The sequence below is a fragment of the Anolis sagrei genome, chromosome 5, assembly GCF_037176765.1.
Source record: "Anolis sagrei isolate rAnoSag1 chromosome 5, rAnoSag1.mat, whole genome shotgun sequence".
Lineage (NCBI taxonomy): Eukaryota > Metazoa > Chordata > Lepidosauria > Squamata > Dactyloidae > Anolis > Anolis sagrei.
The window spans coordinates 42,607,386-42,679,474 of NC_090025.1; positions in this window are offsets into that span (position 1 = coordinate 42,607,386).

The following is a 72,089-nucleotide window of genomic DNA, read 5'->3' on the forward strand; positions in this document are numbered from 1 at the left end:
GTCAAAGGCTTCCATGGCTGGAATCACTAGGTTGTTGTAGGTTTTCGGGCTATATGGCAGGCATCCTCGGAGATTGTGAACATGGCCATATAGTCCAAAAACCTACAACAACCCACTTCTTCTTTCCATTTGAGGTAGAGGTTCTCCCTAAGTCATCTTGTGTTCCATTTGGTAAAAAGAGAAACTTAAATACCTAATGTTTATTTTGTTTACAGGGACAACTTATTCCTTAAAATTATCCTGCCCCTCTCCCAGATGGGATTCAGGGCAACTTACAGCAAGAAGCAGTTAAAACAATACAAACAAAATTTACATAGGTCAAGTCAATATAAATTTGAATAGAACCATTGCAAATATTTCTCCACTTTCTCCCAATCTTTCTGCACCTTGCTTAGAGAGCTCCCCTTCATTATTATAGTTAATTGATCAATTTTCATGGTTTCTCTTAATTTCAGTTGCCAATTATAGATGGAAGGTACTTCAGTTATTTTACACTTTTTGCCAATACTATCCTTTGCTGTTGTAATCATATACATAATTAATCTCCTTGTAGGTTTATTGATTTATGCATCTATCATGTCAAGACTTTTCAGTTCTCACAGTGCAATAGGACATGACTGGCAGTTTCCACTTCCTCCAAACAGCATGGACAAACTCCTCATGGTAGGGGATACCTGCAAACCTACCCTGCAGTAGTGCTATAATATTTAATCTGGCCAGGATGAAGGATTTCCTGAATTTGGGAATGTCTAGCTTGTATAAGTAAAGTTACTTGCTGGAATAGACCAGGTCATGCTATTTTTAATTTCTGGGTACTTGCCCATTTCTCCCAAATGTTCTTATAGTTCCACATCCTAGATATGTTGCTTAATTGTGGATTTGGCTTTGTCATATCCAAGGGTTATTTAGTTACATATGAGGTAAAGACTAGGAGTGTTTGATTTAAAAAATGGTTTAAAACTTGTTTTGGATGTAGGGGGTGCTGGTGGTTCAGATCTAAAGTCAATTCCAATTTTCACAGAAAAAAAAGTTGAAAACTTTTCACAACTTCCAAGACCTCCGAATCCTTTGTTAATGGTTTCAAAGTGTTATTTCCTGTTTCATTGGGTGGTCTTTACTTTTAAAGTAGTTGTTTTGTTCTTGGGGGGGGGGGGAGCAAAGGGAAGAAATCCATCCACACTGGGTTAAACTGATGCGGGAGAGAAAGGAAACTAAGGAATTCCATCCACACTGGATTAAACTGCGGGTCTCGCCCAGGACTGACACGAGATAGAAAGGAAACCTAAGGAAATCCATCCCCACTGGTTTGAAAAGCTGGATCATTTCCGGCTCACTTACTGATTCGTAAGAGAAATGACGGAAAAAGCTTCGGAAGGCCAAAAGGATTTAAAAACTTCGAAATTGCTTCAAAAAGGAAATCTTTCTGAATTTATTCCTAATTACAAAGATTCTGACTGAACCTAACCATGCCTAGTGAAAACCCCAAGCTTCTCAGCTTCTTCTGCAACATAAATGTCCATTTTATCTCAAACTTGTCTATTAAAGTGAGAGAGGCCAGGCCAATTATACAAAAAATTAATCAATTTTTACTAATAGTGGATCTTAAGGATCCATATCCAGGCCTCAATTGAAATTTTACCCACCTCCATTTGGACTGTGACATTTGAAACACAAGGAGGGTCCCCCAGCAGTGTGCATAGGGGTTTAGTATGAAGGGTTTCAAAAGTTTTAATGTTTTTATAACTGCCCTATCTGTACAGAGTTACAGTTGTTAACATGTAACATTCAAAGCCTGTAAACTGAATCCAGCTACTTGTTTCTGGATTTGCATTGGTACAATAAAACTTCTACTTAAGAGCATCCCAACTTAAGAGCATTTGAGTTAAGAGTGTATCTTGGCCCGTGTTTTGTTTTGACATATGAAATGCATGTTGAGTTAAGAGCTAGTGCCAGAGAAAGCACTAGCACGAGGGTATGGGGCTTTAGGGCTTCAAGGGAGCCACCTCTGTTCCTCATGCCTCATGCTCTTGTCTGCTTTGGGAGATTGATATCTGTTTACTGTTGTCCACTTTGAGGAACTTTGGGTTTGTTGATTTTGTGTGTGTTTTTTATTCCTGGCAAGTTTGGCTTCATGAAGAGAAAGAGGTAGAAAGAGCAAGAGAGGGATGGAGGCTGGAATGTGTACAGTATGAAAAAAACAATGCTCCTGCCTCTTCATTCTGTGCTTTGTGCTTCCTTGTCACAACTTTGTCCTTCTACCATTTTTAAAGTTAATATTTCATTTTTATTGTTCCATGTGAATTTTGATAGGAAAATTCACTTTGAGATAACAGCATTTTGGGATAAGAGGTCGGTCATGGAACAAATTAAACTCTTAAGTCAAAGTATCACTGTATTTCAGTATTTGGCAATTGAGGGATGGGATTGTGGAATCTGTCATTATCTGGCCAACACAACTGAAGATAAGGTCTTTATTTCAAGTAACCAATGAGCTTATTATTTGATGGATTTGTTAATATTGATTTGGTATCACCCTAGGATTAGCAGATATTATGAATGACAATTGGCCAAAGAGACAACCAGTTTGTGAGAAGTAAAAAGGTTCTGAGAGGTTTCCAATATGAGAAGCAATCAGATACATTGCCACAAGATTGAGTGGGACTTTGGAAACTGTTGGAAAAGCAGGAGAGTCCCACTCTTCTTAGAGAAGCATAGCCAGAGGTAGGACAAGGAGACCCAGACCACCAGCTTGCAGTAAGCATCTGAAGATTCAGACGATCAACCCTATTGTGAATAGAATAGAAATGTTGGGATAGTAGTATCATGAATTTTGTTTCTTTCAAACTTCTATAGAATATGATTTCAGACAGTTTTGCAACTTTGTATCTGTTCGTAGGTAACAACTGAAGTACAGTGCCTTCATATGCAAGATACTCATTTACTGCTTGATATTAAATATTGTCTTTAATAAAGATTCCCTTTTCATTCTTTATGTGTATATCCTCAACACATACATGCATGCATGTACAGAATTCCCATTTTCTGACCACAGGGTGAGATATAGGGAAGGTTGCTTCCCACTAGATCAGTGTTTCTCAGACTGTGCTCCCCCGGGTATTTTGGACTTCAACTCCCAGAAATCTCAGTTTTTATCAGCTGTAAGGAATTGAGGGAGCTGAAGTACAAAACATCTGGAGAAGCACAGTCTGAGAAACTCTGCATTAGATCAATTGATCTTTTACCTTGGTATATAGTGGGAAAGTACAGAAGTGAAGACATTCTCATAAAAATGGACATATGGACATGTACAATATAATATATGACCATCCCTGCTTAACCTTTTAAATAAATAAATAAATAAATAAATATGTATTTAATGATAAGCAATATTTCTTCCAAATAATATACAAGGGTTTGGGATTTCTGAGATTTTTTTTTTGTCGTGTCAGGAGTGACTCCTGGTGTGAGAGAATTGGCTGTCTGCAAGGACGTTGCCCAGGGGACGCCTGGATGATTTGATATTTTTATCATCCTTGTGGGAGGCTTCTCTCATGTCCCCGCATGAGGAGCTGGAGCTGATAGAGGGAGCTCATCCGCCTCTCCCCGGATTCGAAGCTGTGACCTGTTGGTCTTCAGTCCTACCGGCACAGGGGTTTAACCCACTGTACCACCGGGGGCTCCTATTTCTGAGATCAAACTGGTAACAAAAGGGAATATATTGTTGGAAGCTAATGTACCCTTACCTAATAGTTGCCTTGAACACTTCTTGGATGAAAGGTACAATACAAATGCATAAAGCATACAAGTAACCCAATAAACAATTCCACAACAGAGTTCAAAATGTGTGCAAAATCAAGTATTTCCAAAACTCCAGTACAGTTTCAGCTTTTGGAAATAAAGAGTTTCCTTTGTAATTTGAGGGGATTTTTCTTGTATGAAATCCAGTTTCTACATCGATATGGGGAAATATGCTAGGTGAGGCATGCTGATAATCTGATGAGATTTTGATTTTCTGAAGCTGCAACCCTGAGGATTTTAATGCAGTTTCATGCCACTAACTATATAGCTAACTCAACACTGATAAATCTCCCTTGGAAAAGACTAAACTCTTATCAAATAATGTAAATAATGAGTGGTATGCCACAGGGATTTTCTCAGAGCATCATTTTCTGAATATTCCCTATCAATGACCTGGAAGAAGTTATAAACTGATTGCTGTAAAATATTACAGCTGACATAAACATTTGTAAATTGTTAAAGTGTTGATTATTTCAGACATTTATCCAGGTTGATTTTTTTGTTGGTATATCTTTCTAAGTATGTGTCTTTCCACACATGAAAGTAAAAGAGATAATAATTATTGAACATAAAATATAGCCTTGTAATAAATCAATCAGGCACATCCTGTGTGCTGAACCAAATTGAGCTTATTCATACTGGTATATACCAGTTCAGGATTGGATCAGATTAGACTGTTTCAATTATGGAGTTAAATGCCATAAAGCTTAAAATTTTGCATCAATCTGTTCAGACATTTTTAAAAAGCCCTCCTTGAAGCTATGAACTGAAAATCAGAAAACCTGTTAACAACAGCACCCTCATTAAATCATGCAATTCATAAAAGAAAAAAAAAAGAAGAAATCCCAAAGTGGCTGTCCTTTAGAGCATTATTTAAATGTTGAATATCAGCTTCCTGCTTGGATAGTATTTATTTATTTGTTTGTTTATTTATTTAGAGCTTTTATAACCCGGTCTTCTCGACCTCCGAAGAGGGACTCAGGCCGACTAACAGCAGAAAATTCAACACAAATATAGTAAACATAATAGCATCATAATACATTAATACAAAATACATTAAAATACAGATCATACAATATCATACAATTACATGTATGACAGGGATAAGGAGATAAATAAAAAAGGGAAACATTTTTCTTGAGTATTTTAAGTTTTAAATTCAAAAGCTAAGGACAAACTGACAAAATAAATAACACTACCACCTCAATGTAGAGCAATATTATTTGGTAAATTCCAGTTGGTCGAAGCAAGATATATGTTGGCATTTCCATCCATTCAGATTTGACACATTACTTGTGATGAGATCCTAAACATTCTAAAGGACTGTCAGGGTGAAAAAACTGTCAAGTCACCTCTTGGTTTGCCCGTATGGTATGGGACAAACCATTGTTTATGATAACGTAAACTTGTTTTTTCCAGTGAAATTAGACAGATGCAATTCAACATGCATCTGTGATTTGTTCCTGAAATTATGGAGACTGCAAGGCATCAGTCATGTGGTTTCCATGGATGAGTGAATCTGTCAAGCTCAGTCTCTTTCAGGTTCTCATTTTCTACACTTTTGGTTCATTCTACAAATTCCCTGCACTTCTCCAAGCCACAAAAAGTCACCCAGATTTTTGTGTGCAATTACTAAAATGTACATGTTTTCAGATGTACAAATTTTGTATTTAGTGTGCATTTAAATATTTCCATGCATTTATTCATGTGTATCAGGAGTCCCTGGTGGCACAATGTTCGAATTTGGGGAGAGCAGGTTGAGCTCCCTCTGTCAGTTCCAGCTCCCCATGCGGGGACATGAGAGAAGCCTCCCACAAGGATGGTAAAACATCAAATCCCCTGGGCAATGTCCTTGCAGACGACCAATTTTCTCACACCAGAAGTGACTTGTAATTTCTCAAGTTGTTCCTGACACAAAAAAAAAATCATGTGTATGCACATTTTTACACCTTCATTTGTTCTGTATTCAAATGTCAACTCTCTGCCTACTTTTCCACTGCTTTTTGATGGTTCTGTTCCATCAATGTGTTAATTCAATAAACTTGCATTGAAATATAGCAACATGAATTCTTCAGCCATCTACATTTCTCATCTCCATTCTAACCCGAATACTGTACTTGATATTGACCTTTTCTAAAAACAAGCAAGCAAGCCAAAATGCTCCCCGAACTCAACGACACTACACTACCAACCAGTCTCCAGCCAGTTTTCTTAGTAATGTTCTGGAATATGTGGTGGTCTCCCAACCCAGGAATCTCTATGGAAACTGGCTTCAGGACTGGATATAAGTCAGAGTGTGCTTTCTGTTCCTTGAATGATCTATCCAGGGAACGGGATACCAAAGTGTTTTTTGTTGATTCTGCTAGACTTTTCAGCAATGTTCAATCGACCATGGTATCTTTCTGAGCTGCTCCTCAGGGATTGGATTTGGGAGCAATGTTCTGCTGGGGAGCAAGGAGCGGGGGGGGGGGGGGGTCAGACCTTCTTAAAGAGGTGAACTCAGGCAGTGGCGCTTGGGAATTTCTGCTTAGGGTTCAGTTTTGTCTCCATTCTATTTATGAAAACAAAACTGCTGGAAAGGTTGATCTGGAGTTTTGGATGTCATCAGTATGTTGATGACACCCAACTCTGTCTCTTCTTTCCATTCAATTTCAAATAAGTTATCTCTGTCTCAAGCAAATTCCATACGGTAAGTAATGTAATTGAAAATGGCAAATAAACATAATCCCGACAATAAAGATATGCTCATGATCAGTGAAAAGGCAGATCAGTGTTTCAGTCTCTCTTGATGCCCTTCCCAGGATATTGAGGTAGCAAATCCCACATTATCTGAGTGTGCACTCAGATAACCCAGTTCAAAGCATATATTGTGTGATTTTCTGCCTTGATATTCTGGGACATAGGGCTGTGTGGAAGGATCTTTGGATGCTGTTACATTCACCAGAAATTTGAGGGTCACAAGTGGGTGTAATACTGAAATCAGATCTGAATCCAGATACCCAGGTTTACACACATATTTGCATATACAAAACTGAGGTACAAGCTGTTTTCATTCCTTGAAAAATCAGAGCCCCTTTCTACACTGCCTTATATCCCAGGATCTGATCCCAGATTATCTGATCTGATCCCAGATTATCTGCTTTAACCTGAATTCTATCAGTCTCCATTGCCAGATAACCTTGGTTAAGAAGATAATCTCGGATCAGACCCTGGGATATGGGGGCAGTGTGAAAGGTGCCAGAGACACATGCCTTGATTACATCCCATTTAGATCACTGTCATCATTTCATAGGTTAGGCTATCACTCATGTCTGAGTATGAATGTCTTCCAAAGGTAGAATCTTGATGGTGGGTCTGTGAGTGGCTGTAGGATCCTACATGGTTTAATACTATCCCCCCCCCCCCTCCCAAATGTTGTTTAACATCTACATGAAACCGCTGGGAGAGATCATCCAGAGTTTTGGAGTTAAATGTAATCTTTATACAGATGACATTCAATTCTATCACTCATTTCCTCCTGCTGTTAAAGAGTCTGTTCAGGTCCTGAACTGGTGCTTGGCAGCTGTGATGGTCTGGAAGAGGGCAAACAAGTTTAAATTGAATCCAGACAAGACAGAGGTACTCCTGGTCAGTCAGAAGGCGAAACAGGGTATAGGGTTACAGCCTTTGCTGGACAGGGTTAAAATCCCCAGGAAGACATGGGTTTGCAGCTTGGGAGTTCTCCTGGTCTCATCACTGAGCCTGGAACCCCAGGTCTCGGAGGTGGCCAGGGAAGCATTTGCATATTTAAAACTTGTGCGCCAGTTGTGCCCATATATGAGAAGTCAGATTTGGCCACAGTGGTCCACATTCTTGTTACATCCTGTATAGACTACTGCAGCACATGTGGGGTTGCCTTTGAAAACTGTTCAGAACCTTCAAATAGTCCAATGGGTGGCAGCCAGGCTGCTCACCGGAGCAGCGTATAGAGCAGCATACAGAAAGAGGACATCCCTTCTGTTATGACAGCTCCACTGGCTGCACATGTGTTATCAAGCACAATTCAAAGTGCTGGCTTTAGCCTATAAAGTGCTAAATGGTTTTGGCTCAGCTTATCTGTCTGAATGTATCTTCCTCTATGAACCATCTTGGAGATGGGGAAGTCCTGCTCTCGGTACCACCTCAATCGGTGTGGTTGGTGGGGACAAGGGACAGGGTCCTCTCAGTGGTGCCCCTTGGATGTGGAATTCCCTCCCTAGTGAAATCAGGTCAGTCCCCTCCCTCCTGACCTTTACAAAGCAAGTAAAACATGGCTCTGGGACCAAGTTTTTGGCCAATAGTGCTGTTCAATAAGTAAAGTAGACTTATGTGCAATAATGACAAGAACAGCCTTTGACTTGTCCTCAGGTTATGTGATTTTAAAATTGTGTTTAACATTTTATTGTTTTTAATTTGTCTTTTAATGTACATGTCTATTTTCTATTGTCTGTTGACAGCATTAAATTGCTGCTGATTGTAAGGCTGCTCTGAGACCCCTTCAGGGTTGAGAAGGGTAGGATATAAATATAGTAAATAAATAATGAATGAATTCCTCCAGATACTTATCCATTTTGGGGTAGAATTCATAGTATTGGCTATTACCCTTTTCAGCTTGGGTCCAGAATATATCCCTATATGAACCTGCCAGTGCACCAAAATTGTCAAGACCCTCCCTACTGTCTTTAAACTTATGGTGGCACTAAGGTAAATCTATCACAGGAGTTTCTTGGCCAAAATTGTCCATGAGTTTGCCTTTGCCATTCCCTGAGGCCAAGAAAGTGTGATTTGTAAACGGTAACTCAGCCCCCTTCTACACTGCTATATAAAAACCAGACTATATGCTTTGAATTGGATTATATGGCAGTGTAGAGTCATATAATCCAGTTCAAAGCAGATAATGTGGATTATTTGCTTTGATAATCTAGATTACATGGCACTGTAGAAGAGGCCCCAATGAGTTTCTATTGATGAGTGAAGATTTGACCCCTAGTCTCTGGTGTCATAGTCTAGTATTCAAACCACTACACTACACTGGCTCTCATTAATAGAATATAAACTTATGGAAAAAGAACAGCAACAACATTTTAAATGAAAAATCTCTGAAAAGGTATAGCAGCCTTCATTTTAGTTTATGATTTCCATTCGGTAAAGCTGAGAGGGAGGAACAACTTTTTATCTGCACATATTAGCTGTGTAGCTGTCATTGATCTGATTTCCCATTTTATGAAAGGTTCAAGCACTATGGAAGAATAATAACTCAACAAGCTCTTTTGCAACTTCAATAATGGACCAGTTAAATGGCTTATATGATTAGTGCACCTGCACTGAAATTGTGTTCCTTCTGTGGAAATTTCATATTACTGACAAAAGACACAAGCAGAGATTTCTCTAATTTAATGCCATTGTTGTGAAGAGCTATTGTTCTGCTATGGCACTGAACTTTTACTTTTCATCAGGAAATCACCTTCATTTCTATTAATTAGAAACAAACATTATAATATCAATGTTTTCTTAATTTTTTTAAACTAAAAGCGACATAGTGAAAGGCATGCATTCCCCCTGCTGATGATATTGAAATATGACTACAAGATATAATACTCCTTTGTAAAGCTTTGGAAATATTTCTGAACCCAGCAGGTGAAGCTACAGAATGCTTACTGATCTTAAATGATTGATTCTGCTTAAAGGGGGAATCCTGTCCACTGAAACAATTTACTTTTGAGCAAACTTGACCTTGCTAGTCAATTTTTGGCTGCTTGCTTACACATAGAAATCTGAACTGGTGCCTGATGTCTACTGACAAAGAAAAAAAACATTATGTTAAAGCAAAACCAAACATTTCACTAAAAAGCAACTCTCTTTTCAAAACTGTATTGATAGTGATTCTAAAGTCATATTTCAATTTAATGAGCTGCATCAGTAGGATGAGGCAGATAACACAACCCCCAACAACAGCAACACATTTTTGGTGCCTAGGTTTTTAGGCATGTTTCTGGGATTATTTGGGATGCTAATTCAGAAAATTCTATTGAATAGACTGCATCAGCTCTGGTTCCTCAGGTATTGTTACCATGATTTTCTGTGGGCTAGCTAGATGACAACTGGTAGGGTGGTGTCAACCACCAGAAGGTAGGGTTTTGTTTTGTTTTTCTCTTGGTTGTTGTTTTATTTTGCTAGTATTTTACATTTGAAAAAAAATGTGACTCTACAAAATTGGATTCATATACAATACAGTTTTCACACACAAAATAGCACCAAAAGATTTTTTTTGTTCAAAAAAAGGGTACTAAACAATATATACACATTACTAAATTGTGTATTGTAGGGAAATTTTTCTCTTTGTTACATTTTTGTTGCAAAATTAAATGTTTTTTTCTTTCTTGCCATGTATATGTGATATAAATGTTTTGATTAAACCTACTTGCTTGGTGGTTCTTAACTTAAAGATTCCCTGCAACTTTTGGATTTATTTTTTCATTATAATGGGCTATTTCTGGAAAGTAGCTTTGAGTTTAGAAGCAAATCTTCAAAGCAAGGCCCAAACTTTAGTCAGCAAATATCATTTTAAAGAGCAGCAACAGAATTTAAGGGACTGAATTACAAAATCATTAGACTTCAAAGGACTGGAAAGGTCATGATAGGGAGAAAGTCCTCATTCATCCATAGGAAAGAACGGTGTCACAGAATTAAGGAATGACGAGCATACGAGCATATATATATATGGGGGTTTTATTCAAAAAAGAAAAAAATATATGCCACCTACAGACTATCCTTTTTAATTGGATATTTCTTTGAAAGGAATTGCATTCAATGTTTTGAAAATAGCTATTTAATGGCAACAAGAACATTCTTAGTAGCCCATGGAAAAAGCAAGATTCAAGAAAACAACTAACCGGAGACTGGACAAAATTATAGAAATCAAGACAGGAGACAATAACTGATAGGGTTGGAAAAATGTCAGTGGCTTCATTTGGGCAAACACTAAGTTATATTTCAGCATTATGTGCATGATCTTCATGCCCATTCTCTCTTTTTCCTAGCACAAGTGCAAAGCGACAATTCAAGCATATGCTTTCATTTTCAAGTAAGTTTATTGCCATAATTATCTAAATTGTTATGACTGAACCAACTATGGCAATTGTATCTGATCAAATCAGGATCATGAATAATGTTTTGAAATTGGCTTGTGTGGAGTTGTGGTCTTCCAGATGTCATTAAGTTGCAAATCCCATCAGTCTCAGCCAACGTAGTGTTATGAAATGAAGGGAGCTGTAGTTCAACAGTATCAGGAAGATAACAGATTTGCTAGACATATTTTACTCCATGGATAATCAATTTCTGCAAGTGACCCAGAACAAATATTTTCTTTTAATTTCTTTATTATTATTTTTCTGTTGACAGTTGCCCAAACTAGAGTTATAATGAGATACCTGTTTGGAATAAAAGCAGAACCTGTTTGCTTCCAGATTATCTCCTTCTCTTATCTGGATTTAATTCAGATTTTGATCTAAGATTAAAAGCCTTTCTCCACTCCATGCCAAAGAATTAAACCCAGAAAGAAAACACATGTGGAAATGCAACAGACAAGATGAAAAAAGCCTCCGTGTGGTTTTGTACATGGTTGGATGACAGTAATTGATGTTCTGTCACAGCTGTCAGCTGTCTCTGAGGATAAGCATATGGGAAATGACTGAACAACGAGCAAGGTGATATACCATTGTCAGCACTTGGGCGTGTCTTTTCTCAGTGCTTGAGATTTGCAATGAAACCTCAGAACAGAATTAAAAATGGCTCACGGGTCGATTTTCCTCCTGATTAATGATGCTAATTGAAGTTGAAGTATGCACGCGTATCAAGGGGAGAACACAACCTTTTCTGCTTGTCTCCCCAACAATGCAGATGGCACATGCTGCAGAGAGATAAGGCAACCCCAGCACAAGTATGTTAAAATAATTCTGAAGCCTTATTCCCCTGCCATAGAAACTGTCAATGAATTCAACTAGAGTTATTCATTAACTCCAACATATGAAGATCCCAATTCTTTTTATATTTAATAGAGTGATTCCCTGTACAACTATTTCCTGCTATGGAGTAATTTTGCTTGCTGGAGAAAAGGTTAATGATAATGTATTGTTCATCCTTGACCAGCCAATTTCTGGACACCAGTACTGATCCTAGATGGGATGAACTATGGGAAGTGAGAAGACGTGAGTTTTCTTTATTGCCTGCCAACCCCCCAAAAGAAGACACCAGACACAAGTTATGGATTTAAAACTGGGCAACTTTATTGTTACCTAATTAACTCAGCAACAAATCTCTTAATCAGACTAGCATGAACGTGTGGTGACTAAAGCCGAGGTAGTGTCCCTTCCCGGCCTACCCCTCGGCTCAACAAGGGCGAAGCACCCGGTTCCCGTGTGACCTAAACCAGGGTAACCTTTTAGCCAATGTTGAAGGAATCTTCCTCAAGGATATTGAGGTAAGACCCTCCCCATTTGAAAGCCATTTATCCAGTAGTCACCTCGGTTAGGGTAACGACCGGTGATGTTTATGTTAATGGCTTTTCCCAAAAGGGGATGCTTCGGGTGAACACCAAATGTATTTCTTCCTAGCTGTTTTCCGCTAAACCTATTTATTAACCACCAAAACCCAATCTGCCTCCTGGCAACAGTATAGGGTAGGCGAAAAAACCCTTCTAGAACATAGAAGGGGAAAAAATTCCTACCCGGCTCTCTAAAGCAACCAATAATTATACTGTTGATGGGCGGGTGAGGTGGGTCGCCGTCAGGCAAAGACTGAGCTGGAGGGAGGCTACTGCCCTCCAGGCTCCGCCCCCAAAGTAGTTCCGGTAGGAACTACTTTGGGCAGTTTCCTTCTCTGGGGTGAGGAGGCAAAGGCCTTTATCTTCTCCAGCTGCTCTTGGATCAGATAAAGGGCATTGCCTGCCAACCCCCCAAAAGAAGACACCAGACACAAGTTATGGATTTAAAACTGGGCAACTTTATTGTTACCTAATTAACTCAGCAACAAATCTCTTAATCAGACTAGCATGAACGTGTGGTGACTAAAGCCGAGGTAGTGTCCCTTCCCGGCCTACCCCTCGGCTCAACAAGGGCGAAGCACCCGGTTCCCGTGTGACCTAAACCAGGGTAACCTTTTAGCCAATGTTGAAGGAATCTTCCTCAAGGATATTGAGGTAAGACCCTCCCCATTTGAAAGCCATTTATCCAGTAGTCACCTCGGTTAGGGTAACGACCGGTGATGTTTATGTTAATGGCTTTTCCCAAAAGGGGATGCTTCGGGTGAACACCAAATGTATTTCTTCCTAGCTGTTTTCCGCTAAACCTATTTATTAACCACCAAAACCCAATCTGCCTCCTGGCAACAGTATAGGGTAGGCGAAAAAACCCTTCTAGAACATAGAAGGGGAAAAAATTCCTACCCGGCTCTCTAAAGCAACCAATAATTATACTGTTGATGGGCGGGTGAGGTGGGTCGCCGTCAGGCAAAGACTGAGCTGGAGGGAGGCTACTGCCCTCCAGGCTCCGCCCCCAAAGTAGTTCCGGTAGGAACTACTTTGGGCAGTTTCCTTCTCTGGGGTGAGGAGGCAAAGGCCTTTATCTTCTCCAGCTGCTCTTGGATCAGATAAAGGGCATTGCCTGCCAACCCCCCAAAAGAAGACACCAGACACAAGTTATGGATTTAAAACTGGGCAACTTTATTGTTACCTAATTAACTCAGCAACAAATCTCTTAATCAGACTAGCATGAACGTGTGGTGACTAAAGCCGAGGTAGTGTCCCTTCCCGGCCTACCCCTCGGCTCAACAAGGGCGAAGCACCCGGTTCCCGTGTGACCTAAACCAGGGTAACCTTTTAGCCAATGTTGAAGGAATCTTCCTCAAGGATATTGAGGTAAGACCCTCCCCATTTGAAAGCCATTTATCCAGTAGTCACCTCGGTTAGGGTAACGACCGGTGATGTTTATGTTAATGGCTTTTCCCAAAAGGGGATGCTTCGGGTGAACACCAAATGTATTTCTTCCTAGCTGTTTTCCGCTAAACCTATTTATTAACCACCAAAACCCAATCTGCCTCCTGGCAACAGTATAGGGTAGGCGAAAAAACCCTTCTAGAACATAGAAGGGGAAAAAATTCCTACCCGGCTCTCTAAAGCAACCAATAATTATACTGTTGATGGGCGGGTGAGGTGGGTCGCCGTCAGGCAAAGACTGAGCTGGAGGGAGGCTACTGCCCTCCAGGCTCCGCCCCCAAAGTAGTTCCGGTAGGAACTACTTTGGGCAGTTTCCTTCTCTGGGGTGAGGAGGCAAAGGCCTTTATCTTCTCCAGCTGCTCTTGGATCAGATAAAGGGCATTGCCTGCCAACCCCCCAAAAGAAGACACCAGACACAAGTTATGGATTTAAAACTGGGCAACTTTATTGTTACCTAATTAACTCAGCAACAAATCTCTTAATCAGACTAGCATGAACGTGTGGTGACTAAAGCCGAGGTAGTGTCCCTTCCCGGCCTACCCCTCGGCTCAACAAGGGCGAAGCACCCGGTTCCCGTGTGACCTAAACCAGGGTAACCTTTTAGCCAATGTTGAAGGAATCTTCCTCAAGGATATTGAGGTAAGACCCTCCCCATTTGAAAGCCATTTATCCAGTAGTCACCTCGGTTAGGGTAACGACCGGTGATGTTTATGTTAATGGCTTTTCCCAAAAGGGGATGCTTCGGGTGAACACCAAATGTATTTCTTCCTAGCTGTTTTCCGCCACAGGATGAGGGCAAGTGTCTACTTAGCTCCATCCCCCCACCCCTTGAAACAGCTCTTGCAAATTGCTAGCCTAATTTGTAACAAAAGCTGCCCAGGTATTGAATAAATAAACTAAGATTGACGCATTGTTTCTATGTTGATAGTTATAGTGATGTGGTGACGTGCGCCATATCAGATGTGTTAAACCTGTAACCACCCAAATGGATTTAATACTGTGTCTGTAATAAGATATTGTCAATGTGTGTGATGATAGTGGTATGTTTGCGGCTGGGGGTACCTCCAGCTTTGTAATGCCACCGTGCATTTGTGTTCATAAGGAACAATTCGTAAGCCATAAAACAGTAAATCACAATTAGGAGAAACCTTTTCTCCACCCAGCTTTGCAATGCCACCATGCATTCGTGTTCATAAGGAACAATTCATAAGCCATAAAACAGTAAATCACAATTAGGAGAAACCTTTTCTCCACCCAAATGGGGGATTGTCATCCCAAAAGTTCATCAACACAGCGTTGCTGAAATCTGTGGTGGCTGGTCTCCAGTGCTGTTCACTGGACCAATTCTCCGAGACACGCCTGTGCCTCCCCGACCTTATGGTTCATCAGGTCAGTCCTCCACTTGTCAGCCAAACTGCAGCTGCAAAACTCAAAAGAAAATCAGAAACCAGGGGGAGGGGGTGTCGTACCACTCTCCCCCACAAACAAGTTATAGCCCTGTGTTGATCTCCTGACAATGCATCCTCAAGGTCTAGATCAACCAAGCTTCCCAGGATCAAAGTATCATTATCGAGGCTCAGCCGAACCTCACACAGGACATGGTTTGTCCAGCACCATGGTGAAGCGATATCTCAAGTTCAGTGTGCGTTGTCAGCGCTTCGCTAATTGAAATCAAGTCCCATCGCCATGTTTGTGCATTCTGTAATAACTCGCTTTCGCTACGGTTGATTTAACCAATACTTTTATTATTATTATTATTATTATTATTATTATTTGGGTATATCGTATAAATGACCCTATTCGGTCAACTCAGATATCGCTAACCTTGATCATGATCACGCGGCAACTAATAATCGTGTTGGTTGTTAGGCCAAGTATTAGCCATAGATATGAGAGACTAGTGGTACATACAATGTTGTAACCAACTTGTCCCCTGTAGTATCTTTGTAATTAGAATTGTGTGGCCCAGCCTATCGTGGTAAAGTTTAGTAGCAATTTTGTTGACCTAATGCCAAGTTTCACAAGTGTGTGCGAGTGTGTCGATGTATATATATATCTGTCCATGTCTGTCTATATATATAATCTGCCGTTGAACCTTATCCTGAACTCTTGCAGAATTTGTGACATTTAACAACTAAAAGAATTGTGTGTTTTAAGGTATTTGTCTATTTAATGACTTAGCTCTTACTTTTTATTTTCAATATTATTATTATTAGTAATTATTAGTAGAATTATTGTAACTATATAAATTGTGTCACGACGATGGTATGTCCGCTTCAGTGATTATCTGAAACGTTTTGTAGCCAAGGGAAATAGTAACAGTATTGGGAGTCGTTGTCTGTCTGAAATGTAACCCGTAATTTATACTGTGGTCATGACTCGTCCTAAATCAGCTTTAGTTGATTTATAAGTGTTTATTTATTTATTTATTTTAATTTTAATTTATTTATTTATTGGCTGACCATCGTGGTAATGGTTGCATTGGCATTAGTTGGAGTAGTACATCATTGATCCTTCTATCCACTGACATGAGGCTGTCATTATAAGGAAACTGTTGCCTAGCCTTGTTTAAACCAGAGAGGTCCAACTTAATAGGTAGGCCTAAAGTCTATCTTGCCGTAGGCTCGAGATTGAACCTCTGGCTAAAACTCCTATGCCTCAGTAACTATGTAGAATGATTATTCCGGTGAATGGACTCAATCAACTTGTAATGCTGGAATAACTCAGCAATTTTATATGAAAAGAGCACCTTTGTCAGTCCGGTTCTCAGCGAACGCCTTGACTATGCCTATCTAAATCTCAGCCGAATTGTAATCCAAAATTTCCGGAAGAGACATTTAGTGTGTTGACCTTGTTAATGGGTAATTATTAGCGTTTAGCATAACACCTTGATCCCGATGGTCGAGCCTGACCGAGCCAATGCTTAATGACTGTGAATATATTATTTCTGTATGAATCACCAAAATCATCTTGGGTAATAATTTATAATTTTTCTTTACCTGGTGGGTTGGCCTAGCCTTGCCCCCAGAAACTGTGGACCTCCTGTTGGGTCTTTCAACAATGGATGGTAACTTGTAACCAACCAACTTTTATATATTCTAAAGACCTAATTCTCCAACTATCCATTTATCTTGAGTTTATCTCAACATTCCAGTGACCACTGGCGAAAAACGACACCTATCTTGTGATGTGTGAAGGCTATAGTGGTCAAATAGGCTGTCCGGGCATCACAACTCCGGGACCTAATTGCATTAGTATAGAGCACGTTGGTTAAATAGGTGGTAGCCGCTATTATGAGCAAACTTCTTAGGGGAAAAGTTTAATTAGTTCTCAGCTGAACAAAGCTTAACACCGATAGTTAATTTGTGTATGGCGTAGCCATGGACTGGAGTCATAGGGTGACCTATTGACCCGAGCCGCCCCTCAATGGTATACAGCCTTGTTGAACGCCTCTGTCGTAGGAGAGTTGAAGCCCCCCACTGAATAAGTGTAGTAAGGAGTCCCTTGTCACAGGCCAAGTTGAATGAGCGCAGGAAGAGCGCCAGGCCCGGCCTGAGCGGGTGACTCATCTATATGTTACTGGAATTAACATCATCTTGTCCCCCAATGGGGAAGGGTACCACAAGTCTCCATAGCTTGTTATTTTAACATATCCTCAAAGTGAGGGATCACTGTCTCATTTTATTGAAACAGCCCGACGTATCAGAGCCAAGCGTCTCCAAGAACATGAAGTATGCCTTATGATTGATGTCCCGATATTTGAAAGGAGAATGTGTCAACGCCGGATAATGTTAACATCTGGGTGCTAAAACTGGGAGCCACTGGGGGACTATTTCCAGTGTGCAATATTTTGTAAGTTAAGCATCCAGTTTAATTTTGTGTGCAGCTATAACACCCACTGATTGTAAAGGCAAGCCAATACTACCTGATAACTCTATTGAAACATCCAGGGGCATCGACTGTGTCTGGCTCGCTTGGCAGCTAGTGGGTGAGTACTGGCAGGCAAGTGGGTGAGTACTGCAACGCTGAATGCTCCATGGTCAACTGCTGGGCCTCCGAAAGATGTGTTGGGACAAAGTACTGATTAGGCGTCCAGTCAGCATCAGAGACTGCATTGGCAGCTGTTATCGTTGAGAAAGCCAATGCAGGTAAAGCCGGTGGTGCTGAAGGCTCTGATTTTGGTCACTGGACCTCCGAGGGATGTGATGGTCAAAGTTTGATCGGGTTCCCCCTCAGCATCAGGCACTAATGTAAAATTGGAAGAAAAAGGTGGTTTAGGTAAAGGGAGCCCCATTAAGTTGTAGGAATAGTTCAGGCGGTAAATAGTCAATATCCTTTCCAACCCCCTCAATGAAAGCTAGAAAAATGTTGAATCCTGCATCGATGTTCCGTCATCTGACACCGAGCTCCGGGGGTGCTGACTGCATTTTGTCGGCCTTTTATCAACCGGGCCCTGGCCTTCAGTCCTCTCATATTTTGTGGGTAAAATCCTGTAACAACATATCAGTATACAGTTAATGTTATTGTATAAGTATCTGTGGAGCCATGGAACCGTTGTGTCTCGTGATTAAAATCATGTTTGGTTGTTATATAATATATTGCTTATTAAGTTAGATATTGTGATCTGGCCAGTATATATGTAGCTGTTAGGCGAACTATAGTTAGGGTCTTTCTATATAACCTTATCTCTTGCATAGCCGTCTCCTCATTGCCATCAACAGTATAGCCGACTATGTGTTAATTTGGGGAAAACAGTCAAAAACATTATTATTATAATTATTATTATTCCTTATTTTTATTGTAAAGGCCGTTTAACTGAGGAACTCTCCGTCTCGTGAGTACTGGATGGTCTTGTATGGAACTTTTAACCAAGGCTGCATAGCCGTCTTTTGGGTGGACTGGATGGCCCTGAGGGCTCATCAACTCTATAATGATATAATTTGAATTATAATAACTGATCGATAGATGTGGATTATTATATGACTATATAGCTAGATATGTGCATATCATTATATATATGTATATCCACATATCTTGTGTTGATTAACAATCTTATCGTGACTGGCCAGGTATATAATAACTTTGTTGTTGTTATTATTATTATTATTATTATTATTATTATTATTATTGTAAACGCCGCATGGAGGTAAAACAGGATGATTATGAAACAGTAATATCCTGTAATTTAGTAGTGGGTTATTGACAGCATTCGATGGCGAAACAACCTCAATTCAGAAGAAGAGAAGGCTGGAGGGGACATGATAGCCCTGTATAATATATGAGGGGAAGTCACAGGGAAGAGGGAGCAAGCCCTCCGCTGCCCTGGAGACCAGGATGCCATGGAACAATGGCTTCAAACTACTGAAAAGAGATTCAATCTGAACATGAGGAAGAACTCTCTGACTGTGAGAGCTGTTCAACAGTGGAACTCTCTGTCCCTTGGTATGGTGGAGGCTCCTTCTTTGAAAGCCTATAAACAGAGGCTGGATGACCATCTATCAGGGGTGTAGTGAATGTAATATTTTTGGTTTTGGCAGGGGGTTGGACTGGATGCCCCCTGAGATCTCTCAGAACTCACTGATTTTATAATTGTAAGTAGCAACTTGGCCCCAATTGTCTGTGTAAGGGTCCAAGATGGCCGCCACTCAGTTGGGCCATATGGGCACCAGCCACCCCCAAAATGGCTGCTGGCCATGAGGTAGTGTTAAAATGGCTGACGGCCATGAGGGAGGCCTAGTTTCTGTTTCGTATTGTAAGCATAGATATAGATATATTCATGCAAACGCACACACACCTATATAAATACATATATAGATAGACATATTATATATATATACACACACATAAGCACACCCACACACATATGTATATATACAGTCTCAATGTATATTGAAGGTCAAACTTAAGCCCAATGGAGCTCTGCTGGGGGGGGGGGAGACCCCACAGTCAAGCAAGCAGAAGGTGTGTGAAATGGCTCACCCCCCCGCCCTTCTACCTTTTATCTCAGGAGGGAGAGGAAAATAACAGTGTAAAGGCTAAATCTAATGCCTTTATCAAAACAAGGGGCATTGCTGTGAATGAGAAAATGTAATGTATATAATGCAGGTCAAATTGGGCCCAAACAAAAGCAGGCAGGGGAAATGGGGCCAACGCCACCCCATAACTGACCTGAAAGGCATCTGCCGTTATAAGCAGTCCCTGAGCATTGTAATAACACAGTATCCCTAACGGCGCTGAGGAGCGATGGCTTCTCCCACCCTGGGGGCTTGAAAATTGGGGCATGGAGTGCCTCACCAAAGTTATCCCAACAGGCTGCCAGCCAGGGGCTTACCAGCAATGCTAAGCAACCCCAGGCATTAGTGTGTGTGCGCGCGCGCGCTAAGAGCTCCGTGAATGGGCCTCAGGGGGGAAGGAGGCCAAAGGCCTCCCCACACCCACTAGGCCCCTTACCCTGTATCATGACACAGTCCCATCGTTGTAGAGGCTGAGCATAGAAGCCAAAAGGCTTGCCCAGCAGCATGGAAAAGAAGACTGTCCTGCAGGGATCCGGACCACTGGGGCAGGAGGCCCAGGCTTAACTGCCCCAGACCTGCACTGTGCATCTGTCCTCCTCGCCGTCAGGCAAAGACTGAGCTGGAGGGAGGCTACTGCCCTCCAGGCTCCGCCCCCAAAGTAGTTCCGGTAGGAACTACTTTGGGCAGTTTCCTTCTCTGGGGTGAGGAGGCAAAGGCCTTTATCTTCTCCAGCTGCTCTTGGATCAGATAAAGGGCATTCTTTTAAAAAGAAAAAGCCAAAAAATGGTACAATAGCAACACACCAGTAGTTATGGGAATAAAAGATTGTAATAAAAGATTTAACATATATGTATACAGACATTCAATATTATAAATTATAAGTGTCAAAAACTGATTCACAAACATATGAAAAGTTGATGTCAAAGATGTACTTTAGTGTGGTAAAATCCACTTAAGCTGACAACGATATAAACAATATACCCTCATATACATGTCTACTCATAATTAATATCCAATTCAGTTTAGTAGTTGACTTAGTCCAACGAATAAGTGTATGGTCTTCAAGTCTGAGCATCATTCTTGTGCACACAGACTATATTTGAAAGTAAACAGCACTGAATTCTGTCGGACTTCTCAATGTACATATGTAGGATGGTAGTGCAAATTATCCATATTTAATGTCAGACTTCTTTCGATACATATTTTTCATTGGTGTTAGTGGGAAAATAGATTTCATAGCTATTTAAAGTCCCATTACTTCAAATGCAATTAAATCCATGCCTATTCAGAATGTCCGGATTCATTATGGATTTTTTTGTTATTATGGAATACAGGACAGATGTCTTGGAATCAATGGAATTTTTATTCAAAATGAACAACTTAAATTCTCTTGATTTCAAGATGATTGCTTGTCTAGTCTGAGGACACAGCTACACTAATCACTTTGGATGGGATGACTCCAGCAAAGGTGGAAGTGATTTCACTGTGGTGCTGATGAAGCCCTAGAACCAGATAGAGGTTGAGAGACTGCTGCTCATATGAACTGCAGAGGTTGGCCAAGCTGGTTCCAGGATCCACAGTATCTGTGGTTCCAAAAGCCATGGAACACCCCTAGCCTCAAATGTGCACATGGAGATCTCACGAGTTCTCCTACCCCTAATTGGTTTCATGGCTACTATTTTGGAGTATCCCTCTATTTTGCTTACCCTAGTTTAAGACCTCTAATTCACATTTAAGGCCTTGAACTTGTGCATAAGTTCTTGTCGTGTGTTACTTAAACACCACATTCTCAAGCTGGGAAGTCAGACTTGGCCACAGCAGTCCACACTCTTGTTATATCCCAAATAGATTACTACAACATGCTCTATGTGGGGTTGCCTTTGAAGACTGTTTGGAAGCTTCAAGTAGTCCAAAGGGGAGCAGCCAGATTTCTCACTGCAGTGGGGTCCAGGGAGCATACGATCCCACTGTTACATCAACTTTACTGGCTGCCTGACTGCTACCAAGCACAATTCAAAGTGCTGGTTTTAGCCTGTAAAGTCCTAAATGGTTCCAGTCTAGCTTAGCTATCTGAATGTCTCTCTCTCTCTGTGAACCATCTTGGAGATTAAGATCTGGGAAGGCCCTGCTCTCGATCCCACCTCCCTTGCAGGTGTGGTTGGTGGGGATGAGAGACAGGACCTTCTCAGTGGTGGTCCCTTGCTTGTGGAACTCCTCCCTCCTGATCTTTAGGAAAAAAACTGAAAATATGAATATATGATCAAGCTTTTGGGTAATCTATCAGTGCAATATGTGAATGTGAAATGTTCAATGATAACTGGAATGGCCTAAACTATGATATTGCATTATGTGATTTTAATAATTTTAATTGTTGACATGTTTTAGCAGTTGTTTTTAATGTATGTGTTTTATTTGCTGAATATGTGTTTTATGGCATCAAATTGTGCCTTTATGTGCACCACCCTGAGTTCCATTGCAACCCATTGCTCATTCATACTAAACTAAGAAAGTGGGTTGTGCAAAGTCAAAGAGGGCCTATGTGAGTCCATTTTAATGTAGCACGTGAGCTGCTTTGGATCCTTTATAAGAAAAAGGTGAGGTATTAATTAACTAACTTTAATATATGTGCTATACTTGTATATTTGTTTTGAGTTAAAATTAATACAAGTTGTTAGTTATTTGTAACTAGCTCCTTTTAAGCATTGCATTGCTTCTCTGAACATCAGTGAAAAAGAAGAAAACATAATTGTCATTACCTTTAAGAATATATTTCTGTCCATATGTTGCACAAAAAGAATGTACACCCATCAAGAGTTACAAGAAAAATATTTTCCACAAGCATCTGTTTGCTCATTTTTCTCCTTTAATTTGGTCTCCTTAATTTATAATGGTACATACAATCCTGAATAAAATTTCATATCTCAGTATTTGCATAAATGAAAAATGATGCACATGATTGGGACATTATTATAGGGACATAAATTACAAAGGTCCTCTTGAATTTGAATGAATAATTTGCTATGAAATAATTGTTTTAAAAATCATAAGTTTTACATTAGCAAAGTTTAACACTAACCTTAACAAGAAACAAGGCCTGAGTTCAAGAGGTAATTATGAATCTTTAGGGAAACAACTCATGCCTATTGACTAAATAGCTCTTAGATTAAAAAAAAAAACCTCCCAAATCTTGTACACTCACCAAACAAATGGTAATGCAATTCAATCCTTCAACAAAGAATAAACTGTAAGAGCTTTGGCTTATATGCTTAGAAGCGCCACCATCACAGCTCCTAATATTTTAAATAATTCTTCAGATCTTGATGTATGAGAAGGAAAGAGATATACAGTAGGATACAATTCTTAATTAGATTTCTTCTCAATTGAAGGGAAAATAACTATCTAGGTTTCTTCCTGCTGAAAGAGTTTGCTTTTAAAGCTTATTCCCAATTCAAAATATATTCGGAGCAAAATTCACATGTGGTTGTTCAGCATAGGAAGTAACATTTTTCTGCTCAAGAAAAGGCATTTCCTTTTCAGAAAATTCTGTTTCCTATGTAAACAATAAACAACAAAGATGTTCTCTTATGGTACTCCCACAGGACCTGGGTTTCTTAATACTCAGGGTTTTTTTCTACAATAGATTTGAATATTTTCAGATATCCTTTCCATTTCTACTACACACTTAACAGAGATAGGCCATTTTAAAAGAACTTTTGTAAACTTCTAAAAAAAAAGTTAATGTATTGCTGCCAAGCCAGCTTAAAACTTTGCCAGCAGAAAACAAAAAACAAAAAAAAAACAGGTCTGGCTAATCACAAGTTCTAATTTATGGATATGGTGCCCAACAGCATGCCAGACACTTAAACAGTTCCAAAGGGGTGTTTATAGTGGCAGTTAGTGCCAAGGCAGGGTCAGTACATGGATGCAGCCAAAGAAGAGTACTTCAAAGGAGCACACAACACAAAAGTCAAAACACAAGCCAAAACCAAGGAACTAGTAAAAATCCTGCCAGAGCAACAACAAAAGCAAGGAGTAATGAAATGATAAGCTAGTGGAGTGTGCCAAATTAATATTGCTTGGAGTAAAATAAAAATCAAGTGAATCCTGAATATCGGGACCAGGACAGCCAAAATAGGTGTCCTTGTCGGTACAAGGATGAACAAGAGGTGGAACCAAAGACGTTCCTACAGAGATGCCACTGAAAAAGATCTTTGTTAACCTGCAAATGCTAATAACAGATTACTTTGTCAGAGTCACATATTTTGACTTTATTGTGTCTAATGTGCTGTATCTGAAGCTATCTTCTTTCTCTGGGGCAGAGCTATTTCACAGTCAGTTTTTAAAGTGATCTTCTCTGGAGAGAGTGGATATGCTCTGGGAAGCTTATGTTCTTCTGTAGCTCATGCTACTCCCACAGGAGAATTGTCAGTTGGGGCACTGAGTTTTTCCCCTGATGCATCCTTGTGCAGCTAGAACCTATCTTGTTTACTCCCTTCTGTCCAGGAGGCATCTCCTAAGTGATGCATGACAACTCAGTTTGAAATCCTATACATTTTAAACACCCAAGCAGAAAAAAAAAACAGAAATGGTCAGTTTTTAAATGAAACAAAAAAAAAGTTTAACAGAATTCTAGAATATTTCACCAAAGCTGCACTGAGGTAAAAGAGACTACCAGATCTTGCCAGCATAGCTTTAAACTGTTTTTTACTTCTTTATTAAAGAAATTTCATAGACAACCAAAAGTATTCCACTTTTGGTCTGGAGATCCCTCTCCCCCATGAGAAATCCAAACTACACAATCAGCAATATTAAAGGAATTCAACCTGCACCTTCCAGGTAATCCTCTGGAAAACGATAAAGTTATGTGCTTTGAAATGTAAATTGGAGCATGTAGCTCCTTGGACATGTTTTTTTTATTTGTTTGTTTGAAGGCTTTCATGGCCAGAAGGCTTTCATGGCCAGGTTGCTGTGAGTTTTCTGGGCTGTTCCAGAAGCATTCTCTCCTGACATTTCACCCACATCTATGGCAAGCATCCTCAGAGCTGTGGGACCCCTCAACCTCTGATGATGCTTGTCATAGATGTGGGCAAAATGTCAGGTGATAATGCTTCTGGAATATGGCCAATATATAGCCCAGAGAACTCCAAGCAACCCATGTTTATTTTTGCTTGGAGATATTCCCCAAAGGAAGAGAGGGATGGATTTGTTACAATAAAAAACATTTTGAAAACAACTGGGATCGGTGTGATTCCAAGCCTAATGATAACAGAACTTGCATCTGTAAATGAGGTTGATGGCAAAAGAAAGATGTTTATCATTAGCCATGTGCTCAGCTGGCATTTAATGTTCAGTTTAGCTGGGAAACATAGGATACTTTATGCTCATTTATGAGCATTGTTACCTGGGCTTGCATTTAGCTCCCTTGGTAGGGCTTATAATATCTATAACAACTGGTCTGACTTCTCTCCAGACCCATGTCTTTTTTCTATCATCTCTATGTGTATAAATGACTATAGGTTATGTGAGCATGTAGACTGTGCTAGTTTGTAGTTACCAAGATACACAAAGTACTGTATCATTTCCAGTCAAGTCACACACCTATTTCATGGAAGGACCATATTTTTGAAAATTCATGCTTTACAGACAACATATTCCATGTTAAGTTCTCTAGGTTCTCCCTTCCACACAGCTGAATAAAATACCACATTATCTGCTTTGAACTGGAATATATGGCAGTGTGGATTCAGATAATCCCACCCAAAGCAGATATTGTGGGATTTTCTGCCTTGATATTCTAAGTTATATGGCTGTGTGGAAGGGCCCTAGGTGAATCTATGAGAAAACACAGACACACATCTTATGTGAAATGCCAGATAATCATTACATTTATTGAGCTAATAACAGACTGATTTAGGTAAGATGCTATTCTACATATGTTTTGAATATCATTTCCCAGAAATCTTTGCGAATCAACTGGTCTAGTTGAGACTTCTGGGAACTGCATTTGAGAATAACTGGAGAGGATCAGGTCAAATGCTGTTTAGGAAGATGGGCTAATTCAGAATAAGATATATAAGAGAGAATCCAAGTAGTCTGTTACATGAAGCCACAAGAAGGTCTGTATGACATGTATTCTGTTATTATAACCAATTGTGTGAACTAGATGTGAGATTCACTCAAAAGTATGTCTGCTTCCCTGTGAGTGTTTTTTTGTAATCTGTTCCTTGCATGGCACCTCACAGAATATATTAAACTCAGAGAAGCTGTGCAGAGTTTGCTGTACTATTTCAGCCACATAGGAGACCATTAATTTCATTCTATCAAATATATCTTCTGGAAAACAGATTTACCCAGCTAATTTTCTGCACCTTTTAATTCCTTTATTCTGACGCTACCATCCCCACATGCAAAGCTTCATCTATAATGATTTACTGCTGTTGCAGAAATGATTTTTGCCTTTTGAGAGTGAAGATCTAAGTGAAGAGTCAGATCTAGAAGTCATTGAAGAATACTCTCTGGAGGCAGGCTATAATCATGAAAATATTATAGTGACAAGCAAGATTTAATAAAAACTCCAGTGTGTCCCTCAAATAAACTGGCAAGCAAATGATCTGTGCCTAACACAAATGACAAGGACAGTACAGATCAAGGCTTTCTGTGTAATGACTGTTGCACAGTAATTTTAAATGTAGATACAAAATAAATACTTCCAAGGCTTTATCAGAAAAAGCATAATCACTATCAGCATTACATACATTCACCTGTTCTTTTATTCTATTAGGCAGTCTTGTTGAATCAGTATCCGAACATGCATTAGTACAATTAGTGATATGTGACCCATTATAGTGATTCTATTACATACTGCCACATGAGAAAGATTTTAAGTTCTGTGCTTGTTTTCAAATAAACTCACACCTATTTTTGAAGGCAAATGATAAATGCCTGTATATGTGCCAAATATCATGTAACAATGGATTTTATTTATTTTTAATTATAGGTTGTACCCAGAAGTGCTCTTTGGTATAAATAGACATTCCTTGGCAATCTTTTTGCAATCACTTATTGATACCTATTTGACTACTGTGTTGTTTACTGCAATCCAAAGAAGAACTTCAGATAAAATTAAAATTTCAACTGTGATTGTAGACCAGCTCCTTATCTCCACTGCCATTTAATCTGGTCTCTGAACACATATTAACTGCATTGAACTGAATTCTATGCCAGTGTAAATTTATATAATTCAGTTAAAAGCACTTAACCAGCATTCTGAAACTGGATTATATGGCAAAGTAGATCTAACCTTACTTACAAGGCTAGGCCCCCATCTACACTGACCATATAATTCAGCTTTTGAATGCATATTTTTCTGCTTTCAACAGGATTAGATGAGTCTACACTGACATATAATCCAGTTTAAAGCAGACAATCTGCATTCAGAGACTAGATTATATGGCAGTGTGGATGGGGTCTAAATATCAATTCCAGACTTCCCTCCCCAATCTGGACTTACTGGGAAGTGGCCACTGCAAGTGATAGTGGTCTTTTTCCCCCCGTTAGTAAACAAACCTTTCCAATCATTTCCCCTTGTACTATAAATCAATGGCAGGAAACGGATGGAAATGTCAGACTGTAATGCATTATCCTGAACGATAGAACAGACCCCTTTGTTTCACAGTAGCTGATGTCCCAAAATCCAGATGGTGGATCTCCACAGAGTCCCTCCCTGTTCTATTGAACACATATGGATTGTGAACATGAACTAGTCACAAATGTGTAATTCTAGGTCATAGAAATGTGAATTCCAGCCATATTCTACATTTGGCCACATTGGAAGATATTACTTTCCTGCCTTTTGTATCCACATAAAACAGTGTTCTTACATTGCTGTTATAAAAGGCTACTAGTTTCTATGCAATCAAGTGTTTCTCAAACTGTGCTCCTCCATGTGTTTTGGATTTCAGCTCCCAGAAATCTCAGCCAGTTTACCAGCTGTTAGGAATTGTGAGAGCTGACATCCAAAATATCTGGAGGACCACAGTTTGAGGAACTTTGCAATAGACCATTTGTATTTAAGCTTCACTTCCTATTCAATCTCCATGCCACACAAAATGAGAATTGTGTTTCTCATTGGTCCTACAAGAAACAAGGATAGGGTATGAGGAAAATCAGGTGGATACCACTTTAGAACATTAGATGAGGGGCCAGGGATTAAAATTTTGGAAGGTACAGGATTAAGTCTAGTCTGCTACATGAGTCATTTCATCTCTGTCCATGCTTCTTCTATCTAGTGCACTGGTTCTCAGCGTGTGGGTCCCCAGGTGTTTTGGCCTACAACTCCCAGAAATCCCAGCCAGTTTACCAGCTGTTAGGATTTCTGGGAGTTGAAGGCCAAGCAATCTGGGGACCCACAGGTTGAGAACCACTGATCTATGTTAATATTGTTTGAGACATTAGCAGAACATTTCTTAGTCACCACTTGAGGGGGCAAAAGAGACATTTTTTTCTTATAGGTTAAATCATCCGAGATTTTTGCCTTCTCCATAGTAAAAGTGCCCTCTTTAAAATATTGTGTTGCCATTGCATGTGTTTCTTATTCACATCTTTATTTGTAGTAGGGATGAAATTATTCACTAATTTTCATCTCAAAGGAAGCAACAAGTAATTTTAGTAATCTTCTTGCCACTGCAAGAAAGACCTTAGGAATCATATAGTTTTCAGAGTCTTTTTGTAATTCGGGACTTATTCTATGCAAAATCCATATGTCATTTGTTTGCATATAAGGAAACTGCATTTTCTACATAGGAAAGATATTCGATGCAGAAATACTATGTTCAATCCAGAAAATGCTTTTCCTTGTAGGCAAAATTTTGTGCTGGTCAAGTCCTGAACTCCAAAGATTATTGTTAGTCCAGGGTTCAAACATCATATTTTCCAATCATTTTAATTCTTTAAAAAAAAACACAATTGAACATGAAACAGTCACAAATGTGTAACTCTAGGTCATGCAAATGTGAATTCCAGTCATATTCACATTTAATTTTAATTTAAAAAAATTCTCTGTCTCCAATCCAGTGGTCCCCAATCTTTGGTCTTCCAGGTGTTTTGAACATCAGCTCCCAGAAATCTCAGCCAATTTATCAGCTGTTAGGAATTGTGAGAACTGATGTCAAAACACCTGGATAACCAAAAGTTGGGTACCACTGCTCTAATCTAAGGGCATATTGGATGGGGTTACACTCCCCCTAAAACCACAGGTCCGCAGTTTGGGAGTCCTCTTGGATTCATCGCTTACACTTGAGGCCCAGGCGTCGGCGGTGTCTGGGAGGGCTTTTGCACAATTAAGAGTCGTGGGCCAGCTGCGACCGTACCTCGTGAAGGCTGATCTGGCCGGGGTGGTCCATGCCTTGGTCACCTCTAGATTGGATTACTGTAATGCGCTTTATGTGGGGCTGCCGTTGAAAACGGCTCAGAAATTTCAACTGGTCCAATGGCGGCCAGGATGTTAACTGGTGCTCCTTTCAGAGAGAGGTCAACCCTTCTGTTCAAGGAGCTCCACTGGCTGCCATTTATTTTCCGAGCCCAATTTAAGGTGCAGGTGCTTACCTACAAAGCCCTGAACGGTTTGGGACCAGCCTACCTGCGTGACCGCATTTCCATCTATGAACCCACGCGTTCACTTCGTTCATCTGGAGAGGCCCTGCTCGTGATCTCGCCTGCATCGCAAGCGTGTTTGGTGGAGACATGAGACAGGGCCTTTTCTGTGGTGGCCCCCCAACTCTGGAACACCCTCCCCAAAGATCCTAGACAGGCCCCTTCATTGGCAGTCTTCAGAATGAACTTGAAGACCTGGCTGTTCCGATGTGCCTTCCCAGAATAGGACATCTCCAATACCAAGTCCCAGAAGCACTTTATTAGAACTAAGATTGCCGCACACTGCACGCTGCACTTACCCTATAATCCTTACATATCACCTGTCACATCAGCACTTTTAATTCTGTACCCTTTACTCTGGTCCGACCCAGTTTTATTGTGTTTTGGTGTATTGTTTATTGCTTGTTTTTTTGTTGTTTAATATTGTTTTAATTGTTTTTAATTTGCTTTAGGTTTGTATTGTTATGTTGTGTATTGAGGCCTTGGTCTTTGTAAGCCGTATCGAGTCCTTCGGGAGATGCTAGCGGGGTACAAATAAAGATAATAATAATAATAATAATAATAATAATAATAATAATAATAATGGACAGTGGGCTACATCTGGGAAGTGGATAAAATAGAAAGGGGCCTAGAAGATGAAGTTGATAGGGAATGATTTGTCTTTGGAATTCAGTCATGTCAACAATAATCCAGGCAGGTAGAATGGATTAGCTGATTACTAGGTGATGGATTAACTCATAAACTGAGCCTGTGCCTTATGCCATGCCAAGGATCTACTGAAGTTATGAAGTATTAAGTGTATACAAATATAGTATAGTATAGTGAGAAAGGCAGTATACAAATATAGTAAATAAATAAATAAATAAATAAATAAATAAAATGTCCATATCTACTAGCCAAACACCATCTTTTTGTCAATGTATTATTGCATTTCTAACATTTGAGGAGAGTGATAATAGTTGCATCCTGAATTTAACTCTTTTTATGAATGCTTGAATGGGGCAACTCTAACCATCATATTACTGCTGCACCATATGGAGCTTATCACACAATCATTTGTGATTTCTTATTAATTTGGGTCCTATCATTGGTGGTACTCCACTCACCTTTTATTCATCAAGTGGAAACAAAATCTCTATGTGACATATCAATACCAACAGATTAAATTAGTTCATGAGCTGCTGAGTAAAGGCCCTATGTCTAGAACAAGGCTATCCCATTCCACTTTCTTCAGATACAAAAAATGCATAGTTAAGAGGAGAACAATATAAACCAATTTCTACTGAGAATAATGTATACATTTCTTTTGTTAGTTTATTATTAAGTATTGCAATATCTTGGAGAAAATCCACTGCTAGTATGGGACTGAAAATTAATTTGGAAACAATTCCTGTCACTGATACAGAAATAAATACACATCCAACATTCATGTGTCAAGTATTTTAAGAGGGGAAAATTATGATCCAGAATGGGACCTCCAGAGAAATGCACTGTCTTTCATTATGCATCTATGCATAGCTAATATTCACATATGTGGTACATGCAATGGGATCTGAAAAGTGCCCCAGTCTGCAAAAAAATGTTAAGCTGAGGGGTGTTGAGTTATCTTTTTGTGGCATTTTTAAAGTCATGTATAATGAGCCATTGTCCAGACAGTGAGGCATTGCGAAATGTGTTCCATCTGTTTTTTTATTTCTGAGACTAAGCTTCAAATCTCATCTGGATCAGAATGACAGGGTGTGATATCAGCTGGATTGCTGCTTCACAGGTAAAGACAATAATGGGCCCAGGTGTATTACCATAAGTCCACATGTAGGGAAGATTTCAGCATGAACACAATCACAAGTATCACTAATTCAAAGGTGTCCATTCCTAGAGAAGTATTACAAATGACAGGTTTATGTAACACTCTGGAAAAACTGATCTTTGAATCCAATTACCACTGCATTCTGCTGGAGACACCTGAAAATGTTTATAAGAGGTGTCTATCTTTAACAACATGGAAGCCTGTTCAAGGACTTTGATAATATCCTGCAAAAAGCTAAAAACAGCACCATGCTATTAAAAGCAATTTTAAAATGAACCATAGCATCCCATTATTTGACAGTGGCTTATTATATATTATTACCATTTTCATATATATATAGAGAGAGAGAGAGAGAGAGAGAGGTGTTTTAATTTATCCAGAGATAAAGCCTATTGAATCCAATGCTGCTTACCTCTGAGTAGACATGACAAGTTCTGCACTTCAAATTAGAAGTTATAGCATTTGAGTTATAAAAAAAATAATATCCCCATTAAAATGAGGAAAATGGCTGTGACAACGTTCATAAAAATACTTTATTTTTTTGTTTGAATCATTTTAATTCAGTGTTATGGAAGTGTATTCAAATTTTTGTTAGAAGAGCAATTAAAGTGTTGTTTTTTCTGACACACAAAAACAGAATACAGAAAAAATAGATGTGGGTCTAGAACTATTTCTGAGGGGAGTCATTTTTTTCCCTGAAATTGTATTGGATTTGCATCAATACTCAACTTAAGCTGTCTTACACATTGGGATCTAAGAATTTTAAATATTATGATTAGAAATCCCTTTCTATAAATTTAGGATTTTTCTTGTCATAAACTGTTAAGAAAAGAATGAAAATGGATGGGGTTTGTTTTCATGGTTTGGCCATCACTTGGGAAAGGTAAAGATTTTCCCTCAACATTAAATCCAGTCGTATCTGGGGGTTGGTACTCATCTCCATTTCTGAGCCGAAGAGCCGGCATTGTCCTTGGACACCTCCAAGGTCATGTGGCCGGCATGACTACATGGAGTGCCGTTACCTTCCCGCCAGAGTGGTACCTATTGATCTACTCACATTTGCATGTTTTCAATTGGCCATCAGTAATAACTTGCATTCATCAACCAAATATAGCAGTGAGTTCTTTTTCAACCATGTAATTCAGATAGCTAGGCTTTTTCTTTTCACCTAGAACATTTTGACTTTGGAAAAAGAAATTTTGACCACAGCAAGTCTCACTCAATTTTCCTGAAGGGAATTCATCATACATTGTGTGACTTTTTGTTCATAAAATTATTAATGAACTTATTTACCTACCAAGCTCCCTGCACCCTCTCTCCATCCCAGTTATACAGAAAACTCCCTTATCCTTTCAGGAGGCTGTCCTCTTGCTAGATCAGCATTACTGGTGACACAACAGAGCTTCAGAGAGTGGAGGGGGACTTCTCACTCCAAAGCTCCTCTGTCAGAAGCCTTGACCCCCAAATACCAGCAGAGTATTAATCAACAGTCCAAGATCAAGTCGATATTCCAACAGAGATGCAAACATACCAAGGACTTGCACACTGGAGACCTCTCTCTTTGCAGATCCATGAAAACTGGAACAGATAAACCTTTATCAGCCTCCTCAGAGAAACTTGCTTGCACTTGTTATGCAGGCTAAGAAGTAGTAGCCACTTTTGTGGATGTTGTTTTAAAGTTTGGCTGAAGGAGCTGCTGGGCTCCTGCTCAATTGCTGAGCCTTCCTCATCCTCACTTTCCAATAGAGTTGCGGGTGGAATTCTTTTCTCCAATTTCATTCATTCATTTGTTCCTTTCATTCCCTTTGGAAGCACGGAAGGGGAAACCCTCTCCTGGTACAAAAATTAGCTCCACACGAAAGCAAGCAGGAGCTGATAACCAGCTCCCCCTCTGCTTTCATAATCATATGGTGCTCCAAGCTCAACTGGAGCTCTTTCTTCCCTGGGCCTCCTTGAAACACACAGCCAATGAGTTCTTCCCTCCCCCTCTCAGCCTCTCTCTCCATGCCACAGGATAAGGACAAACAAATCATCCAAGAAAGAGGGGAATCTTTCACCCTCTCAGGTCTGGCATCCTCCTCCCCCACCAATGGAAAATGGAAAACTTTAGCAGCAGCAACAGCCAGGCTTCTAACTCACATTGGCAGAAGGGGGGGGGGGGGGGGTGACAAGGCTAAGCGCATGCAGCCAAGGAGATTTCCTTCCCTCCACCTCTCTCTTGGAGAGAAGGACCTGGTGGTGCAGGAGCCTCAAAGCCAAACCACTTCCTGCCTCTCCTCTAGAGTAAAACAGCTTTAAGAAGCATTAAACCCAATCTCCTCCTTACAAAGGACTGGTAAATCTGATGTTTTTTTTCATCCAGGTTTTAATGAAGGATATGGAAGGGGATACTCCGGGAAGTCACCCACCCCTCATAAGGGGATGCTTTCTTGACTCCATTGCTGCCAACGGGCCAAAAAGAACTAGTTTTTTAAATGCTGAACAAAAACCCTATTCAGCAGCATATCTGTTTTTGGGAGGGGCTGGAAAACATATATGGGAGGCTGTTGAAAAAAAGCAAGCAGATATGGATAGTGATTCACCCCAAATGCACAAGCCTACATTCCAATCCATCCACAACATCCACTGCATCATCACCATGGATCAGACAGCGAGAGTACAGCTGCCACAATTGCACGGTGGCTTTCTCTGTATTTTGGAAAGGCAATAAGGGGCAGGAAGGCTTGCCAGACTGCACCCATGTCCTACTGTGTTGAAACTATATTGGCAGAGCTGGGCAGTGTAGACTGCTCCCTGCTGCTGAGACAGCATAGGACACCAGTGTGTGGCCACAGTGGGGCTCACAACCAGCATTTTTTGTGCCACTTGAGCTGCATTTTCACCTTTGTGGAAGTGGCCATTGCCATGCCTTCCAATACTCGTATAATCCATCCTAAGGAATTAGAGACAGAGAATCAGATGTGAAGCGATCTTGTGCCCTGGAACACCACTTCTTAAACTCTGGATCCTGAATCTTAGTTCAACATTGGGATCACAAAAAATGGCAAAAGTAAAAGGTTTCTAACTGCCACATACATATTTACAGAAATCTTTTAATAACATGAAGTGTTTAAAGTGGACTCTGTAGAAAATGCTTTAGCTTTATTTCATTAAAAACTTGGCAAATACTGATTTATTATCAAGATATATATGTATGTATGTGTGTGTTTGTAGATATAGATAGATATAAACTGTTTTATTCATAAATACTTTGTAACTATTTTTACTGAACAGGTTCAATAGTATTATACTAAGTTATTTTCATTCCTTCCAATTTAAAGCTTTAAAAATAATTTAGTAATGAAACCTGAGGCTACATCCTGTAGCATAAAGATCAAGATTTGGTATGATTGATAGTAAGAAGTCATAAGATATTTATGCATCATGGAATAATGAATGATGTGTTGAAAAATACAATAGATTCATATCTGCAAAAAAAAAGGAAAGGAAAAAGAAAAGAAAAGAAAAAAGATGGGGGATTGGGGGGGGGGGGAGAGGGCAAAGGGAAAGCCATTCTTCCTAAAGTGAAACTTGCATAGCTGTATTCTGAAACCAAGTGTGCCTTTTTCTGGCAATAACCCATCTGGCCAGGTTAATCCTTACCTTTGTTGCAGTTAGACAATTGAGGCACACTAAATGTGGGGTCTTTCTAGAATATTTTAATCTATAATCAGTGCAGCCATATTTATTTATTTATTTATCTATCAGGAGTGAAGCAAGGGTACAGTTGTGATGGATTTAAAAACACAAAGTTGAAAAACTTGGCATTATATTAAATGTTTTTTTGACCAGTAGCTGGTCACTTGGAATGCCTCTGGTGTTGCTATAAGGAGGTCCTCCATTGTGCATGTGGAAGGACTCAGACTGGATTGTAATAGGTGGTCTGTGGTTTGCTCTTCTACACACTCGCATGTTGTGGACTCCACTTTGTGGCCCCATTTCTAAAGGTTGGCTCTGCATCTCTTGGTGTCAGAACACAGTCTATTCAGTGCTTTCCAAGTTGCCCAGTCTCTCATTTCATATCAGCCTTGGGTTGAGGTTCTGGGTTTTAGCCTACCATTTTTGGACTCTTGCTTGCTAAGGCGTTCCAGCAAGCGAGAGTCCAAAAGTGGCAGGTTTTACCTGAAACCTCAACCCATGGCTGATACCAAATGAGAGACTCCCTCCTGGGTCATAATTATGACCAAAGTAGATATTGGGAATTATATACCCTCATAGTTACAATGACTTGGGATAATTTTCTCGATTAATCGAAAACAGTAGTGATATTCTTTAATTGTGCTTATCTGATTAGGCCCAGTTTATCTGAAGGAACCTTTTTCCAAAATGCATTTACATAAATGCTTAGAGCCTTAGGAGAAACCCCTTTCCAAAACTTGTCAGTCATTTGAAGTAGGACCTTTCAACTGGTGGGCATTTTTCCACTTTTCCCTTTTTAATTTGTAGTACAGAATATAGTGATCTTTCCAAGGAATTCTGCCCAGTATTCTTTTTCATTGCATTTTATTGTTCTAACAAGTCTTTGGCTGCTAGTTTGTAATATATTTCCTCCTGAAAAGTCTTCATTTTGTCTCAAAGCTCTTAGAGCTCTGATGGGCTCAAAATGGGGGGTATAGCCCTTCTAATAGTATAGAAAGCTGTATTGGGCTTTATAGGTCATGACCAGCACTTTGAATTATGCCCAGAAATGAACCAGTAGCCCGTGTAGTTGTGGCAACAAGGATGCTATTTGTTTTCTGGAGGCAGGTTTAGTAAGCAATCAGCTTGCAGTGCATTGGACCACATGAAGTACCTGAGAACCCATTGACAACTGGATCTGTTGTGCCATATAATGCAGATTAACTGCATTGAACTGCATTATATGAGTCTATACCGGCCATGTAATGCAGATTCAAACTACATTATATGTCACTGTAGATCCAGCCACATGGAGTGCATTGCTGTGATCCACACTGTTTGTAACCAAAGCTTGTGTTACTATGTTGTAAATGTGTTGTAAAACTTCATGAAAAATACCTTGAATGCTCTCCTCACTTCAAATAAAACTGAAATTCAGAAGTCTCTTTTCCTATAGCTTCTGAGTATTCCTGGAAAAGGAAGTGTGCAACAACATAAACCAGAAAGCACAGCCATTGAACTTACAGAAAATGCAGGATTAAAGGTATAGGCAGAAGTGAGAACTTACCATGCAATGCAGCAACTTGCAACCTTGTTTCCTGGCAACATGAGGAAAGATAGATAATGAAGTCCAGTGAAGTATCACTAGCCAGAATGCCTATGAAACTGCCTTTTGAAGATATTTTTCCCTGTCAAATCAGAACCTTAAATTGCTCCAATTTGTGTCTCAGCCAATGCTGCATCATTAAACAAATGCCTTATTAAACAAATAATCACTGCCAGAATACCCTGAAGACTTCCCACTTCTAGTCTAATGCCACATGTTGTGCCAATACAACACAAAGCATTCAGCTGCTGTGGATTGGTGTCACTGTATGCTTTTATTTTTATTATTTTAAAAAATCAGAACACATTCAAATATTCAGATTCTGAATCCTGAACTTGTTTCCAGTTTCAGTGAGACTTTTAGCACTGGAAATCCTGCAGTGATTGAAGTCTTTTATAATACTTACAAAATATTAGGGAAATTTATTTGCTTACACTTGTCTCTGGCCTTTATATCACATTTGTTAATTCCGCCTTCATGTGGAGAATGTGGGAGGGCAGGTGATGGATAGTGATCTTGGTGAAGACTCCTTGAACAGGCAGAAAAATAATTAAAATGACTCCAGTTCCCTTCCCTGTTCTGCAGCTAAATACTACTTGTTAAAGGACTATACATGCATAGTTGGATAGCTTAGTTTAGCACCTTTCATCACATTCTAGACAATCAACAGTGCCTTAATTCAGCTTACAATAGCTGCCAACCACTCCACTTCTTATTATTGTCATGTACTTGGTTGCTATGTGACATCAACTCTGCTTTCATTTATGCTTATGGTATGAATGAAGGATCTACAAGAAACATGATCTCAGATCCAGCAGATTAGGTGTTATGTCCTCCTTGATCAAATCAATAATTGTTTTTCTTTTTACTATATTTAATTTTATGACTATTAATGTATTTCCAATGGAAGATATAATCTGATATGCCCAAAGTAAGATAGCCCCACTTTAGTGATTTTCACTTTTTATGAGAATTCAGGTCTGATTTGCTATAAGATACATTTTTTGTAATTTGTATGATATACTTGAAACTTCCATCCAGCACTATATTTTAAGTGACCTAACATTGCTTTTTCTTCAAATTAATATTTAGAAACTGAAAATATTATAGTATACACGATTCTGACTTGGATATTTATTTAATCTTTATGCTTCTGTGTCTTAATCAGTTTCCTTCATACCTAGCTTTCCAAGTTTTAGAGTCCATCTATACAGGCACCAAAATCTGGGGCTGGTCTGCCAATCAGCCCCTGATACAGTAGAGATGTTTACATGCTCTGCTCTTGAACCAGCAGCATGTCTAGGCTGCCCAGCAGGATCAAACCTAATTCAGCTCTGCTGGATGGTCACCCTATTTCTTTGCTGTTGTTTGCTGCCATTCCCATTTTCACAGGTTGTGAAAGCACCTTTATGGATGTCAGCAAAGGTGCCTGGCGATAACCTTAAGCTCTCCAGAATTATGTGGCCACTGCCACAATGACAAAAAAGTAAAACTGGTCTACCTGATCATAACAATCATGAAGTGCAAGTCTGTTCCAGATTTTTGTGGAAACTCTGGAGCATCCCTTGACTTCTGCTGACATGAGCTAATTGGTTTTGCTCTATGTTAGGAGCTATGTTAGAATGCCATGTGGAGTGATGACTGTCCTGATTTGCTGTTTATGGCTCATGTAGGACCTCATCACACATAAATTTAAGCATCCAAGGATGTTTGCGTGGCAGTTGAGGGCATGCAACCCATCACACAACATCCCTCAACTTCCAGGGGAGGCCCTGCCCCCAACTGGCATTGAAGCATCCTAGGACGCTTCCTTGTTAACACAGAAAGGCTTCCATGTTCTGCTGGCTCAAATGCACTTCTGCCCTGGTTGGGCGACACTTCCCCTATATGATGGTGCTTGATGGCAAAATGACACTGGAGGGGAGGGGGGAATAGGTGATAACATCCGTAGACTTATGACTTCTTCACTACAACTGAAGGTGATAAAATATTAAACATTGATGACAAATTTAAAGTTTTGTAAATCTTCTATACTATTTTTTCTTCTTTTACTAAGGAAATCTAACCATGCTTTTACATTTTTAAAACACTTTCTTTGTCACTGCAAGTCTTTGCTACTTCCTTCTTGTATATGACATTTGCATATCTTAAATTATTGATGTTTGTTTTTCCAGTTTTCACACCTCCTTACTCTGAGCATAATCCCATTAAACTCTTGTAGTAATAAAGTGCACTTTTGCCTGACCACAAATGAAAACCATTGTGCTTCTCCATTTTCTATCCTTACAGTAACCTCTTTTCCAAAACTTACAGTTCACAACATTCAAATACTGTGGCACTCTGAACTATCAAATGTTTTAAATTTTTATTATTACTGCAGTACAACCCCCATATCTGTGGAATCAGCATCATCAGTTTCATTTATCCATGACCAACAAAATATGTCCTCTCCAGGCATTTTCTAGGTCCTTTGGTTACAAATCCTTAATTTTAATAGGGATTCAATGAAGTCTGAGACTGTAACATCAGCAAATATGGAAGTCATACTTCATTGTTGTTCTTGTTTTATTTTAAGGCATACACATACACAACATTTACAATTCCCACCATGTGGATTATTTTCTTTTGCATATTCCCTTTTGATACAATCCTTATAGATTTACACACTATATTACATTTGTATCCTATTTCTTATGTCCTGATCTCTAGATTTATTCATAATGTAATTTTTGACCCGGTTCCATCTTTCTTTAATTTCTCGCATTGTATTTTCATTATTTTTTGAATCATTTACTTTTACATTCATAATTTCGAATTCCATTTGATCCACCATATACTGATACCATTTATTTTCTGTCCACTTTGATTTCTCAATCAAAGTGACAAAAAAGACATATCAAATGGGTCAAACTGTATATTATGTTTTGTGGCTTTAAGGACACCTCCGGAATCAAGGTACTTAGGGTGGGATGACCTGTTGCTATGTTATGCAACAGCTGATTTTCCAAGCTACCTTTCCTATAATGCCTTGGGACATCCACCTCCCAAAAAGTTAGAGGACATCCAACTCCCAAAATGTTGTGCATTCAAGAAATTTGAGACTTCCTCCTCAGCTCACTTCCACTGCTGCTGTTTCTGCCTCTGTATACAAGAATAGAGAACATGAAACCGTTTATGGTTTAAGTGTTTGTTGAATGGTTTACACACAAACGTATGCATATTTGCGTTCTTCATGTATACAGGAAGGTGTATGTAGATTTCATTGTGAGGCAAATTGAATCAAATTCTTCCTTCAATACCCTCACATCATGGTTGATTATCATGATTTATTGTCTTTTACAATGTCTTTCTTGATTCATTTAAGTGGTGTTTAAAAGCATCCTTCTCACAGTATAATCTTATAAAAGGCTAAATAAAATGACAATATGACCTTAATATTCAGGTTTAGGTATTCTTCCATACATTAGGTGCTGTGCATATTGTACAAACATTGTAAAGTATAATCACTGTTTTCCAGACATGAGATGATAAGCATTCCTATATATATTATGTCAAATAAATATTTGTCTTTCAAAACTCATTTATATATGCTTTTCAACATGTTCCGTTTACCCTAGTAACTTCAAATTATTGGACAGTGGAATACTGTGCAGTATGAAGTGCAATGATAGATAACCCTTACAGAACTATAGATACATTAATTTCCTGTGAAATGAATATTCCAGATGTTTGGAGAAACTGGGTGAAGCATGAAAGAATTAAACTCAGTAATGAGGTATCAGTCAGCTTAGACAAGTTATGAGAGGTCTAAATGTCAGTCTCATCTATTTCTTAGCTTTTCACAAATTATTTTTTTCTCACAAGGGTATATCTCTTTACTATGAAGTTTTAAAAAAGCAAACTCGAGCCTCAGTGATCTGAAGGCCCAAAATAATCAGAATTGTTGGCAAAATTATAAATATTTTGTAAGGAGGAAAGCAGTGGTCAGTATAAAAATTGCTTATAATTATGAGTTAAGCAAAGACATGTGACAGGAATAAAAATTAACTTGCATTACAGAGAGCACAACATTAAAATTCAGCACAATAATCTTGGAGGTTGGGGGGAGGGGGATACATAAATCATTGCCTAGTATTGCATATTTGCAAAATACCTGCATGATGCTATCAATGTTTTATTTGTATATTCTATGAAACATAAATTTTTAATTTTATATTCTTTATGGGCAAAATTTGAGATAATTATATTATGTTTACAGAGCAAACTGTCTCTAATTTGAGCAGACAGTGGATGTTATCACAACATTACACCATGTCCTGAATTATATACATGTCCATTTTTTTTTAAGAAATAGAATCACATTTTGGTGTGTGCTTTCAGATCCAGGCACTCCTTAGCTTTCCTTCTCAAGTATAATATTCTGGAATATAATTGCAGAGGAAATTAAAACTCTTTTCACAGTTTTAATAATAGATGAGATGGAGGCTTTGAAATAATTGTTTTTATTGAGCCTTGTCATCTTTCAGCACAGCAGGAAAGCTGCAGCTCACAACTCACACCTCTGTCAGCTCCAAAATGGATTAGAGAAAAACGGCCCAGGGTTTCATTTGGAGCCCATCAGGAAGCAAACAGGTGCCAAAAACATAAAACAATAATAAAAAATGTACCACCCACATATGAACTTCTAATATTTTAGATTTTTATTTGAAATTCTTCGTTTCTAGTAATATTTACTTGCCTGATGAGATACGCTATAGTGGCACACTTCAGATGCCAAGCTTTGAATTCATCTGCTTCTCTAATCCTGTATCACCATGTGGCAGCAATTGCCTGTTTTCATGCCTGTGAATCTGTTTTTTTTTCTTTTCCAATGTAAAGGAGACCAACTGAAAGCTGTGTTCAAAACCCCAAAAGAATGAGAGTTTAAATAGACTGAAATTAGATGTGCTGCCCTGCTTTATAACTCTTGTGATCACCATTGTTTCTTTTCATTAATCGTGAAAGTTAAAATTGCATACTGAGAATTTTATGTAGAAACCTAACTGTTGTGCATAGCTAGTTGAATAATTTTAATAGTACAGGTAAAGCAGCCTAAAATACTTGCAACCAGAAAAATTTTGGATTTTGGATTTTTTTTCTGTGGGGTGGAGGTGGGGTTGAAATATTTATATTTGGATATGTATATGCATAGATGTGCCCCACTGTTACACAGGTGTTAACATTTCTCTCCAGCTGTCTCATTCATTCACACTATGTTTTTGTCTTTGAGAAGGCAGGATATCCTTATGAGGAGCCACTATAAGAAACACCATGTACCTGATGTGGCGATAGCTGGCTGCAAGGAGACACCATAAGGGAGCAAGCCATATGAGAAGAAGGGAGAAAAACATAGAAGAAAGAGAAAGAAGGGAAAGGAGAGGCTCAGAGAACTCAAAAGAAACAGACAGATAAAATAGTATTGTGTGATGGTGGTGGTGATGGCCATGATAATGATTATTGGAACAGAAGTCCAAGGAGTATTTGAGTAAATGTCTAAGCTAAAAATGTCATTCTCCCAGTCTAAATCTTTCTACATAATTTCAGAACTTTTTATGATGATACAGACTAACTTAGCTTTATGTTTTATTAGTTAAAAAAATCTAATAAAAGTTAGTTATAAAAGTTGTAAAGCCAGTTATAAAAGAGAATGAGATGGGGTGCTCACTGCTAATAGTCCAGAGAAGGCCTATCTCAAGGAAGTCCAATCTTGCAACCAGGATTCAGGTATAGTTTGAAAACCTGAGTTCTAAGAGCCTACATATTGAGACACCTGGGAACTATTGTTGATATAACATTCTGCAGCAATTGGAACAGAGACTCTGAGCGATTTGTATAATAAGAGCCACACAATTTCAGATTAAAACAACAATGGAGACAAACTACAGTTACTTGATTCCCAACTGCCCAAATGGCCATGTGTGATAATAGTGTGCAAGCACTTGTGTGTATATGTGAGAGAGAGAGAGAGAGAGAGAGAGAGAGAGAGAGAGAGAGATGGGTTTTAATCCACAATCATCCAAATCCCTAAGGCAGGTAGTAGGCATGATACACATAGTTATTTTTATTTCTTTATTTTTACTTTAGTCATTCCCCACCTTTCTTCCTGTGAAAACGCAAGGCAGCTAACAACCACACACTTTGGCCACCATTTAAAACAAAGCAAATACAAACATTAAAAAACAATTCAATAGTATTGTGTGAGTTACTTTAAAGTACAATTACAATACAATAAATACAATTTAAAATGCATTTTGAAATACACCCCCCCCCCCCCAATTACACCCACAACCTTTCCCACAGCGTGTCCTTTATCCCTCTCCAAATGCCTGCTGGCAAAGAATGGTATTGGCCTGGTTGTGGAAGGGTAGCTGGGATGGGGCTATCTTCATTTCTCTTTGGAGGGAGTTCCACAGCCTAGGAGCAGCCACCAAAAAGGCCATCTCCTGTTTTCCCACCAAATGTGCTTAGACGGGTGGTGGGACAGAGAGAAAGCCCTTACCTGTGAACTTGTCAGATGTCTGTCAGGTTCACAGGAAGAAATATGGTCCTTCGGATAACCTAGACCATATAGAACTTTGTAGGTCAAAACCAGCACTTTGAAATGTGCCCAGAAACATGTTGAGAACCATTGGAGCTGTGCAACTGTAGCGTTTTATACTCTTATAGCCAGCCCCAGTAAGCCGTCCGGCTGCTGCTCTTTGCACCAATAATAATAATAATAATAATAATAATAATAATAATAATAATGATGCATTTAATAATAATCGTCATCATCATCATCATCAGCTGCTGCAAGAAGATCACACAGACAGACTACAAGCAGAGACATAACACCATTGCTCAGATGATTAATTGAAACTTGTGCCACAAATACCATCTGCCTGCAACAAAGAACTGGTGGGATCACAAGCCGGAAAGAGTTACAGAGAATGAACACTCCAAACTCGTCTGGGACTTTCGGATTCAGACAGACAGAGTTTTGGAGCATAATACTCCTGACCTCACAATTGTGTTAAAAAACAAAGTATGGATTATCGATGTTGCAATCCCAGGTGGCAGCAGGATTGAAGAGAAACAACAGGAAAAGCTGACAAGATATGAGGATTTAAAGATCGAACTGCAAAGACTCTGGCACAAGCCAGTAAAAGTGGTCCCAGTGGTGATCGGCACACTGGGTGCAGTGTCTAAAGACTTTGGCCTGCACTTAAATACAATCGGCACTGACAGGATTACCATCTGCCAACTGCAAAAGGCCACTTTACTGGTATCTGCGCGCATTATTTGCCGATATATCACGCACTTAGAAAGTGTGCAATGTGTGATCCAATACAACAGCCAGCAGAGTGTCTGCTGTGGACTCATCTTGTGTTTCAAATAATAATAATTATAATTATAACAACAACAACAACAACAACAACAACAACAACAACTTTATTTTTATACTCCATCTCCATCTCCCCAAAGGGACTCGGGGCGTCTTACAAAGGGACATGCTCAACGGAACAGGTTAAAATAAGCATCGAAAAACAAGCAATATCAAACATCAATAAACATAAAATCAGACAACATTATTAAAATGATTAAAAGCTATAATGACTGAGCAAATAAAGTGCTGGGTTTGGTTCATAATTACTAAGTGCAATGAATTCTAAAAAGAGCCAGGGAAAGTGCGACAATCGGCGGGCTGGACTAGGAGATAACTGAAGTTTCTGAATATTTTCCAGAGGCAGCTCCACCTAGAGCACATTACAGAACCTGCATTTTCAGAGGGAGTGTAATAAGGATTCAAACAGAGATTGAATCCTTATTCCCAGATCTATCTTTTGACTAACCAGGAACACCTCCGTCTTATCTGGATTAAGTTTCAATTTGTTTGTCCTCATCCAGGCCATTACAGCTGCCAGGCACCGGTTTAGCACAGGAACAGCTTCTTTTGAATTAGGTGGAAAGGAGTAATAGAGTTGGGTGTCTTCTGCATATAGATGGCATCATATTCCAAAACTCTGGGTAACTTCTCCTAGCAGTTTCATGCAGCATGGGGGACAAAATGGAGCCCTGAGGGATCGCATGAGATAGTGGTCAATTAGTCGAACAGGAGTCCCCCAGTGCCACCTTCTAAGACCATCCCTCCAGGAAGGAATGGATCCACCAAAGAATAGTACCTCCAAGCCCCATACCAGAAAAATGACTCAGAAGATAACATGGTTGATAGTATCAAAAGCTACTGAGAGTTCCAGGAGAACCAAGAGGGACACATCCCCCCTCTCCAGTTCTCTGTGTATGTCATCCACTAAGGTGACCAAAGCTGTCTCTGTCCCATAACCAGACTTGAAGCCAAACTGAAATGTATCTATATCATCTGCTCCATCCAGGAATCCTTGGAGCTGCGAAGTCAACACACACTTGCGCAAAAATGGGAGCTTGAAGCCTATAGTTGTCAAGGACAGTGGAGTCTAGGGGAGGTTTCTTTATACGAGGTCTTACCAGAGCCTTTATGAGGGCCGCAGAGCCTCTGACCAGATGCATATGTGATTAATATCACATATGAACCAATACCACCCTAAATTGCCACAAATAATGGTAAAATGGCTTGATAAATTCTACACATCCAGTCATCAGCCAAAACATCTACTATGCAGTCCACCTTTCTCCCTGCTCAATGAATGTGTGTGTGAGAGTGGGGGAGAGGGAGAGGAATCTGATCTGCCTTGGCTCCACTGGCCCTGCTACCTTAAAAAACAAATATAAGAAATAGCCCAAACTGATTTCTATTTATTTTGTTGTTTGGAGTCCTGCAATGTGTAGATGCAAAGAAGGCTCATGAGGAGGTGGTCAAGCCTTAAGTAGACTCTGGCTTCACTTCCCATCACATTTATTTATTTATTTATTTATTTACATTATTTCTATCCCACCCATTTCAGCCCGAAGGCGATTCAGGGTGGTATACACTAGGCCTGGGTAACAACGGAAAAATTTGTTTCTAAAATCGATTTGTAATTGGGGGGTTTTTTTGTTTCGATATGTAAAATAATTACAAAATTTTCCCTTAAAAAAGTTTGGTATTTACGAAATTTCGTAAATATTTACAAATCGATTCGTTAAGATGGCGCCCGCGTTGGCGCATGTGCAAAGCATTTACGAAATTTCGTTATTTGTATACATCGTTAATAACGAAACGATTCGTTAAGATGGCGCACCGCGTTAGCGCATGCGCAAAAGGCATTTACGAAATTTTGTTATTCGTGCTAATTGCACTGTATTATATTATATAGCACTTTGTGTTGGCAAAAGGAGAGCACTGGTTGGAACTACACAAATAATGAGCGAGCACTGTATTATATAGCACTTTGTGTTGGCAAAAGGAGCGCACTGGTTGGAACTACACAAATAATGAGCGAGCACTGTATTATAGCACTTTCTGTTGGCAAAAGGAGCTCACTGGTTGGAACTACACAAATGACAAACGCACACACAGGCACACAAGATTCTTTTCTTTTTTTAGAATATTTTTTGATTTTTTTTAAGAATAAAAGAAAGGTATTTTTCAAAAATATTTAAAAATGGAAACTTAACAAAGATAGACATTCTGGGGGTCAGCGAACTGAAATGGACTGGAATGGGCCACTTCACATCAGATGACCACCAGATCTACTACTGCGGACAAGAGGAACATCGAAGAAATGGAGTAGCCTTCATAATTAATAAGAAATTCGCTAAAGCGGTGCTTGGATACAACCCAAAAAATGACAGAATGATCTCAATTCGAGTGCAAGGAAAGCCTTTCAACATTACAGTGATCCAAATATACGCCCCAACCACAGCTGCTGAAGAAGCAGAAGTAGATCAGTTCTATGAGGATCTGCAGGAACTACTGGATGATACACCAAAAAGAGACATTATTTTCATTACAGGAGACTGGAATGCCAAGGTGGGAAGTCAAATGACAACAGGGATCACAGGCAAGCATGGTCTGGGAGAACAAAATGAAGCGGGACACAGGCTGATAGAATTTTGCCAGGAAAACTCGCTGTGTATAACGAATACTCTCTTCCAACAACCTAAAAGACGGCTTTACACATGGACCTCACCAGACGGTCAACACCGAAATCAGATTGACTACATCCTTTGCAGCCAAAGGTGGCGGACATCCATCCAGTCGGTGAAAACAAGACCTGGGGCTGACTGTAGCTCAGATCACGAACTTCTTATTGCCCAATTTAGAATAAAACTAAAGAGATCAGGGAAAATACACAGACCAGTTAGATATGATCTCACTAACATTCCTAGCAAATATACAGTGGAAGTGAAGAACAGATTTGAAGGACTAGATTTAGTAAACAGAGTCCCAGAAGAACTATGGACAGAAGTCCGCGACATTGTTCAGGAGGCGGCAACAAAGTACGTCCCAAAGAAAAAGAAAACCAAGAAGGCAAAATGGTTGTCTGCTGAGACACTGGAAGTAGCCCAAGAAAGGAGGAAAGCAAAAGGAAACAGGGATAAGGGGAGATATGCCCAGTTAAATGCGCAATTCCAGAGGTTAGCCAGAAGAGATAAGGAACTATTTTTAAATAAGCAATGCATGGAAGTGGAAGAAGACAACAGAATAGGAAGGACACGAGACCTCTTCCAGAAAATTAGAAACATTGGAGGTAAATTTCAGGCAAAAATTGGTATGATAAGAAACAAAGATGGCAGGGACCTAACAGAAGCTGAAGAGATCAAGAGAAGGTGGCGAGACTATACAGAAGATCTGTATAGGAAGGATAATAATATTGAGGATAGTTTTGACGGTGTGGTGAATGAATTAGAACCAGACATCCTGAGGAGTGAGGTTGAATGGGCCTTTAAAAGCATTGCTAACAACAAGGCAGCAGGAGACGACGGGATCCCAGCTGAACTGTTTAAAATCTTAAAAGATGATGCTGTCAAGGTGATGCATGCCATTTGCCAGCAAATATGGAAAACACAAGAATGGCCATCAGACTGGAAAAAATCAACTTATATCCCCATACCAAAAAAGGGAAATGCGAAAGACTGCTCCAACTTCCGTACAGTGGCCCTTATTTCTCATGCCAGTAAGGTAATGCTCAAGATCCTGCAAGGAAGACTCCAGCAATACATGGAGCAAGAGTTGCCAGATGTTCAAGCTGGGTTTAGAAAAGGTAGAGGAACGAGAGACCAGATTGCCAATATCCGCTGGATAATGGAGAAAGGCAGGGAGTTTCAGAAAAACATCTACTTCTGCTTCATTGACTATTCTAAAGCCTTTGACTGTGTGGATCATAATAAATTGTGGCAAGTTCTTAGTGGGATGGGCATACCAAGCCACCTTGTCTCTCTCCTGAGGAATCTGTACAAGGACCAAGTCGCAACAGTCAGAACTGACCACGGAACAACAGACTGGTTCAAGATTGGGAAAGGCGTACGGCAAGGCTGCATCCTCTCACCCAACCTTTTTAACTTGTATGCAGAACACATCATGCGATGTGCGGGGCTTGATGAATTCAAAGCTGGGGTGAAAATTGCTGGAAGAAACATTAACAACCTCAGATATGCAGATGACACCACTCTGATGGCCGAAAGCGAGGAGGAGCTGAGGAGCCTTCTAATCAAGGTGAAAGAAGAAAGCGCAAAAGCCGGGTTGCAGCTAAACGTCAAAAAAACCAAGATTATGGCAACAAGAATGATTGACAACTGGAAAATAGAGGGAGAAAATGTGGAGGCCGTGACAGATTTTGTATTTCTAGGTGCAAAGATTACTGCAGATGCAGACTGTAGCCAGGAAATCAGAAGACGTTTACTTCTTGGGAGGAGAGCAATGTCCAATCTCGATAAAATAGTAAAGAGTAGAGACATCAGACTGGCAACAAAGATCCGCCTAGTCAAAGCCATGGTATTCCCTGTAGTCACCTACGGATGTGAGAGCTGGACCTTAGGGAAGGCTGAGCGAAGGAAGATCGATGCTTTTGAGCTGTGGTGCTGGAGGAAAGTTCTGAGAGTGCCTTGGACTGAGAGAAGATCCAACCAGTCCATCCTCCAGGAAATAAAACCCGACAGCTCACTGGAGGGAAAGATACTAGAGACAAAGTTGAAGTACTTTGGCCACATTATGAGGAGACAGGAAAGCCTAGAGAAGACAATTATGCTGGGGAAAGTGGAAGGCAAAAGGAAGAGGGGCCGACCAAGGGCAAGATGGATGGATGGCATCCTTGAAGTGACTGGACTGACCTTGAGGGAGCTGGGGGTGGTAACGGCCGACAGGGAGCTCTGGCGTGGGCTGGTCCATGAGGTCACGAAGAGTCGGAGACGACTGAACGAATGAACAACAACAACAAAATGCTCTCCCCTCTGTGGAGCCAACAGCCACAAGACAGGGGGAAACGCACACACAGGCACACAAGATTCTTTCCTTTTTTTAGAATATTTTTTGATTTTTTTTAAGAATAAAAGAAAGGTATTTTTCAAAAATATTTAAAAATGGAAAATTAACAAATTAACAAAAACCGCCCTCGCTCTCCCAACAACAGAATTAAGGAATCAATGCAAGGAAATCCAGCTTAGCCAAGCCAATGCAAGCCAATGCAAGCCAATGCAAGCCAATGCAAGCCAATGCAAGCCAATGCAAGCCAATGTAAGCCAATGCAAGCCGCCCTCCCGGACCTCCCTTCTCCCTCGCCTCCGCAACAATGAGCAAAGCGGCCATGCGGAGCCGCTTTTAAAGGGCTTCCCGGCCAATCAAAATCAGCCACGGTGCACTGCTTGGGTGCTTGGGAGCGCCGGATTGGCTCCCAGGCACCAGCATCCTCCATCCCATTTCCGAACGGGCGGAAGCTCGTAAAAAGGATGGAGGATGCCGTTTCGTTATTGAAAAACCCTTCCGGGTTTGAAAAAAATGTTTTGTATTCATTTTGTAATTGCTAAAAATAACGAATATTTAACGAATTACAAAATTAACGAACGAAACCGCCCAGGCCTAGTATACACAGTCAGGACAATTGGATGCCGAAACAAAATACATACATTGATGAAGCAAAAACATTCAGTGCAATTAAACATAAACGACAGTGCATAATAACAATTTAAAAAGAAACTATGTCCTCTGTTCAAATCTTGATCCATTTACATTGTCTTGGCCGTTCCTGGGTCAATTTCCAACTCTAGTTTGTCTGTTTACTTCGGGGTTCCGAATGCTTGTTCGAAGAGCCAAGTTTTTACTCTTTTTTGGAAGTTTTCACATCCAGAGACTTGGCATATAGCACCACATACATTGTCTTCATAGAGACCATCGAAACTATACCTTCCCATGCAGCATCATGCGTTGCACAGGTACATGTTATATTTAAGTTCTGTTTGAAGAACTGGTTTTATATGGCCTCTCACCACATATTTGCCACACCTTTATTCAAATTCCACAAATTCATAAGCCTTTTTTTAACACACCACTTGTAAGTACATAATGATGAGGAAGTCTGGGATCACATGCTTTGTCTTTGCTGCAACTTCCATAGAGCATCTGCAAATGGAAGATGAAGAAAGATGTTTACTTGTCTACACTCTATGTGCAGAGAGCAGAGTATGTGGAGGCTAAAAAGAGAGAGAACAGATGCCACTTTTTTGCTCCTCTGTAAATCCAATATACATTTTCTTTGTTCATGTAAAAAAAAACCCCATCAAATTTAGCAAACATGTAGGAACTAGGGCTGGGCGGTTTCGTTTCGTTAATTCGTAATTCGTTAATAATTCGTTATTTTTTTCAATTACAAAACGATAACGAACCATTCTGGAGCAATTATTAAAAAAACGAATTTTCAAAAACGTTTTGTAAATGCTTCGTATTTCGATATTGTATTCGTTTCGTTATTGTTTTGAGGTCGTTTCGTTATTATTTCCGCATGTCTGGGCCAGTTTTATGGTTTAATTAGTGAAAAAAAATTATAATATCACACCAACAGTCAACAACAGAGGGAGAGGGACGCTTCAGAAGGTTTTGGAGGTTTTTTAGCGTATTTCGCGGTCGCGTCCGCCATTAACGAATCGATTCGTTATTGTTTCGGAAATCGATTCGTTAATTTTTTACCATTTACGAAATTTCGTAAATATCGAACTTTTTAAAAGGAAAATTTTGTAATTATTTTAAATATTGAAACAAAAAAACCCCCCAAATACAAATCGATTTTAGAAACAAATTTTTCCGTTATTACCCAGGCCTAGTAGGAACATATCATTAGTTCTTCAACAGTATGGTTAAAATGATGGTATATCCCTAAAAGCTATTATGCAGCAAATATTTATCAGAATAATGAGGGATATGGGGAAAACATAAGTTTTTTAAAATTAGAATTTCTAAAATCCTAATCTGGGAGTAAGCAAAATCTAACAGATTTATCTATTTCTAATTTAGAGTCATCTTGAGTGGAGAAAATTGAGTGGTTGCACAAATATATGCCTATAAATATATTGTATAACTATGGCTAAGGGAATTCATTGAAAAATGGATCGGAGAACATCCAATAAACCCAAGTGGCAGCAGTTCTGTTCTGAATAGTGGTGCCTCCAGATTAATTCTGTCTTCAAAGTTAAGAAAATGAACCCCTGAGCCAGTTCTGTGTTATTTATTTTAATGCTATCATAAGAGCTAATGGATTTGACCCTTATATTTCTTGTTCCCCCCTGAGATATTTTGCCTGAGCTGCTAAACTCTGAAGAAAAAGACTTCCTCAAATAAATAAATAATTAACTAAAATGGCTTTTTCTTCCTGGCTGCCTCTTATGTAGTTCCAGGAAAGTGATGATTTACAATTCTTGGAGCCTGTGAATATTTGTGCAAGGTCCTTGGGGGTTCTGCGACTGAGACTCTACAGACTCTACAAAATTTATGAGCCTGTTGGGTAGCCTAGCCATATTTATGGAGATCATCAGACCTGTAAAATAAGTGGCTTTCTGCACAGAATGATATTTATTAAGATACTAGGTTATTCATTGAGTGTCTGGATTTCTGTTTCAGATTCTATTTCTGAAGAAGCATATTATTAATTCCATTATCTTATTTTCCTTTTGTGTTAGATATAATATTAAAAATGATGACTTCATATGTTTCTATCTTGAAGGCTAGGTTATTCAGCTACCAATAGTGAAAAGTAGAGAGATATGTCTCTGTTTTGTTACCACAAACAACTAATATGACAGCAAATGTGTATGTGTAGTGACTAGAGATAGTCACAGGTTCCAGAGGAAGAACAGCTTTTCTCACCAATTTCTGTGATCTAGAGCTACCAGTCTGTCTTTGCCTAAGGCAGACTGACACAGATAATTTGAGGTATTGTGAATGGCCAGTCAGTTGTTAGCAATTTAATTCATTCTTGTTGTATTTCTACTTCCTGTGAGGGAGAGAATGGTGTTTGACTTATTTTTAAGGGCTTTGGACAGTGAGTACTAGGAAAGAAACAAATCTTTTTGACAACAAAATTTATACTTCCAAACCTCCTGATGTTTACTATGGTCAGAAACATCCACTTGGCCTTCAGAATTTACACATGTGCAGGGGTGGGTTTGTGAGTTATTATCTTTATTTTCTCTGACTTCTAACAGAAATCTATTTGGGTTGCTGTGAGTTTTCTAGGCTGTTGGTCATGTTCCAGAAGCATTCTCTCTTGACATTTCACCCACATCTATGGCAGGCATCCTCGGAGGTTGTGAGGTCTGTTGGAAACCAGGCAAGTGTAGTTTGATTTATATATCTGTGGACAGTCCAGGGTGGGAGAAAAAACTCTGATCTGTTTGAGACTAGTGTGAATGTTGCAATTGGCCATCTTGATTAGCATTCACTGGCCTTGCAGCTTTAAGGCCTTGCTGGTTGCTGCCTGGGGATCCTTTGTTTGGAGGTGTTAGAAATCTATTTACCCTCCACTTATGAGTCTACGTTGTATTAGTCCTTTCTTATCACATTACAGTTGTTGCAGATCTCAAAAAAAATATTTGAACAGATGTTGCACAATGTTAGGTTATCAGGTATTGAAACTGTTAGGAAATTGTAAAATGTAATTTTGAATAATCCTAAAATTTAATTTAAAAACATACTGATGCTGAGAGCCACAAAATGATCTGCTTCTCCACTATGAGATCGGATCTGTGGTTTTCACCTGACTGGCAAAGAGGGTTGTGGAACCAAAAAGGTTGTAGAACTCCCACTCTAATTTATAGGGAAATGTGCACCTTCAGTTTTGCATACCTTTGAAAAATGTGTACAAATTTCAATACAGAAAGAAGAAACTTTGGCTTGGGAAAGTGAGATTCACTTTTCTGTGTCAGATAATAAAAAGTCTCTTCCTAAAAAATCTTTTTATTGCATATAGATCAGGCATGAGCAAACTTCGGCCTTCCGAGTGGTTTGGACTTCCAGAAATCCCAGCCAGCTTTCCAGATGCTAGAAAATGTGGGAGATGACCTAGAGGGCCAAAGTTTGGCCATGCCCTAGCAGACCCTTTGTTTTTGCTTATGTTTTTTATTTTATTTAAGAAACAACAATGAACATCATGGTGAATAGAACATTGGTACGATTTTTTCCTATCGTAAAATGTGAAAAGTTAATCATTCCCTCCAACAAATAATACCAACCACTAAACAGCCCATTTTCCTGTTCACTTTACAGTCATTGCTTTTTTTCATTTTTGTTTTCAGACATGGTCATGAAAGCTTATTTAATTTTCTCCTTGGCATTGCCACCAACACAGGAAATCTCAAATCCTGCCTGCTGGTAGAGATGTTTCTTTGTTCATTTATTTTTATTCTTTAGAGTCACTGCTGTTATGATTTAGATGGTGTGAAGCACAAGCTGTAAAACACTTTCCTTGAAGTCTGTTGGGAAGTAAAAGTACAATTACCACCACTGTCAAGACAGAATCAGATGGGAATGTGCACACTAGAGGACAAGGCATGCTCCAATCTTCCAAAAAGCTTCTTTATGACCCAAAGCTGCCATGTTAAGCAAGAGCCAATTCTAATCAAACAGTTATGCCAGTGGTACTCCTTCACACTCCATTTTCCAGTAGCTGGATTAGGATAAGCAAAGTATAATTAGTACACATTAAAATGGAATCAACTTACCTAGAAAATTGGAAACTCACAAATGGAATCACTGGATATTGGCAAGCCCACGATGAATATTAATTTGTTTTCTTTATAGGATAGTAGGTCATGTATAATCTATAGTGCTCTCACACAGTAAATTATATTTGTGAAACTATACATTATTGAAAACTGCTTCTCTGGTTTTGTATCAAAGAATATAATGCTTCTCTCTCCTTTTTTGTCTCTTGAGGCAAATTCATCAAATTGCAGAAGGAAAATCAAACATGTTTGGTGTTAGAAATGCAGTTCAAAATTGATATTGAATTCATATGAAAAATGCTTTTCCCAATTAGAATTAATGTCTATCCATTAAAGCAATATTTTCTAATAGGTATTTATTCTTCCATTACAGGAAAAAAATTGTTATGTGTTTTGCCCTATGTATTGGACTTGGCCAAACAATAAAGGTGAATATCCATATATACTGTCTAATTTTATAATTAATACTAGGTTTATTCCCATCATAATTACTGTTAAGGTTTACAGACCTCTGGTGTATATGTTAGGGCTGGGCGGTTTCGTTTCGTTAATTCGTAATTCGTTAAAAATTCGTTATTTTTTTATAACGAAGCGATAACGAACCATTCTGGAGCAACTTAAAAACGAAACGAATTTTTAAATTCATTTCGTAAATGCTTCGGATTCGTTATGTATTTGTTTCATTATCGGTTTGAGGTCGTTTTGTTATTATTTCCACATGTCTGGGGCAAGTTTTATAGTTGTTTTTTGTTTAATTAGTGAAAAAAAATTATAATATCACACCAACAGTCAACAACAGAGGGAGAGGGAAGCTTCAGAAGTTCCCCCTGTCCCATTTGGAGGTTTTTTAGCGTATTGCGCGGTCGCATCCGCCATTAACGAATCGATTCGTTATTGTTTCGTATTTGTTTCGTTAATGTTTCCTAATTTTTTTAACATTTATGAAATTTCGTAAATATCGAACTTTTTAAAAGAAAAATTTCGGAATTCTTTTAAATATCGAAACGCAAAAACCCCCAAAAAATGAATCGATTTTAGAAACAAATTTTTCCCCAATAATAACAAAACGACCTCAAACCGATAATGAAACGAATACATAACGAATCCGAAGCATTTACAAAACGAATTTAAAAATTCATTTTTAAGTTGCTCCAGAATGGTTCGTTATCGCTTCGTTATAAAAAATAATAATGAATTTTTAACGAATTACGAATTAACGAAACGAAACCGCCCAGCCCTATTATATTAAGATGCAATATGAGGTCAGACTGAAGTCACGGAAAGCTGCCTTATAATGTGTCAGATCATGTTCCCTCTACCCCATTACACTCAACACTGATTTCACTAGTTGGGTGTTAATAGACATATCAAGGCTGACTTACCCCTCTATTTGGATGTTGCAGCCCAGTTTGGCTTCACAGGGTGTTAAATCCAAACCTGTTTTCACTTGAATTTGTAATATCAGCAGTCTACTTTAGTTACTGCAGGATTTCTCCTTTTTTCCTTAATTCAAGTGATTTTGAAAAGAATTAAAAGATAAAGCCCAAAAAACCTACAGCAACCCATTAGAGGATTTGACATATGTGTAAGATTGTGAGGATGTCAGAAGGTCCTGCCCTTGGAGTAAGGAAAACAAAATCTCTTAAGCAAAGGGGAAGAGACACAAGCCATGTTGATGAATGTGAGCTTGGTGATTATGAAGGTGTGTGTGCTTCTTCCACTTTCCAGAACTGTGCTGTTTATACAGTAATCAACTTCAGTTGATTTTGTGACTTGATCCAGGATCCAGAATTCCTTGAGTTTTTTTAACACATAGTTTCTGGCTGGTTGAGAGTTGGAGGTGAACATTTTGCAGACACCCTGACTTCAAGCCAACTTCCTGCCTGATTATAGTGCCTGTGTGGATTGGCCATACTGTGCCATACTTCATAGCAGCTCTCCTATCAACAAAATAATTCCTTTCTTAAGAGCTCCTGGGAAATAGCCACAGATAGCTTGTCCTGCTCACAGTATTGCTATATGTGTCAAATTGCCACTGAGATACTTTTAAACTGATTTGAACTAATCTGTAGGCATGCTGTTGTTGGTAATATGGGGTAGATCTTGGAATAGTTAGGCTCTAAGGTTGTCTTTGAACTTAAATTTAGGATGTATATAATGTTTCAGCCACTTGCTTACGTAATGCAACACTGCAAAATTGATCAGAGAAATTGAGAATTTAAGGAATGTCAGAATACCAGCTTTATCCCCAGTTCTTCCTCTGGTATTTATTAAACATTTATCTACTTCCACTCCAATTAGCTATGGAAGAGCTATTTTCATTGGAGTATAAGAAGTTTTTCTCATTTATTATTAACATTCCAAGGCATGAAGAAAATAGAAAAGAATGTTGTGACTAAGTCTGCTTAGCTCAATAAACGTCTAGACCAGGGGTCCCCAAACTACGGCCCGTGGGCCGTATGCGGCCCGCCAAGGGCATTTCTCTGGCCTGCGTGGCATGGCCTGGCCACGCCCATCCGGCGCCGCTCCGCTAATTGCGGGAACCCTCTGCTCCAGCCGCTCTGCTCTCTGCGGCCACAGGGCGCCTCCCACTCCACTCCTAGCCATGCTAGGAGTGGAAGCCAGGAAGCCAGGGAAAGGCAGGCTTGGCCAGGGGAAGGGACAGGCAGTGCTGCACCGAAGCCGCGCCGCCTGCCCCTTCCCCCGCCTTCCCCCGTCTTCCTGAAGCCAGGGGAAGGCAGGCTCGGCCCAGGGAAGGAACAGGCAGCGCTGCACCGAAGCTGCGCCGCCTGCACCTTCCCCGCCTTCCCTCGGCTTCCTGAAACCAGGGGAAGGCAGGCTCCACCCGGGGAAGCAACAGGCGGCGCTGGTCCAAAGCCGCGCCGCCTGCCTCTTCCCCCAGCCTTCCCCTGATTTCAGGAAGCCAGGGGAAGGCAGGCTCGGCCCGGGGAAGGGACAGGCGGCACTGCTCCGAAGCCATGCCACCTGCCTCTTCCCCCCGCCTTCCCCAAGCTTCAGGAAGCCAAGGGAAGGCAGGCTCGGCTTGGGGAAGGGACAGGCAGCGCTGCTCCGAAGCCGCGCCGCCTGCCCCTTCCCCCCGCCTTCCCCTGGTTTCCTGAAGGCTCGGCCCGGGGAAGGGACAGACAGCGCTGCTCCGAAGCTGCGCCGCCTGCCCCTTCCCCCCACCTTCCCCTGGCTTCAGGAAGCCAGGGGAAGGCAGGCTCGGCCGGGGAAGGGACAGGCGGCGCTACCCCGAAGCTGTGCCGCCTGCCCCTTCCCCTGCCTTCCCCTGCTTTCCCCTTACTTACCTCGCGCAGCCCCTTGTGCAAGCCAGACGCTCGCACTAGCCATCCCCTGCCATGCGTTGCTGTGGCCCACATGGCTGTTCTGTGTGGGAGGTTTGGCCCAATTCTATCGTTGGTGGGGTTCAGAATGCTCTGTGATTGTAGGTGAACTATAAATCCCAGCATCTACAACTCCCAAATGTCAAGATTCTATTTTCCCCAAACTCCACCAGTGTTCACATTTTGACATATTGAGTATTCTTAGAGTTTGGTCCAAATCCATCATTGTTTGAGTCCACAGTGATCTTTGGATGTAGGTGAACTACAACTCCAAAACCAAAGGACACTGCTCACCAAACCCTTCTAGTATTTTCTGTTGGTCATGGGAGAACTGTGTGCCAAATTTGGTTCAATTCCATCCTTGGTGGGGTGCAGAATGCTCTTTGATTGTAGGTGAAATATAAATCTCAGCAACTACAACTCCCAAATGACAAAATCATTTTTTTGAGTGAAGGACATACATTGGGTTGTTAGGTATCCAGTGGATTTTGAGTTCTGTTAATCCCACAAACGAACGTTACATTTTTATTTATATAGATTTATTTCCTATATTTATGTTTTTGTGATTAATCACTATGCTTTATAAAAAAATACATCATGCATATCAGATATTTACATTACGATTCATAACAGTAGCAAAATAAGACATGTGCAGCGTGCATAGGAATTTGGTCACTTTTTTAAAAAAAATAGTCCGGCCCTCCAATGGTCTGAGGGACAGTAATCTGGCCCCCTGTTCAAAAAGTTTGGGGACCCCTGGTCTAGACCTACAATTTTTAAGCCTCATAATATATTAACATTATCCTTATTTTTTTAAAAAAAAAACCATGAGATTTTATTGATCTCATACTTTAACAAAAAATACTCAATGGAAAAGCATGATTGAAAATATGAAAGATATTTGTGTAGAATTTAACAGTGTCGTGCTTTTGTTATTGTTTTATTGCTTGCTTATTTATAGTTGTATTGTATTGTTGTCTGTTGTGTTTTTGTTAATGATGTACTTTGGGCTCGGCCTCTTGTAAGCCGCGCTGAGTCCTGTGGGAGATGGTAGCGGGGTACAAATAAAGGTTTATTATTATTATTATTATTATTATTATTGTTATAGAATCTTGCATCTGCAGCAATATTTACAGCACAAATGATTGTGTTTTGTATTACTGCATCTCGTTCTTCGGGGAATAGTATCTGAATCATGCTGGTTGTCTTGTCATTTTAAACATAAACCAAGTAATAGATGAGAAATCATACATGAAATTGGCGTGTCAGATTACTTAAGCTCTGAGGACTCTTGATTTCTCTGGACATTGGTTATGATACTATATGGCGATGTTTTGTTATAGCATTTCAAATAATGTTGAATAAATTTTGAAACTTAAGTGTTCTCCAACTAAAACAGGAGACAGGAGAAAAAAAGTCACTTTAATGTAGTCAATTGTTTTTTCATCCATTCCTCAAAGCTGAAGTTATCTATAGATCTTTAATTAATTCGCTTTAACCAGGGCCAGTCAAATAGGATTTCATTCTCCCTATAGTAAATAGAACCTGAAAGAAATAAAGACTTATTACAAATAAGGACATCCCAATGCATTAAAAAATAGTATGCCAGATTGGAGTTTAGGGATTTAGAAAACAATTACTTATTCTTTCCCCCAAGCACAATTTCTTTCATCCATAGTTTCCCATTTCTCCACCATGCAGAGATCACAATCAGTATTCATCCTCATAACACTTTTTAAAAAACCCTGTTGGGGTTATAAAGGAAAAGATGTATTCCAGCAAAAGATAGTTCCATGGGATGCACTGATTTAATTGCAAAATTAAATTCCCTTGCTTTCATAATGGGCATTCTACACACAATATTTGATACTACACAAGGAACTATGGATAAGATGGATAAACTGGTGACACTATGAAAACCATACATATGCAGTCTCCCCATATTCTTCTGCATTTGGCCAAGAGATCTAAGAAACCTAAGAGTCTGATTCTGTGTTCCTTTTATTTTGTAATGCCTTACTTTAAGCTGAGGATCAAATGACCTTCCAGATACTTTTGAACTAAAAGTACTCTGCCAATATTGATTAGAAAAGAAGTAGCCATCCAACAACATCTGGAGGGATGCACAGTCTCTCTTCTAATTTAAACAGATGTGTCCTGATTCATTATTTGAATCTCTGCTAAAACATCCTGCTGGGAATATCAGCTATAGCACATAGGGGTTTGGTTAATGAAAAATTGTCAGCTCCATAGAAAATAATTGGCTCACCATGATCTGGAAAGTCATGCATCAGCTGTAAATGATAAGATAGTTTTTTTATGTTGCTCTGCAGGAATTGGAATTTGGGAGTATGTCCACTCTGTATATGAAGATGTGACTTTTCTTAAAATACGTTCAACACTAAACTCATTGAAGTAATATTTAAGGATGGTTCATAAAACTAGCACTTGCTATATTGCAAAGAATATTGTGGCTATGTGAATATGTTAGAATCAAAAATTATAAATTTGGAAGAGACAATAAGGACTACCCAGTTATACCCCTTGCTATGGACAAACATCCAGTCAAAGCACTCTCGACAGATGGGTGTCTAACCTCTGTTTAAAAGCTCCAGAAAATAAGACTTCATCACATTCTGAAGTAGCATAGTCCACCGTCAAACAAAGCCTACCATCAGAAAGTTATATCTAATATTTAGATGGAATTATTTTTTCTCCAATTTGAATCCATTGTTCCAAGTCATAGTTTCTAGAGCAGCAGAAAGCAAGCTTGCCACTTCCTCAATGTGCCATCTTTACCAATAATTAAACATATCTATCATGTCCCCTGGTAATCATCTCTTAGCTGAACATATCCAACTCCCTAAGTCATTCCACATAAAGTTTTCCTTCCAGTCCTTCATCCTTTCAGTTGCCTTCCTCTGGATATGTTCTAGATTCTCAATATCCTTGACATAGTCAGGGTATTACAGTCTGGCAGCCTAGAATCAAATTGACATTTTTAGCCACCACATCACACCTGTTTTGCTTGTGGTCTACTAAGACTTGCTTTCACATGTACAGGTTTGATAAGCATGTCCTCTATTCCACCATCCAACTCATTGATAAAGATATTGAATAGCATTGGGCCTAAGACAGAACCTGTAATACCACACTAGTCACTTCTTTCCAGGATGAAGAGGAGTAATTGGTAAGCACTCTTTGGGTGTGGCAATGAAACTAATTTCCAATCTATCTAACAGTAGCATTTTCTAGCCCATATTCTACTAACATCTTTGTGAGAGTATCACTGGGACCTTGTCAAAAGCCTACTGAAATTGAGATATAGAATAGAATATCATGGAATAAATGTATTGTCTTTGTACATTGTACAATGAAATTAAATGCTTTCCCCAACACACATCACAAAATAACACACCCATCCCTCCACACTCCCACCACCACTGCAGAGCCCCCAATGCCATATAAATGCAAAGCCATGGAATTCAATATAGTTACAGCTCTAGGATAAAAGCTGTCTCTCAGTCTGTTTGTTCTTGTCTTTGTCACCCTGTACAATCTGCCAGATGGTAATAATTAATAAATATGCTGGGTGAGATGGATCCCCAAGAATGTTCTGAGCTTTTTTAAGGCTGTGGGACTTATAGAGTTCTTCCAAAGAGGGGAGAAGGCAACCCCACTTGTGCAGAAGTGGTGACCCTTTTGAGCACGTTCCTATCTGACATTATTCAGTTACCAAACCATGCACAGATTAGGACACTATAGCACAGTGTTAGAAAGTCACCAGCAGCTTTTCATTCAGTTGCTGGTTTCTTAGAAGTCTCAGTTTTTGCTGGGCTCTCTTAACCAACATTGCTGTATGGGTGCCCCAGGTCAGATCCTCCTCAATAGTGACACCCAGGAACTTAAAACTGGTCACCCGCTCCATTTGGTCCCCATTTATTACCAAGGGCTGGATTTCTTGTCTGTTCCTGCTGTAATTCACTATGAGCTCCTTGGTCATATTGATGTTAAGAACAAGATTATTCTCCCTGCACCATGAGAGCAGCCAACCCCCCTCATCCCAATAAGTAAGCTCATCCTTTTCAGAGATAAACCCCACCATGATTATATCATCTGCAAATTTAATGATATTGTTATGGTGGATGAGGATGCAATTATATGTGTACAAAGTGTAAAACAGAGGACTCAACACACAGCCCTGTGACATCCCAATGTTGAGAGTGAGAGCTGAAAAGGTCTGATTACCAAATCTAATCCTCTGGGAACATCCAGAGAATAAGTCCATAATCCAGGAACAGATTGAATATGCTACATCCACTGCATTCCCTTCATCTATCAAAGTTGTAATTCTATGATTCTGTTAAAAGAGAGAGATAAGATTAACTTGTTTTTAGGAAACCTATGTAGACTTTTAGTGAGCATGATAGTTTGTGAGCATGACACAATAAATGCCAGACTTCCAACATTTCTGAAAATATTTTATTTAAAGTGGTCAGATTTAGATTGGAGTGGACAATTTGTGGACCTTCAGATATTTTTGGACTCCTCGCAAGCCCTAATTTAGATCATGTATTCCTAAGCAATATTTCGGCCACCACTTGGTTCAATAGTATTGATTCCCTAAATAGGTATGTATAGTTATAATTATTTTTGACTTCTATGTGAGAAATTTGAACAAAAGGTTTTTTCTTCTGATGGCAAAAATACTTGGACTTTTTGTTCAATGTTCCAATGACATTTTGTAAGTAAACAAGTGTTTTTTTAATGAAAATAAGCATTACAGTTGCACAAATACAACATGTTTTGTAGAGAAATCTTGTATATTGCAGAAATACCGTTTACTGTACAAAATTATTTTGCAAAGAAGTTTCAAACCATGAGAAATTATAGGGAAACATAAGGTACATATAGTTGAATGTGAAATATTGGAACACTCTTTCTCTTCCTGGTATCAGGAATGTCTCCAGACAACATAAAAGGTTGAAGGAATACTCCAGTTTCACAAGGCTGGGAATGTAGTTAAGAAAGTGAGGTGCTTTCTGATCATGCAAATTTTTGGGTTTGTAGGACTATTCATTATTGGTCTCACTGAACAATACACAAGGGCACCCAGTACTTAGTTGCAATAATCAATTATAACTCACTGCTTCACTTTAGCATAGTTACTGTACTTTATGCCTTAAAGAACTGCAAATAAGGAAGTGTCTCATATGCAAAAGCAGCTCAAGCATCTTTGATGCATTATTTATATGGGCTAATCTTTCTAAATCAAAATACTGAAGCAGTTAATAGGACACCCTTGAATATGGATCAGCAGGTATCTTTGTTTTACCATCCTCAACTTCAGACACTTATGAACAGAGAGACTGCTGATAGCACAAAATCTAAAGTGTTTAGTCTTTAAAATGCATGAATTGCTTACAAACCATATTTTTTAATTATGCCAGTAAGGGTCACACACAGAGATCTGCAGCTCTGATTTACATAGAAATGAACAACCACCATTAATCCAACAATTTAAAACACGTGAAGCTAACAACCAACAATTCTCTTGTGGCACAAAATTAATTGTTATGAAATAAGGCTACCTTGGTTACATTCTTTGTAACCCCTTTAAATCAGCACAGACTAGAGCACAAAGTTTGAGAAATTTTAAGTTTATTTCCATTGGCTCTATTATTATGTCAGCATTATCATATAAGAACCGAGATCATCTTATTTTCCAAGAGAAATTTCTATTTTCTGTTATTGCTACTGTTTCAGATCCATTTCCTTTCCCCTCCAACATTGCTCTCCTACAATTGCTACAGCCTGCATTGATGTAGCTATTGACCTTTACTATTAGTGATTTGGGACATTTTCTTAATCAAGACATCTTCTTTCAGAACTTCATATATTCTCAAGAAAGGGAAGACTGATAAACTAAATAGCTGAGCACCAAGGTTGATTATATATTAATGCATAAGAGTAGACATTGAGTCAAAAATTCAATCTAAGACACCTGGTTTGATTTGTTCATGGGACAATGTGAGTACTCTACCTTAAGTCTGATCAGAAAAGGAACCATTCCATTGTCTGAGTAGAGTGGCAGAAGGCAAGAGGTTGGACCATCCTAAGAGAACCTAAAGGAAATACTGACCACTGTACTCTCTCTGCCATGATACTACTTGTAGCTTTTTTGAATGCCTGGGTGGAAAAATGCTGGTGCTGGCTCCCTCAGTAGACACTGGCACTTTCCTCTCTTCACAGAATGAGCCTCAAAAAAGCCATACTTTTGTCCCCAAAACCTGTCATATACTTATACACGAGGAGATTTGGTAGCTATAATTGTTATCCTCATACCTATTCTATAGGTTTTTATATACACCACTAAGTCAGGTTTTGGGAAATGGTTCTTTGATTGACCTTCCTATTCCACTGCACCATTTTCAGTTTATTTGGAAGAAGTAATGGACAACTGTGTCTGGAAGCCACTGTTTTAGTTTCCACAATGTCCAAATATCTTTCAGGTACTATGATAAATTGTAATAGAAATTCACAGATTCAAATACTTTTTCAAAGGGTAAACCAAAGCAGATATCAGTCACAGAAACTCCTAGGAAACTTATGCACTGGCAATAACCAAGGGCTAGATATTGCCTTTTGGTTTATAAATTTCCAATAGTAGGGAAGATTTGTGTTGCTTCTCTGTGCACTCTATTTTCTCTTATGAAAGATTTAACTGAAGCAATCCTTTGCCTGTCTATTATGTATGATAAATACATGACTGCCGAAGGGAAGGGGGTGATTATATAAAATTAGAGCCAAGTCTTCAGAAACTGGTTCATTTGGATAAAAATACACGTATAACCTGCTCAGTTGTAAAGGAAATACTGAACAATAAATCTTGGTTACAAATAAAAATGTCATCACTGTTGAATATTTAGAAGAAGAGCTATGGAAGCTTAACAATCATCTCACCATGATTAATATATTATCACTTTTTATTATGTGGTAAAAACATGGGATTATATTTGAAGCCATATTACTGTTATGAGCAATAAAAATGAATAGGTCTTAAATCAACCACTTGCTACAGTGTCTTCTCTGCTCTGGCAAATAAATTATTTAAACTGTCTTGTGAACATTACGGAAATAATACCTGAAAACAGAGAGAACAATTCCATTGTTTTGGGCAATATTTAATTTAGATCCATAAATCCATGTATATTACATTAAGAAATATTCTAAAGTTTTCATTTAAGGAACCATTTCTTTTGCATATCACATGTTGTGTGAAAATTTATGCTGATACCTCACTAAAATGTTAGAAGTGCCTTTATTATCTCAGCTCTGTCATATTGGCAATAAAATTACCAAAATCAAAACATGACTGCATATATGAAGAGGTTTGTATGGGACATCATATCTGTAACTATTATTGCTCTGCCCCCACATTTTAACTACTTTGAAGGTGAACAGTGCAGGAAACAGATTGGAAATTATATAGCTAGGGCGTTAAGATCATCTGGGGAGGCCCTGTTCTCGATCCTGCCTGTGTCACAAATATGTTTGGCGGGGATGAGAGACAGGGCCTTCTCAGTGGTGGCCCCTCAGCTATGGAACACCCTTCCTAGAGACTTTAGATTGGCCCCCTTTTTGTTAGCATTTCATAGGAAGGTTAAGACCTGGTTGTTTGAGCAGGCATTCGAAAAGGCAGTATAACAAATATTGGTACATGGAACGACTGGGTGATGAGATTGGATCTTGATCTTAACTAAGAGATGCTAATGAGTTATGTTGTATTGACTTTTAATGATTGTATATTTATGTCATGGTTTTTAATTGTTTTAATTGTTTTATGATGTTTGAGCATTGAATTTTTGCTACTGCAAACCACTTTGAGTCGCCCGAGGGCTAAGAAAAGTGGTATATAAATGGAGTAAATAAATAAATAATAGTTGAATCAAACAAGAATTCATTAACTGATAATAATTTTAGACTTTCTTTAAACATTTGTTAGGGATACTTTAGTTATAAATTTGCATCACTGGCAAAAGTTCAACTAGATAATCCTTAGGTTTATTTCTGGCTACAGAAATGATTTTGTGAATCATTTCTCGTTGCTATTTTGCCCAATATATAGGAAAAAAAGAGGGCACTGCAGCCTGAAGGGAGTTTGTAAAAAATGGTTTTGCCCCTGTGTTGTTGCCTAATGCAGATGTTGCCCAACGTTTTGTGAACTCATTCTAAGTGTGCTACTGTGGCAAAACCAGCACATAGAGAGCCTCTCACTTAGAAGATAATAGACACTATCTGTAATGTATTGGGAGAGAGATCTCTCTGTTGTACAGCTTTTCCTGCTCCCCCCGCCCCCCGTTAGACTTTTGCATCCAAGGGAAATGTTATCCCATTGCCAGCAGAGGAGTGGGGTGAGCCCAGTTGTTAGGTCCAGCTTCTGCCAACCTAGCAGTTTGAAAACATGTAAATATGAGTAGACCATTAGGTACCACTTCTGTGGAAAGGTAACAGCACTCCATGCAGTCATGCTGGCCACATGACCTTGGAGGTCTACAGACAACATCGACTCTTCAGCTTAGAAATGGAGATGAGCACCCTCCTCCTCCAGAGTCAGACATGACTAGACTTAATGTCAGGAGAAATCTTTACCTTTACCTACTCAAAGAACACCCTGACCCATCAGTGCTGAACTGTATACTAGATCCCCAACCGAAAAAAATGTTTCCTCTCCCTTCCAGCTGGTTATATTTACTTCTGAGGAATTTCTCCAGTATTCTATATGACCATGCTACCTTGTAGTGCACAAAAGAATATGGCCCCAATCAGAGTTTCGAATGATATTATGCCCTAATTTCAATCTCTGTTGATGGTGACCTCTCAGTAGGACTCATGTCAAAGTGATATGTGCTAACCCCTATGTGTATTAGGACTTATGACACAAGGACACAGGATGAGGTAACACAATAATGGGCAAATACAAATGAGTTTTATAACTTTTGTGGCATTACCAGTCTGTGAAAGGCAATAAGAGAAAAGCTATTATCTGCTGCTTGTAGCTGTTTTAATACATTCCATTTGATATAATGCAGCTGTTCGGTAAAATGGCAAAAGAAAATAGGTCACCGTATACTTTTCTTGCTCTTTTGATAAATTAAATGATATTTACCTGGCTGTTGCACAGGAATGATATTTACTTTTGCTGATGCAGGAAAAAATAGAGAATCCCACCACCCCATACATACACATTACAGTTTTCTGTAAACATAAATACAATACATTCGGTACAAGTTCTCCATTAGTGTAATTGGAATAATAGTAGTGTAATATCCTTGGAAATGCCATATTTATAACTAACGAACAGGTGAGTACTTTATGAGAAAAATGATTACATTTTATAGTAATCTAATCAGTATATAACTATTATCACATGTATCCTCTTATATTATACTGTATATGACATGAATTTTATAGTAATATCCATTTTCATCTGTTAAACTTTTATCACATGTATCCTCTTATATTAAATACTGAATATGACATGAATTTTACACTAATATACATTTTCATCTGTAACTAATAGAAAATTATTCATATACCATGTATTACTTTAATATAATTTGTGGTATTAGCAATTTCTAATAGTTTGATTGGTGTGATAACCATTATGCCAGGGCTAAATATGACTGATTAAACCAATAGGGCTGGTCATCTAAGTGTCTATGTGCATGTTTGTATGAGACTAGAGTAAGAGTGGGTTGACTGTAAACTGGGCAGATTTTAGCCTGGTGTGTGGATTTATGAAAGCTGCTGTGGTGTAGTGGCTTCAGCATTAGACTACACCTCTGGACACCAGTATTTGAATCTCTGTTATTTTAGCTAGAGTGAAGCCATGTACATTTGTCTGTTAATAATTGCTTACTGCATAATCATTTTCCTCTAGTCTGTCTATGACGAGAACCTCCCAAATCAGAATGCATTTTGTATGTTCGTTGCAAACTGAGAAGCAGTGCACAAAATAAATGTTTCTCTTCATTCTACAAAATCCCAATTCATTTTCAAAAATGTCTCATCTAGGTGATACAGTATAAAACTATACTAAATAAATAACATTTAACTGAAGTGTACATATTATAGCAATAGCAAACCTCTGTTTCCCATGGGTGGCTTTCTCTCAGTAGGGACATCGCACTGGATTTCTCCTCCACCTCCACTGGTTTATTTCTTTATATTTTTCCCATTCATGCATGTTTATCCAGTCCAATATTTTCTGTAACATCAAGGCAACACAGTGAGGAAAATTATAAAACAAAGAACAGAGGAGGGAAACTGCAACCATGGTGATCATGAATAGGCTACAGGAATTGAATATGTCAAAGTATATTCTCACATGCAGGGAAATACGGGAAGGAAATGAGGTTTTAGAAAGAAGCATTATGTTAAGGGACACCTAATAAAAATGGCAAAATTAAATAATACCAGTGAAGGCATCCACTCCTTGACAAATGTGTAACATGAAGTAATAATGAGAGACTTCTTAATAGAAAAGTGATGATTTTCCGGATTTCAATTACTCGTAAAAAATTGCTATGCTTTTAGACCATTATTTTCTTTCTTCAATCACTGGGCATTAGACTGCTCATTTACTTACAATACTTAGCATATTAATCATCACTCAGAGCCATTCTTTCTTCATCAAACTATGGATATTTCCTCCTCTAATGTCTGATACACTTAACTGTTCACTTTTTATTTAATTTTTTTTATAAAATAAGGTTTTCAAGTATTTCAAAGATGTAGATGGTTCTAAACTCAAACTGAAGATGGTTTGTCTATTTATTAAATATAATTTCACATATTACATCCATTCTGCAAGCTATATGGGCCACATATTTGCCTTAAACAGTGGTTAGAAAAACACGAATGGCTTGATCCTGAAAGGAACATCCACCTGTGGTAAATAATTTAACATTTAAAGGTGCGAACTGGAAAAAAATGTACACAGATTAAAAGTAGATATATGATTATTTTGTATAACTCCTATATATGGATATAGATATAGATATTCCAATCAAGCCTACAGTTCATGTACAAAAAAATTCATATCATCTTGTCTCTTTTTGCCTCTGAATCATAGCACTGCCAGCAATTTAAAACTATCAGGTCATGTGTTTATTGTGTTACTTCATTAAATTTATGACTTTATAACAAGGATTCTTTCTATTTAGACCCCCCTACTGATAGAATGGCATAAATATCGTAGTTATAGAATGCAAAGCATATTTAATTTTATTGACATTTAACAATAACAGAAACACTGATTTATGGATGTATATATTCAAAAACTGCCCAAAAATGAAAATAAGAGGGCAGAAAGAAATAGAAAAGAAAGAAAAGAGAGAAACATAGGCCATAACCATAACATAGCACTGTTCATTTGCATTTGTCAACCATGATGGTAGTCCACGCTCTGGTTACATCACAAATAGATTACTGCAACATGCTCTACATAGGGTTGCCTTTGCAGACTGTTTGGAAGCTTCAAGTGGTCCAATGAGAGCAGCCAGGTTGCTCACCGGAGTGGGATACAGGGAGCATATCCCCCCCCCCCCCGTTACGTCAGCTTCATTGGCCCTAAATGGTTCTGGCACAGTTTACTTGTCCAAACATATCTTCCTATATGAGCCAGGTAGGAAGTTAAGATCTTTTGGAGAGGCCCTGCTCTCGGTCCGGCCTCCTTCACAGGTGTGGTTGGTGGGGACAAGAGACAGGGCTTTCTCGGTGGTGGCCCCTCAGCTATGGAATTCCCTCTGTAGTGAAATTAGATCATCCCCTTCCTCCTGTCCTTCAGGAAAAAGCTAAAAATGTAGATGTGTGGCCCAGCGTTTAATTAGTAATCTACCAGTGCAATAAGAGAACATGGAATAGTACAATGACAATCTGGAAAGGCTTCAGACTATGATATCGGATTGTATGATTTTAAATGAGTGGTTTTTAATGTTTGATATGCTTTTAATGATTTTTTTAAAAAAAACATGTTTTTTTAAAAAGTGTTATTTTGCAGTGATTCCTCTAGTGAAAATTGTAAGCATGTATGTGAAAACAAACAAAATGCGTGCAATCTTGTCCAGACTTCCCCAGCCCTTTTGTGCATCCACAATGAGCAAATATGAGCCAAGAAAATGGGAAAATCAAAATTTACTCTTAAGTAGCAAAGTCAAGGAGAAAATTAAACAAGCAGCTTCAAAAACACAAAACCTCCAGTTTCAAAATAACCGTCCATCTGGAGCAGCAAACTCACATAAAATTCTTTGCATTGAATTCATCCATTTTCTTTGGAGATTTCTTCTTCCTTCAATAATGCAAGGAGACAAGCATTGTAGGCTCTCAGCCAGGAACTTACTCCGAGTAAGTTCTGAAGCAAGTGGTTAAGTAAGGCCCAAAATACATTGCAAACATCCCCCAAGTTATACCCCATTCAGGGAGTGGTTCAAGCTTGTTATCCTTGATTGTTCTATTTACCCAACTATGAATTGTGATTGACCAGGTGTTTTTCTTTAACACATACACACACAAGAGGTGATCTCATAGAAACGTAGTCAAATACATGCATATGCAGTAATACATATATGCAGTAGGCAGGCCCGTAGCCAGGATTTCGTTTCGGGGGGGGGGGGAGCTAAAAAATTTTCAGGGGGGGTTTCAGGGGGGCTGAGTTTCGGGGGGGGCTGAGTCTGAGTGAAAGAGGGTCTAGCCTAGCAAACCTTTTGTATCATTACCCCAATACCCCCATGCATATGGGATATATTGAGTATGGTGATCAGATCATGATATGAATAAACATAACAGTTTAAATAATGCACCAGTAAGGCCTTTTCGCGAACCACCATGAGAATTTCGGGGGGGGGGGGGGCTGAAGCCCCTCAAGCCCCCCCCCTCCCCCGGCTACATGCCTGGCGGTAGGTAAAGATATCTCCCCTTTCCCCCAAAAAGCAGCCATAATAATAATAATAAATGCCAAAAGATCTCAGGATTTGAAAACAATAAACACTGACAAAAGCATGATCTGTTGACTGCAAAAGGCCACTATATTTGGATCTGCGTGCATCATTTGAAAATATATCACACAGTCCTAAACTCTTGGAAAGTGTTCAACTTGTGATTTTGGGATATGAAATCCAGCATATCTCTCTCTCATTTGCATGTCATACTGTGTTTTTGTGTCAATAATAATAATAATAATAATAATAATAATAATAATAGAAAAATAATAATAGAAAATAAGAAAAACAAAACTGATGACAATCCAATATGCATTACACCCACGTAGCGATGTCGACAGACTTTACCTGCCCAGAAAATCAGGAGGCAGAGGGCTTCTGCAAGTGAAATAAACGGTAGAAGAAGACAAACATACAATGGCAGATTATGCAAAAGGCAGTCATGAATCAACATTGAGGGAAGTAAATAGTAGTAAATAGCTTAAAGTGCAAAAGACAAAGAGTGAATACCGTAAAAACACAATCCAGAGCAGAAGCGAAAACTGATGAAAGAAGGCTCTCTATGGACAGTTCCTTGAAAAAATTGAGAGCCAAACTGACAAAGAAAAAAATGGCTGTGGCTCACAAATGGAACTTTGAAAATGGCAGCCCAAGACCAAGCCATTAGAACCAATGCCATCAAAGCCAGAACTGAAAATTCAATGACAGATCCCAAATGTAGACTCTGCAAGGAAGCAGATGAAACAATAGATCACATCCTCAGCTGCTGCAAGAAGATCGCACAGCCAGACTACAAGCAGAGGCATAACACTGTTGCTCAGATGATTCATTGGAACTTGTGCCACAAACACCATCTGCTTGCGACAAAGAACTGGTGGGATCACAAGCTGGAAAAGGTTACAGAGAATGAACACGTCAAGATACTCTGGCGCTTCCGGATTCAGACAAACAGAGTTTTGGAGCACAATACTCCTGACCTCACAATCGTGTTAAAATACAAAGTATGGATTGTCGATGTTGCAATTTCAGGTGACAGCAGGATTAATGAGAAACAACTGGAAAAGATGACATGATATGAGGATTTAAAGATCCAACTGCAAAGACTCTGGCACAAACCAGGAAAGGTGGTCTCAGTGGTGATAGGCAGGCACACTGGGTGCAGTGCCTAAAGACCTTGGCCTGCACGTAAACACAATCAGCACTGACAAGATTACCATCTGCCAGCTGCAAAAGGCTATCTTACTGAGATTTGCATGCATTATTCGCCAATACATCACATAGTCCTAGACACTTGGGAAGTGTCTGAGTGTGATCCAATACAACAGCCAGCAGAGTGTCTGCTGTGGACTCATGTTGTTTTGTTTCAAATAATAATAACAACAATAATAATCATCATCATCTTTATTTATATCCCACCTTTCTCCCCATGGGGACTCAACATCTATCCACACTAGACAGTTAATGTCCCATTTCAGAAACAGCATTCCTATACACACTGGTTAGGATTAAAACCCAGTTAAGAATTTAACACTACTTGTAAGTAAACACGACATTTCAGGGATCTAAGCCCATTATGAAACATGCATTTGATGACTGGTTCAGAAATCTAGACCTAAGTGACCTGCTTTTATGAAAGATAAAAGATGAAATTAGTCAAAAGGATCTGAACTATTTTCATTAAATATTTAAAAACAAAGCACATACTTTCTCCCAACCAATTAATATAACACTGCCTTATTTTCCAACCTTATTTCTACCATCGAAGGCCTTAGAGATTTGTGTTATATCTGTAGACCTGGATGACTAATTAGCTGAGTTCAATTAAAAATATAAATCTCTGTGGAATGATAGATTATTAGATTATGTTTTCAATATTGACTATCAAACATACTTGTAGAAGGAGTTTTCCCTAAGCATCTCATTTTATTCTTGTTAGCCTATGCCTTTAGGGTTTCAGGACTGATAATGATCTGTAGTGATGAACTTTTGTAATGAAAGAAAACTAGAGGTTATAAGTATCTCATTAAACAAGAAATGCATCTCAGATGGATTTGAGC